This window comes from Mesoplodon bidens, assembly GCF_964165515.1.
Source record: "Mesoplodon bidens genome assembly, chromosome: 7".
Taxonomy (NCBI): Eukaryota; Metazoa; Chordata; class Mammalia; order Artiodactyla; family Ziphiidae; genus Mesoplodon; species Mesoplodon bidens.
In genome coordinates, this window is record NC_138164.1 from 115,176,409 (window position 1) to 115,243,607 (window position 67,199).

At 63.5% G+C, this 67,199-nt stretch overlaps 5 protein-coding genes across 8 annotated transcripts in view; 1 reads left to right on the plus strand and 4 right to left on the minus strand.

Annotated features, from left to right (window-relative positions):
* TNNT3 (troponin T3, fast skeletal type) overlaps nucleotides 1–3,183 on the minus strand; it is a 7,890-nt gene extending 4,707 nt beyond the window's left edge. Inside the window, exons 1-2 of the mRNA XM_081239336.1 lie at nucleotides 3,169–3,183; nucleotides 472–517 (exon numbers count right to left, since the gene is read on the minus strand). The gene's annotated coding sequence lies outside the window, so the exon portion shown is untranslated. The remainder of the gene's footprint in view (nucleotides 1–471; nucleotides 518–3,168) is intronic.
* A 13,831-nt stretch (nucleotides 3,184–17,014) lies between these two features.
* LSP1 (lymphocyte specific protein 1) lies at nucleotides 17,015–53,562 on the minus strand. Of its 4 annotated transcripts, none has more exons than XM_081238819.1 (11): nucleotides 53,437–53,562; nucleotides 26,987–27,124; nucleotides 25,820–25,987; nucleotides 23,897–24,092; nucleotides 23,462–23,551; nucleotides 23,170–23,213; nucleotides 22,919–23,000; nucleotides 22,189–22,323; nucleotides 21,773–21,850; nucleotides 21,522–21,621; nucleotides 17,015–17,448 (listed from the first exon to the last, which is right to left on the minus strand). In XM_081238819.1, exons 1-10 carry the CDS (start codon nucleotides 53,499–53,501, stop codon nucleotides 21,532–21,534), a joined length of 1,086 nt encoding a protein of 361 aa, XP_081094945.1. In that variant the 5' UTR covers nucleotides 53,502–53,562; the 3' UTR covers nucleotides 17,015–17,448; nucleotides 21,522–21,531. The 4 variants fall into 4 exon arrangements, with proteins under 4 accessions (XP_081094945.1, XP_081094947.1, XP_081094946.1 ...); XM_081238821.1 differs by lacking the exon at nucleotides 53,437–53,562 and adding an exon at nucleotides 40,397–40,580; XM_081238820.1 differs by lacking the exon at nucleotides 25,820–25,987.
* Nucleotides 18,582–20,414, plus strand: PRR33 (proline rich 33; the record flags this gene model as incomplete). The annotated part of the gene is made up of 1 exon (XM_081239888.1): nucleotides 18,582–20,414. The coding sequence occupies one exon, from the start codon at nucleotides 18,582–18,584 to the stop codon at nucleotides 19,938–19,940; it is 1,359 nt and encodes a 452-aa protein (XP_081096014.1). The 3' UTR covers nucleotides 19,941–20,414.
* Nucleotides 53,563–61,857: 8,295 nt separating the features above from the next.
* Nucleotides 61,858–63,235, minus strand: TNNI2 (troponin I2, fast skeletal type). Its single transcript, XM_081240784.1, has 5 exons — nucleotides 62,889–63,235; nucleotides 62,662–62,790; nucleotides 62,426–62,515; nucleotides 62,150–62,326; nucleotides 61,858–62,018 (listed from the first exon to the last, which is right to left on the minus strand). Exons 2-5 carry the CDS (start codon nucleotides 62,782–62,784, stop codon nucleotides 61,923–61,925), a joined length of 486 nt encoding a protein of 161 aa, XP_081096910.1. The 5' UTR covers nucleotides 62,785–62,790; nucleotides 62,889–63,235; the 3' UTR covers nucleotides 61,858–61,922.
* A 2,579-nt stretch (nucleotides 63,236–65,814) lies between these two features.
* Nucleotides 65,815–67,199, minus strand: part of SYT8 (synaptotagmin 8) — a gene marked incomplete at both ends in the record, with an annotated part of 10,037 nt that continues 8,652 nt past the window's right edge. The window contains 8 exon segments of the mRNA XM_081240758.1: nucleotides 65,815–65,931; nucleotides 65,933–66,058; nucleotides 66,160–66,293; nucleotides 66,388–66,454; nucleotides 66,458–66,493; nucleotides 66,578–66,724; nucleotides 66,793–66,960; nucleotides 67,085–67,199. The exon segment at nucleotides 67,085–67,199 is cut by the window's right edge and continues 263 nt beyond it. Of these exon segments, the coding sequence (XP_081096884.1) occupies nucleotides 65,815–65,931; nucleotides 65,933–66,058; nucleotides 66,160–66,293; nucleotides 66,388–66,454; nucleotides 66,458–66,493; nucleotides 66,578–66,724; nucleotides 66,793–66,960; nucleotides 67,085–67,199 (910 nt within the window).

The window sequence follows — 67,199 nt, forward strand, 5'->3', positions numbered from 1 at the left end:
GATGGGTGGATGGATGGATGGATGAATGGATGGATGGATGGATAGATGGTTGGGTGGGTGGAGGATGGATGGATGGATGGATAGGTGGGTGGGTGGGTGGAGGAAAGCATGGATGTGTAGATCAGTGGGTGAGTATCTGGATGAGTGGATGGTTGATGAGTAGACAAATGGATGGATGAGTGAATGGATGGACGGATTGATGAATGGAGGGCTGAAGGATACAGATGGATGGAGGAAAGGACAGATGGATGGATGCACAGATGGATGGATGGGTGGGGGAGGAGGGAAGAAAAGTGTCCATTACTGGAGGAGTTTTCTTCTGGTCCAGGAATGAATTAAAGCAGAATTGCATGGAACCAGGAAGCCTTAGCTCTGGCTGCTCTAGAGGAGGTGACCTCCAAAGGCTTAGCCTGGAGCCTGAAGGCTGGGGGCTGGGGGGAGAGTGTGTTGATCTGGGTCCCGGAAACTTACATCGAAGTCTACTTTCTCCCCTTCCGGGATCCTAGGAGCAGTGAGTCTGAAGAAGAGAGAGAGGCTCATGAGTGGGGACGAGTGGGGACCCCACCAGGACAGCTGGCCTGACCCAACCTGGCCCGGCCCTCCCGCCCTTCACCCTGGCGCCTGGCTGAGGGCACACTGCCTGACCTTTGCTCTTTTCAGATGTATAACTCACTGTCCCCAGAATGGCTTGACCCTTCAAGGAGGTTTCAAGCATCCCTCTGTTTTGCCAACTTCTGGACCTCGCAAGAGCTGTTTCACCCCCCTCTGTCCAGGAAGGGTAGCCTTGCTTTCTTTCTCAAACAAATAAACAAATGTGGCGAGGTCAGACCAGAAGGCAGGGTGGTCACCGCACACCCTCCCAGGGCCTTTGGCCTCTGTGGTCAGGAACGGCTGTCTCGGATGACCCTTTGCGTTTCTCTGGACCCTCTTTGATCTTTCTTTCTGGGGACCCAGAGGAAAGGGGGCTGGGCAGAAAGCAGTGCGAAGAAGAAATGAGACCTCTCCCTGAATCCGGCCGGCTGTAACAGCCATGGTCTCCACCCTCCCCTGAGTACATTTCAGATGGAGCAAAGAGTTAAATCAACAAGAACAACAACAATTTCTTCAAAAAAGAAGAAAGTGGAACTGAATATGGACCGGGATGCCGGCGCAGGAGAGGATTTTTTAAGCTCGGAAGGTCCTGCTCGGGAACTCCATGCAAATGAAAAACTTATGGACATGGAAAAAGGCACAACGCAAAAGGGGGGAAAGAAAAACCAGACTAGAAAAATCTTTTCAGCAAATACAGAGAAGACTTATATCCTTATGCAAACTGATGATTAAGAAAACACAGAGACACCCCCGCCGTGAGATAAATGGGCAGAGAGCGTAAGCTACCAGCTCCCCAAGAAGAAAGACCACCAGTCAACACACGAGGGAAAGGCCATCAAAGGAATGCGAAGGAAAACAACCCAGAGAGGCCGTTTCTCATCCATCCGTCAGAGGCTCCGTGTGCAGGCACGTCGCGGTCCCCGGGCATGCGGCGTGGAGACCGCGCTGGCGGCCCTCGTGGAAGCCGTTTGGCAGACGATATCAAAAGCCTTAAGAACGTTCCTACTCTTTGACCCAGTAATTCCATTCTGGGAATGAGGCCTAGGGAAATAACCCGAAAGACAGAAAATGCTTTCCACCCAGCGTTATTTATGATAGTAAAATATTGGGGAAAGCCTTAATATCCTGCAATAGAGGAATGGTTAGGAAAATTATGGTTTGTTCAATTGATGGAATATTATGTGGCCATTCAAAATATTTAAGAAGACTATGTAAAAACATGGAAAAATACTTAGAAACAGCGCTGCATTTTAAAAAAGCAGAATTCAAGGCTGTATAGACAGGACGATGTTTGAAAAACAGCTCAGGGTTTCAGTCTTTTTTTCCGAGCCCTATGCATGGACAAGGAGCAGGAAGAAGCAAGCCTTTTTATTCCTTTCTACCCTTTTCCGCAGTCTGGCAGGCGGGGTGGGAGAGTTATAGATGATTTTTTTTCATTGGACTTTTACGTATTTTCCAAATTTTCTTTAATGAGGTGTTTTATTTTCATAATGAAAACACAAACATTTTTTTAAAACTAGAAAATATCTTGTGACCCGGCAGCTTTCTTTAAAACTGCTGAAAAATAAAGTGTAACGGACGGAAATGTGCTGGCTATACGTTCGCATATTTCCAGTCTTCTTTGGAGAGTCCGTAAGGCTCCCCTAAGTGGGAGCGAACACTTGGCGTGTGCTCATACGTGCTGACATTCCATCCCGTGCAGAGCAAAGGCAGGCATGAATCCTCTGAAGGATAAGGGGGATGAAGCATGTGCAAAGTGCCGTGGGTTCGTACGTACTTATCAGAGACAGAAAAGTCAGGAAAGTCGGATTAAAACAAAACATCTCTGAACCACTCACCGACATGTGGGCAAGACGAGGGAAAGAAAGTCCTTTCGAACAAGGAAGATGGTTCCCCAGAGAGGGTCGAGGCCCCCGTGAAGGGAGGGATCGTGGCTCCGGTCAAGGTTTTGTTCCCAAGTGGGTTTCAGGGGTGAGACCCTCCTTCCCACTGCCCCACTTTCATGCCTATTTCACATCTAGGGCCCTGGGAGATGGGGAGTAGCAGGCTGGTACAGGGGCACCAGAGAGGGCACAGGGAGCTGCGGGGGACTCCCTCTCTCTGCCCTGTCTTCCCCAGCTTCCTACACCCCGTCCTCCCTCCGTCCATTGTCTCCTCCTGCAGGAAGCCCTCCTTGCCAACACTGGATGATCCGGGGTGGAACCACGCCCGACTGGACTTCCAGAGTCCATCTCTGCCCGTCTCTGGGAGGTCTGACCCCCACCTGTGTGTGTGGGGGGGCCGTCCCCAGTGACCCCATTCCCATGATGCGCCTCATCAGAAATCTGGAACCTTCAACACCAAACCAAGGAGCAAAGAAGCGGCTGCTGTTCTCAAGGATTTGGGTCTCCAGAGCCTAATGCACTTTGCTGCCTTCCTCGGGGGGCCCGGAGCCCAGCCCTGGGGCACCTGGTTCCCCAGGTGGCCTCGGGCCCCGTCCAGCCTGCCCACCCGGGCTTCTCCTCCAAGCATGGGCTCCAGGCCTCACCCGGCCCACCCCGCCCGCCCGGCATCCATCCATGCCCACCCCACACTCACTTGAGTCTTGGCTTCTCCTCTGGTCAGCAGGGCACCCACGTGGGGAGAGGGGAGAGGGGAGAGAGACAAAGTGAGATGGACAGCGCACTCCGGCCAACGGGTCCCTGGGGGCCTCAGGCTGGGGGCAAAGACCCCACCAGGGACAAGGGGGTCTTGCCCCCACTCTGGGCCCACGGAGGTCCCTGTGGGGTCTGAGGGGGGGAGCTCGGGTGCGGGGCCCAGGACACTGGCGGGAGAAGGGAAAACGGAGCCCAGACATAGAGCATCCTCAGGGGGCAGAGGCAGGAGAGAAAGACCAGAGATGGCGGGGTGGGGGGGGGGCAAAGACCGGGGGTGGGGGGAGCATCCCCCTGCCCAGGCTCCGGTCTGCTGGCTGTTCCCCACTGGCCACCCCGTCATGGTGTCAGGCAGTGTTAAGTCCCGAGGCGGATGCAGAGCAAAGCAGCAAGGACTGGCCTTTGGAGGGCCTGGTGCCGGGACAAGAGGACAGACAGGCGGACAGGTGCGTCTGCGGGTCTGTGCAGACGAGCTGCGTGCGGCCAGGGGCTGGCCCTTGCCTGCCTCGCCCTCCCACTCCTCCTCGGCATCTTCGGGAAAGCGCACATGCAAGAGAAAGCGGCAGGGCTGCAGGGGTGAGTGGGGGTGCGAGCAGGGGCACGGGTGAGGGCCCAGGACAAACGCCAGCCAGGGGGCACATCCCGACCCCTCTTCCCCTGGGTGTGCGTTGGCCTGCACCCTGTTTGTGACCCCAGCTGAAGGCCAGAGAACTTGCGTCTGCGGAGGGGCTGGAGGAGCTGTGCGGCCAGGATGCCCCGGGAGAGACCCGGCCCCCACCCCAGGAGGCTGGCTGTGGCTGGAGAGGCCACTGAGGGCCTGCGGGTGCTGGCTGCTGGCTTCTTTGAGTCTTTCCACTGGGGGTGAGTGGTTTTGGGGACTGAACGCCTGGGTTTTGTTGGGCTGAAACCTGAGGGGGTCTGGAACAACTCACTTAATAAAGCTTCTTGGGGCCTCAGACGGCTGGTTCCAGTCCCAGCCCAAGGGGACGAGGGTGCTCAGGCAGAGCCTCGAGGGGCCCTGGGTCATCTTGGCCCCAAGGTGGGGGCTCCTGACTCTCAAGGGAGCCTGTCCCAGCCCCTTAAGAGGCTTCTCTTCCGGAGCCTGGCTGGGCCATCTCACAGGACTGGCCTTATGACAGGTGGCCTGTCCAGGCTGCAGCCTTCAGACCTGAGAGCCCACCTGCCTGGGCTAACCCAGCCGCCCTCACGTGGGGGGCTGCTTCATTTGAGCCTCCCTGCCTTCCCGGGCCCTGGGGAGGTCCTGGCTGGCCTGGATGCAGCCCGGGATCTGCAGGGGGCCTGGCAGCACCCTAGCCCCATCCTTCAGTCCCTGCTCTGGGCCCTTTGGTGGCAATGACGCCTGGCCGTCAACCTGTCTGAACCACCAACGCCCCCCCGGCACTTGGCCTGGCCCCAGGCCTGTTGGGGGTGGGAGGGCTTTTGGCAGGGTTTCCCCTCACATCCCCCTCAGCTCACAGATCACTTGGTTCCTTAGCAACCAACCCCACTCCCACAAATAGCGCCCCCAGCCCTCTGGCACTACTCAGTTTTCAGGTGGGCCTGACGTCACTGCCCCCCCCGCCCCTGGTGGGGGGCTATGAGCGTGGGGAGACTGAGGGAGATGACGCTTTGGGAGGGTATGGGGGAAGGCCAAGTGCCATGCAGCAAAGCTCCCCAGGCAGTAGGCAAGCGGGCAGCGGCCTGGCATCCCCACCCCTGTCTGTCTGTCTGTTGGCCTCAGGGCTGGTTCCAGGGTGACCTGGTGACCTTGTGACCACCACAGCCCTTGCCTGGACCCTGGTTCCTGCAAGGCTCATCATTCACTGCCCGACCCTCAGGGCCGGCACGTCCCTTTCTCTTACAGGTGGCCTCGCTTTGGGGGCTGTGCTCTGGGTTCTGGCCCAACCAGGGGGCCCCCTGTGGCCCCTCGAGACGTTGTGTGAAGGCAGGGGCTCCCCGACTAGGGCCCTGACTTGAGCCTGCACCTCCGCCACCTCCACCCCGGGGTACGGCCAGCCCCGCTGCGGGTAGGGCAGGCTCACCCAGGGGGCCTCCTCGCGCCTGGGTGTGTCTGGCTCCGGCCCAGGCGATGGGTGGGAGGCCGGGACCTGACTGATTGCTCGCTTGCACGCAAGGCCCCCAGCTGTTCCGGGTCCCCGACGTCCCCACCTCAGCCTCAGCCTGACTTTCTGCTTCACCCCACTTGCCTCTCCACCCTTCCTTTAGCCCCCGCCTTACTTCCCCTCTCTGCCTTGCTATCTGGGGCAGGGCGGAGGCCACCTGCCCTGCCTCTCCTCCTCTGCTCTTCCCCGGCGAACCCTGATGGATCCCGAGGGTCCCAGTGGACCCCAGCACGGTCCTCCCGAGGCCCACACCCCTCTCAGGCCCTACACTCGGCTCTGCTCTTGACCTCGAGGCTGACCGCCTCCATCTGCCTGCTGGTGACCCGGGAACGGCCTTGTTCCCCCAGCCCCGAATGCCCTCTGCCTGCTTCCCGTCAGCCAGTCCTGCCTGAGCCAGCTCCCCAGGCCTAACTGTCCCCACCCTGTCCCCAGCCCGCAGGAATGGCTGCGAGAGTCATGCAGGGAAGGAGGAAGATGTGGTGGGGGCTCAGGCCCCCGGCCGGGGACTGCGGTGGGGGGCGAGCCTACCTTCATGGACTTCCTCTGCGAAAGCGGCACCGTGGGGGGAGAGGGGGGAAAGAGAGAGAACCAGCTGTGAACCTTGGGGCAGAGGCTGAGGGGAGGGGGGCGGCGGGCGAGCAGAAACACACGGTAAGTAGGTTACGCGGCCCCTCTTGTTCCTTCGCGGCCGGGAGGCGGCTCACACCCACACACGGCCACGTGTGCACATGCGCCCACACGGGACTGAAGTCATGGCACATACCTGGTTCATGAACTTCATGGACTAAGGAGGGCCATGGAACAAGAGGCAATGCGTGGGTCAGAGGTCAAAGGAGAAAGGATCCAAGGTTAATGGAAACAGCCGGTCGCCATGGGAGGGTCAGTGGCCGAGGCCGATGGGTGGGGAGGGCGCGGGGAGTGAGCGAGACAAGGGCAGTGTTGGCCCGGGACAGCGTCCCCCCAGGTCCTGTCCCTGCCTCTCCTCGGAGTTTCCAGCCCAGCTCTTTGCTCCTGTCATGACTTCACTGCTGGTCACGGGGCTGTCGGGGTCCTGCCTGCCTCTGCCGCCCCCCCTCTTCCCGCCTTCTTCAGGCCCCCCAGAAGGACTTCCATGCAGGGGCAGGGCTGTGACCTGGCGGGATGGCACCAGGGGCTGGGGACCTGTAGCCCAGGAAGCTTCCTACCAGCCCGAGAGTGGGGGACACGCTGCCTTTTCTTTCTGAGCCTGCTAGGGTGCTTGGACAGCAAGTGCCAGCCCTCAGCTGCTCTGACCAGGGATCTAAGCACGGGATTCCCCACCCTTCCATCCTCCACCCCGACCTGACCCCGAGGAGGGAGCCCACTGGGGCGGGCTGGAGGGGGGCTGGGGAGTGACAAGGGCTCCGGTGGGGGCCTGACGGGCCCGGCTCAGGGCACTGACCGCGGGGCCTGTTCCGCCATCACCCTGTGCTCACCGAGATCCAGCCTGGGTCCCTGGCCCTGCCAAGGGGTCAGGCGCTGCGGGGCTCTGAGGTACCCACCCTGGGGTGGAAGGCTGGCTTCAGGGCTGTCTCTGGGGCAGCTAGGTCTCCATCTGGTCCAGCAGTCCCCCCCACTGACCAGCCCTCCCTGGGCCGGGGGGTGGAGGAGCCCATCTGCCACCCTGCCCACGTTTGGGGGTGCGGGTCCTCGGGGCCCCCTCTCTGGTCAAGCACTGGCCGTGGTTAGTGGGTTATGCTGGGGCCACATGTGGGGGCCCCTTGGCTGGCTGGCACCTGGCTGTTCCCCCCCCACCGCCAGCTGCGCGCCCCAGCCAGCCCCGGGCGCCACATGGGGCCAGAAGTCCTGTGTCCTCATACCTTCTTCGTGGACCTCATGGACTTCTGTAGGCGAGGGGGGCTCTGGGAGTGCGGTGACAGGAGGAGAGAGGAGAGGTTAGGCCAGGAGCACACACTGCACGTCCTTAGAGGGGTGGGCGCACGCAGGGTCACTGAGGTCGGGGGGCAGAGGGCTGGGGGCAGGCGGGGGGCTGGGGTCCTGGACCCCACTTACCTTCCTCTTCGGCCTCTTCTGAGGAGGGAGCCAGAGGGCGCAGGAGGGAGAGAGGGAACAGGACAGCCGTTAGGGGCCACGTGGCGGTGGCGGGGGAGGGAGGCAGCCCCGGGGGCGGGGGAGGGTGGTGGGCAGCGGGCGCTCCAGGGACCGCGGGAGGCTGGCCCTGCTTTGAGGGCCTGCAGGACCTCAGAGAGCTCGGGCCTCGGCCTCGCCTCTGCAGCGTGACCTCCTCCCGGCCCTGGGGGTCTCTGAGCCCCTTCCCCATCTGCGGGGAGCCTGCTCTGGACTGTGGTGCCTATGCACCGGAGGGTCTCGCTAAGTCTGACTCTGAAGGTGCCAGAGGTGAGACAGGTGTTATGGGACAAGCCCAGGAGACATGGGCCTGAAGGCGGGCGGCCAAGGCAGGTCTTAGAGGACCCAGCTCGGGGGACATGTCCCCCGGCCCCGTCACCTTCCCTGGCGAAGGGTGGCTCCCAGGACCATGGTTCCCTCTCAGAAAGGAGTCTTTCTACCTTTTCAGCAGAAAAAGAAATGTTTTGCTCACGTTGTTAGGGTAGCCAAGTGTTTTCAAAATATTTTCAAAACCTAGCGCCCAGAACGCCCCACAGGAGAAGCCTGCCTGGTGGAGTTCGGGAAAGCCTTCCCGCGGTTGAGCTGGTGCCAGCGGCCGCGCACGAGCGCCCGTCGGGCCTGAGAACCACCCGTGCGCACCCTTCCCAGGGGCCGTGGCTCCGCTCCCACGCCTGCCTGGGCACGGCCCACCGGGAGGCTCCCACAGACTCGGGCTAGGGAGGGGTCTCCAGATCTGCCTGGAGGTTCCTGCTCCCAGAGGGAGGGGGAGGGGCAGGATGCTGGGAGAGACAGAGAGAGACAGAGAGACAGAGACAGAGGGAGAGACAGAGAGACACAGAGACAGAGACACAGACAGAGACAGAGAGAGACAGAGCTGTGGAGAGGCAGGCAGGGCCCGCACACCCAGACTTGCTGTTAATGAGGTGAGTGTCTTCACAACCAAATCCAGGTAACTCCACACACCATGGACACCATGGATGAGGTTATTATGTGTAAATAATACAGAATAATGCAAAAAGTGTTAATGAGCGATCATGAGTGCGTTCTATTAGTCGAGTAAAGAGGTGGGCACTTAGGCATGATGGCAAATGGGGATTAAGGATGAGGAAGGTGGACGGTTACTTGGTGAGTCTGTGGGGGGGCTGCAGGCCCCCTGGGGACGAGAGTGGACATGTGGGGGGGGACGCCGGGGGGGGCGAGGGCACTTCCGGGGCTGCCTCGGTTACCTTCCCTCTCTACTCCTCTGCCAGGGGTAGAACAAAGGAGAGGGGCCAGCTAGAGGGCGCGCTGGGGGCCAGACTGGGAGGGCAGGAGGGCGGCGCCCGCCTGCCCATCGCCCGTGTCATGTCTCTCCAGCTGGCCAGAGAGGAGCCCGGGAGGAGGATGAGGCTCTGGCGGTGACTGCGGCTCCTGGGGAGGGGTCTGGGCCACGGGGGCCCGGGTCCTATTCTGGGAGGGTGGCCCCGCTGCCCAGACAACCCTGCCGTGCAGGCCAGGTGGCTCAGGGACTAGGCCCAGGGCCCTGGCCTTTGAGAAGAGGTGCAGGGGCAGGCGTGGTAGCCCATTCACAGAGGGGGCGATCGGACGCGGCTTCCAGCATGGGCTCCCCGGGAGAGGTGCCGACAGCGGCTGGCGAGGCCCTCCCCACCTGGACTTTGTGTCTAGAGGCTGATGCAGAGACAGTCTGGCTTCCACACTTACCCTCGACGTGTTCACTGTGGGGGAGAGAGGGGGAGGGGTGTGAGGGGGGTGGGAGCTCTCGGCAGGGGGTCCTCTGACCTCTGAGCACAGCCAAGGTCCAGGGGTCCCGAGGCAGGACGGGTACTCACACTTCCTCCTCGTCCGACATGGTGGGTGGGTGGTTTCTGCAGGGGTGGAGGGAGACCAGGGCGAGGATTAGGAATTGCCTTGACCTAGAGGGGCTGGAATGGGTGGAGGATGGGCCCTTGGAGTGGGGCTGCAAGGGGACGCCCATCAACAGGGGTCTTGGGCCAACTCTCCGGCCTTGGGCGGGCCGGCTCCTGCGCTCGGGGCCTCCTCAGCAGGCTGCCTTGCTTCCTCCGAGGCTCCAGGCCCCCCAGCCCTCTTCGCCCCTGATCTGATCCCATTCCGCCCCCCTTCCTGCCCTGGCTCCAGCCTGGAGCTTGGACTCCCGGAGCTGGACGGGATGCTGGAAGGTCGTGGCAGGGCAGACATCCTCTCTATAGCATTCCCCGAGGAGGGTCATCCAGAATGCACGCAGCTCGTCCAGGCCGGCGGGGGACGGGGGGTGGGGGCATGCAGGCTGCTCTGGACCGCGGAGAGGTGCTGCTGATGTTGTCTCAAAACCTCCCTCTTGGTGGTCTCTGCTCTTGGGCCTAGATGGGGGGGCTCCCAGGGAGCCCCCAAATAACAGAGCTTGGCACCTTCAAATGGGAACCTTGAACCTTCCCTGGCCTTTCCTCCCGCCATCCCCACGAGGCCCCCTCCTCAGGTGTGAGACCAGGCTCCCTTCTCTGACGGGTGGTTTCCCGTGAGGACCCCGTGTCCTCTTATGGGGGTTCCCAGGGATCCCCTGGGGTCTCCCATGGCCCTCTGCAGAGCCCTCTTCCAGAATCACAAGAGTGCACGAGACATTCTGTTCCCCCCACACACCCCCGTCTCCCCCTTGCCCCAGCAGACAGCAGACTGAGCCCCGGCTCATGAGGACGGGGTCTGGGCTGTTTCTCTGTGTGGGCCCCCCAGCCTGGTGCCCATGCCAGGTGCACATGTCCTCCGAGAACTGGGTGGACGACCCCATCCCTCCCTCAGCCTGCTTTCCCAGGCCCTGTGGGTGCCCTTGAATGTGTCAACGTCTGCGGGGAAGCCTGTACCCGGGCCTGGCTGCATGCGTCCAGGTGTGGCCGGCACCAGGCCAGCGCACTCGGGGACCGTCTCTCCGTGAGCTGGCCACCGCACAGACCCGGGGCAGCTGGGCCTGGGAACGCTCGGAGCAGCGGCATCAGAATGTTGGCCCCGGGTTTCGAAAAACAGAGTTCATGACAACTTGCTACAGCTTATTTGAAGACAATAGTTATGGCCCCCCGCCCCGGGAGGTTTGTATAAGAAAAACACAAGTTCATCATCTAAAAATGCGTTTACATCGCATTGCTAAGGTGGGAACAGTTTTCCAAAGCCTCTGTCAAGAATGTTAATTTTCCCAGAGCAATTTAAGCTCCATGCAAAATTAACCAACGGATGGGTCTCTGCTAACCCCTCCAGGAAGCTGAGCAGCTCTTTCGCATGAAGTCTCTTCTCGGGGCTCTGCTGCCCCCTCAAGTTACAGCCTCCTGCTTTGTCTGTAGCTGGGGTCTCACGGTCCCTTGGCCCAAACCCTCCTGGTGGGCCCTGCCCCTGGGTGTCGGGCCCCCGCCCCACCCAGGCCACTGTCCTCGCCCTACTGTGCCCACCTCTCCCCCTGGCAGGGCCCAACACCTGTCAGCCGCCTTGAAAAGGGGTGGTCATGGCCTGAGTCCAGGGGTGGGTTATTTTTAAGGAGCCAGTGGCAGCTGAGACGTCCAGAAATAGGCACCCAAATTAGCCAAGACACCTCTGTCCAGAAACCCAAGACGATGGGAGGGGGACTGGGAAGGCAGCCCCCGCTCAGGTCTCGGCCTACATTCCCTCCCCCACCGACCCCCCCCCCCCGCCAGTCTCCGGGGCTGGCCCTCTTGTCTTCTGGGCCAGAGTCCCAGGGGGCATGCAGGCGGGCTCCCACATACCCAGGCAGGGTGCCATACCCTCTAAAGAGGGAAACTGAGGCCCCTCTGGGCTCCTGTTCCTCTTCCCAGCAAAGCCCTGGGGGTGACACCACGGGCTGCTCTGTCCCACCCGCCCTCCCCCTGAGAGGGGCCCAGGGTGCGGTGTGCTTGGGGGCAGGGTGGCATTTCGACAGCTGAGAAGGAAACCAGTTGTCCATTTAATGTCCTGCCCCCAGAGGGGCCATTGTGAAAACAGCCTCTGAGGTCACCGCTCCTTGGGGACACCCTCTCCTTCCTTCCTTCCCAAGTGACAAGATGGGGGCGGGGAGGCAGGAGGCCCTGCCGCTCGCTTGCTGTGGGCCCTGACCCTGTTCCCTGACCCTTGGGCCGCCCCCCGTCATCCCATCTCCTCCCAGAATGATTGAGGGCACCAGAGAGGTTGCTGCCCGGTGAAGGCGCCCCGTCCGTGACGTCAGGAGGGTCAGCTGAGCCCTGGTTCGAGGGGGCACAGGAAGGGCAGGAGGGGCCTCCTGGGAGCTCGTGCTCCTCGCGTCCAGGCTGAGGTGGGACACGTCTTCCTCGGGCAGACAGGACAGACGCCAGCTCCCCACTCCTCCTCTGTCCCACCCCAGCCCAGGCCCTGTCCACTGCAGGCCTTGGCCTCCGGACACTGCCCCCCAGGCTGCTGGGGTCCCCACCCCCCCCCACAACAGACCCACTCCTGCGGTGAATCCCACCAGCCACGTCGTAGTTTTCTTTACAGACGGCAGCGTTAGAGGCGGTGGCCACTGGGCCGAGGGCCCCAGCCTCCTGGGAGAAGCTGGCCGAGGCGCCCCTCAGCTTAGCAGAGCCCCGTGGAAAGGCCGGGGTTGGGGGAGGGCGGCCGCACCGCAGCAGGTAGCCTCGAAGCCCTGGGCAGCGCCCCTTCCCGGCTTCTTCGCCTCGAATCGTCACCGTTGTCTAGCCGTCTGCTTGGGACCACCCGCTCACCCCCTGGCCTTCCAGGGAACCCCCTCCTCCCTCCTTCTTGGGCCTCGCCTGCCCCTGTACTCTGGTCTGGAAGGGCTTCCTCTGCCTCTGATGTTCAGAGAACATCATCCTGCGATGCCAGCACCCCCGGCCGTTGGGACCCTGCGGTGGCTTCCTGGGTCTCCAGGACGCCATGCTTAAAGTGGCAAAAGGCTGGGGAGGCACAGCGTCCTGCACCCGGGGCCCCAGGATGCACCCAGGCCCGCCGGCACACAGCAGGCCGGCCCGGTCCCGGGACCACTCTCAGACGTACTGACCTGCGGCTGGGTCTGGAGAGATGGGCAGGAGCTCCCTGCGGACAGGACCAGCTCAGGCACTGCCCGCCTGCCGCACGCTCTCATGTTATAGTGACATTCGATCTTTCCCGGCAGCCCATTGGCCAGGGGCTGGGTGGCTGGGTGCGTGGGACGGGCGGGAAAGGGCTGTGCCTTGAGGCCCCTTACCAAGTATAGGAAGAACAGAAGAGGGGGCCCAAGGAGGCGAGGATGGGGGGGAGGAGACGAGGGCCCCCTCCTCCCCCAGGAAGTGTCAGCTTCTATTTTTACTCTCTGACAGTGGGCACATTCTTCACGGGTGGAGGAGGGTGAAGGAGGGCACTGGGTGGCCCTAGGGAGGAAGCTGAGGGCCCTCCTTGGGCCAGGCTGGTGTGGGGTTCCCAGAGCTGGGCCCCATCTTCCCCGGGGGAGCTGCCCCTGCCTCCGAGGTGTCTACCCAGGAAAGGGGCCTGCCCGGCCAGGCTGCATTACGCAGGCCCACCCCGCCTCCTCATCAGAGGCAGTGGCCCGAGGTCCCTGAGACCCCCAAGGAGTGGAAGACCCTGTGAGTCTTCGGCCAGGCCCTCAGCAGGTCCGAGCCCCACTGAGTGGTTCTCTGTGTGATGGCGTTAGTCCATACAGCATAAATGGGCAAGAGAAACACTAACCCAAGCCTGACTGGGGGGTCTGGCATCTCCCCAGTGGCTGGTGCCTCCCAACGCCAGGGGCCACACCTCTGAGGTCTGCCCGGGAGCTCCCCGTCTGGGGGTCCTGACCCTGCAGACCTCTCTCTCGCCACGGGCCAGGCCCCGTGTGCTGCCCACAGCGGGCTCCACCGTTCGCCCGTGGAGCCCAGTCTTTCTTTGCTCGGGACTCCAGGTGGCACCATCCAACCGGCAGACACCTCACCCGGGGCTTTCCATGGTCCCCACGCTGGCCAGTGAGGCCACAAGCTCCTACGGCCCCGCCCCTCGAAACAGGGAAACCGAGACAGAGTAGGAAGGAGCAGCCCCAAGCCTCCTTCCAGACGTGGAAGGCTCCAGGCGAGGGGCTGGTCGATCACAGATGGCGGGGGCCGTGGATGCTCCATGCGTTCTCCATGGACGCTGGCCTGATCCAGAGCAATGGCTGGTGGGCTGGATCGCAGGACAGGGGTTGGTCCCAAGGAGACTCAGATGAAGCGCCTGCCCTCTGGAGGCTTAGGGGCGTCAGGACGACTGGCTCTCACACCCCAGCCCTGGCTTCCCCTGGCTCTGTGCCCCACTCTGGGTCCCCAGAGCCTTCTGGAAGGTTTCTCTCAGCACCTCATCCAATTTCTACACATCGGAGACAAGGCTACGGGGACCCGAGATAGGCAGGGTGGGCCCACCCTCCACAGCAAGGGGAGCCAGAGCCCTGGGCCCCCAGTGGGCAGGACAGAGCCCCTCCCCAGAGCTCCTGGGGGCGGGAAGCCCCCCGAGGCCAGAGCTGCTGGGGCCGTTCCCGCCTCCCTTATCGGAACTCTGAATTCCTCCTCTTGTCCAGGTCCTCGGATGAGAGAGTGTTTGACGGGCCACGCGTGCCCGACCCTTGGATAACTCTGACCAACTTTCTGTCCGGTAGGGTCAGCTGTAGAGCCACTTCCAAAAAAGGCCCCTGAGCGGCTGCTGGGGCCGCCCTGGCCCAGCTCCCCCTCACGGTGGGAGCTGACAGGCGGGGTCCTCTCACTCTGCTAGAGTCACACACCACCCCCCGGCCCCGCAGTCGCAGGTGCACACGTGGGGAAAGCACGGCAGGGAGCTCTGAGTCTGGGAAGCCCCGCGTGCACTCAGTCCCACTGACTCTGGGTGTCTTGCTCCTGGGAACTGCCGGCCACACCTCACATGGGCCTGGGGTGTTCTGCCCCTCACAGTTCTGGGAGGAAAGGAACTCTGGCTGTTGGTTGGCAAACGGACCACCTGTGGCTACACCCACAGGTGGGCACTCCATGGCCCTGCAGTGGCCCCGCTCGGCCAGCAGAGGAAGGTGGCTGCCTGCTCAGTGGCCTCAGGCTCTGGCAGGTGCTCTCCCGTGAGCGGGCTGAGCCAGAGAGAGGGCGCTGAGGTCAGCGGGATGGGGCAGGTTTTATTTTGGGTATCGGCAACCTCCCCCTCGGGGTGCCGGCCCCGTGGTGCGGCAGGACAGCATATTGAGCAGGCACTGCTTGACGGGTTGCCGGCCGCCGAGGGCCTGCGACAGGTAATCCACACCCTGGTCCACCTGGCCAGGCCGGGCTGGGGTGGGAGGAGAGGGGGGCAGGGCAGGGCGGGGCTGGAGGGGGGCTGGAGACCTGGGGTGGAGGCACGGGAGGGGGTGGCCCAGCCCGGGTTGCGTGGGGGACTGATCTCAACCCCAGGAAGAATTTGAGGGCTGCTGGGACAGGGCCTCCACCTGGGGACAATAGGAGTAGGGGTGGGCTTCTCAAGTCTGCAAAGCTGAGCTGAGCCAGGGAGCAGTGAGGAGGCCATGGGGGCCCAGTCCCGCCAAAGATTTGGCTCTAGGTTTCTGCAGGGGTGACCCTCAGGGTGGTGGGGAAGGGCAGGGGTCCCTCAGTCTTGGTTCTGGCCCGCAGTGTGCATGGTTGAGGGTGGCGAGGCCCAGGGACCTTGAACCTCGAACCTCGCCTGGTAGCCCTGAGCTGACCTGGGTGCCCGCGCCAGTGCCAGCCGAGCTCCCGGTCAGCCCAGCCCACGGGCTCGGGCTCTGCCAGGCCTCAGATAGAAGCTGCTGACACAGCACTTCGGGGATGAGCCTTTCCCAGCCTGCGAAGCTCCCACCCCACACGCCCTGGGGCTTCTGCGGGACCTGTAATAGCTTTGCTCTGTGCGGGGCTGGCATCCAGTGCCTGCAACAGGGGAGCAGCAGTGTGCCTGGCGGGGCCTCTCAGGCAGTCAGAAAGGAGGGCAGAGGCCCAGCACCCGGGCAATAGCTCCCCTGAGCCTCTCCACCTCTGTGGTGGGCAGGCCCTGACCCCCAGGTTCTGCAAGGCAGGGGCCAGTTGTCACCACCGCCGAGGAGACAGACCCTGGGTCCTTGTTCCCGAGGCCGGGCCGAGTGCCAAGGACCCCGAGAGGGGCTGGGCTGGAACAGGGCTGAGTGGTTGGCTGCTTTCCTGGCACTGCCCACCCTACCCGCCACTCGCCCCTCAGTGCCGTCCACTCTGGTCCCCTCTGGCCGTCCAGTGGGCCATGTGGCTGCCTCTGCCTGCTGCCCTTGGCTAACGTCCCCCCAGCCAGGTGGACAGGAGTGGCGCATCCCCTGGGAGAAGCTCCCCAGCTGGCAGAGCACAGCCCTGATGCACCCTCAGAAGTGGGCCACGGGCGACAAAGGTGTGACACAGCTGATTTCTAACACCTCCAAGCTGCCCATGTTCACGCTCCCCTTGGGAGGCAGCAAGAGTTTGACCACGAAGACTTTGGAAAACAGGTTCTGAGCAGACCCAGGCCTCGAATGCCAAAGGTCTAGGGGGCCTGCTCTTCGAAGGGGCTCCCCTGACTCCGAGGGCAGCAGGGCCTCATGTTAGACCTGTGCACAGGCCAGGGGTGGGGGGTGGGCTTGGGAGGACAGCCCCACCCTGTCCCCGCCTCCACACGCGTGTCCATCCACCCACTGCACCTCCATTTTCACAGGTACATCCTCACCGTCACTGTCTGTTTCCCTCCCTCCCTCCTTCCCTCCTGCCTTCCCCCCTTCCATCGCCCATCCATCCACCCCCCCATGTGTCCACCCACCCACCAGCCATCTGCCCACCATTCCGTGAAGCAGGCGTTGATCTGACTGCCTCTCCATCTCTTCTCCTGTCTACTCTCTGCACAACTACTTTTCTGTCCATTGACCTCTCATCCCTTCTGCAGACCCACCCATCCACCTGTTCTTTATCTATCCACCCATCATCCAAGGATTCAGCACCTCTTTCTATTTATACACCAGTCCATCCTTCCACCCATCCCACCATCCACCCATCCATCCATCCTTCCATCCATCCAACCGTCCATCCATCCATCCATCCATCCATCCATCCATCTATCCATCCATCCTTCCATCTGTCCATCCGTCCAACCACCCATCCATCCATCCATCCATCCATCCATCCATCCATCCATCCATCCTTCCCTCCACCCCTGCATCCATCCATCATCCATCATCCACTCATCCATCCATCCACCAAATCTTCACTGAGCACCTCCTGGGTGCTGGGAAGGGATGACCCCAAGATGGGTCTTGTACTCAAAGGGTGCACAGTCTAGGGGCACAGACTAGAAGTGCACAGTGTTTCAGGGTCTGTAGAGTTTATAAGGGGCCAGTCAAGGGGCAAGTACCACAGTGGAAGAGGACGACTGAGCCCCCACCCATCACATTCACCCTGACTACCCTCAGAGATCCCAGAGCCTGACACACAGAAGGCCACTGGGCAGGACAGAGTGTCTAAATCTGAAGGCCAGAGGCCTGGGCCCTACCACTGTGCAGGGTGGATGGTCTTTCCAACGGGCCCTGCTCCCTGCCCCTCCCCCATCAGTGACCCCAGAGAGCCAGCACGTGGAGACACCAAAGGGAGTTTACTGCATAAAGTAGAGGGCTGAAAGCGGGGCGGGGGTGGGGGGGACCCAGTGCTATTGCGGGTGTTGGTGGCTCTTGACACGGAGGCCCCGGCACGTGGCCTCTCTCTGCACCGGCTGCGCCTTCCCTGGGAGCTTGCGGCTTCTCTGGAGGTGGTCCGTTTGCCAACCAACAGCCAGAGTTCCTTTCCTCCCAGAACTGTGAGGGGCAGAGCTGGGGGTCAGAGGGAAAGGTTGGAGGGTCCAGGAGCAAGAGGTGGCGGATGTCAGGGTGCACGCGGGCCAGGCAGACCATGAGAAGCAGCTTCTTCGGCAGGGCCAGTGGGGGGCGGGGGAGCGTTCATCTGGCCGGCCTCTCTCCTGGGCATGTGGGTCGGGAGCCAGGAGGTGCCACCGGCGGTGCTGCAGTCTTGGGAAAGCTGAAACACAGGTTGGGGGAGCGTCAGGCTGCAGTCCGAGGAGGGGCCGTGGCTCTGCCTGTCCAGGCCTGCAGCCTCTCTCTGGGGGTCCCTGGCCTGCCCATCGCACCCCGCTCCCCCCAGCCCAGGAGCAGCCTCCCTGTGGCAGCCCCCGAAACCCTGCGTCCACCTCCGGCCTGAAAGCCTGCTTCCTGATACTGTGCTCTGGTGCCCTGGGCCTTGCTCGCGATTCAGGGTGGAGGGACGCTGCCTACTGCCTGTTTGCCAGCTGGCCTGACAGCCCCCCAGGCTAAACCTGGGGTCCTGGCCCCCCCACACCGAGGTGGGCAGCAGCCCAGAGCGAGCCCCAGCAGACCCCTCAGGCCCCTTCCCGAGCAGACGACGCACTCCTGCCTGACAGAGCAGGCCTCATGGCAGCAGCCCCCAGGCCTCCCTCCTCCTGCAGGCCGGCGGCCCTGGCTCGGCCCAGCCGCCATTTGTCAACGTCCTCGGGAGCACGTGGCGCCCAGAAACCAGGGCGGGCGGCTTGGCCGGGACCACCCCGCCGGGACGTCTGCGGGAACATCCCATTTAGCGTAGCTCAGCGAAAACCGCTCCCACCTCCCACCCCGTCTACCTCTGATGATGCAGCCGCAGCCTTCCCGAGCCTCTGGCCGCCACCTCTCCGCTGGCTCACAGCGGACGCGCCTGTGGTCAGGCCGGCGACAGCAAGGCGGCCCTCATGCTTGCGGGCGGGCACTCTTCCTGCCCTCGCAGGCGGCCGGCCCAGCACGTGCCTGCCGCTTGGCGCCCGCCTGTGGGTCCCCCGGCCCCCGCTGTGCACGCGGGCGGCACCTGGAGCCAGGTCCCAGCCCTCCTCCGTCACCCACGGAGCACCTCGGGCCTCCGTGGGCTCATTTCTAACCCGGGATGATGGTGGGGCCGCCACATAGGCGTGCAAACGCTCATGCCTAGAGGGCGCCTGGCAGGGGCCACGTGCTCAGGGGGCAGAGCTTCTGGTGGTCAGGCTGCAGGCCCTCTGGGTCTGGGTCCTGCTGCGTGATTAGGGGCTGTGTGCCCTCCCACAGGGAGGCAGCCTGTGGGGAGGAGGGCAGGGCTCACGGCTGTCCCCCCCGCCGCCCTAGGGTGCAGCAATGCTCACCTCGCCTGCCTCCATGGCCCCTGAGACGGCTGGCCGGTGCCCCCCAGGGCCCCCAGGACCCCCCCCACCACTGCTGCCCAAGCCCGGGAAGGACAACCTGCGTCTGCAGAAGCTCCTGAGGAAGGCAGCCCGGAAGAGGATGAGCAGGGGTAGGCCGCCTGCCCCGCCCGGGCCTTTCCGCACCTCCTTATCCCCCGTGAGCGAGGCCAGCCATAACCAGGAGACCCTGGCCCCGCGCCCCGCAGAGGCGCCACGGCTGGTGGCCACCCTGCCCTGCTCCCCCCACACCCGCGTCATCCACCACGTGGCGTCCCCCCTGCAGAGGTCCACGTTCTCCTTCACCCTCACCCAGCACAGGAGCCTGGCTTCGCACTCCAAGCCCACGGGGCCCCGGCTCGCAGCCCCGGTCCCAGAACCCGCCCAGTCCCCCTGCGGCTTTGCCCAGGTCTCAGGCCCCACCATGAGGGGCACCCACATCAGCCAGGTGCACTTCTGGCGGGCACCATCCCCGCAGGCCGGGACCCCTGAGCCCTCCCCGATGGCCCAGGATGGTGGGCCTGGCGACCAGGACCAGGACACAGCCATCTGCCCTCCCAGGGCTCAGCCCCTGACGCCTGTGGTCCACATCCACTCACTGCTCGCCAGGGCCCAGGCTGCCAGCCCTCAGCACGAAGAGCCCTCTGTGCCCAGGCTGGCCCCCGGCTTCCAGGCCACGGTGCCCAGAGAGGCCAGCAGCCGGGTGGTGGTGTCCATTGCCCCCACCTACCGCTCACCAGGACCCTCGCCTTACAGGCCGCCTTCTGCGGCCCCCGAAGCTGGGCGCTGGGAGAAACCCACCCTGGCTGGCCCTGCCGCTGAGGCTGAGCAGGTCCCCAGTCCCCACGAGGCCTCATCCACTGACCCGCCGTCAGGCCCCCACCCGTGCCCTGTCCCCAAAATCACACCCAAGCCCCAGCTCAGCGGCTGGACTCGCCTCAAGAAGCAGCTGCTGGAAGAGGCCCCCTTCCCGGGGCCAGAGCCGAGCCTGGGGCACGTGGAGCGGAGGGGGACAACAGCCCCCACTGTCTCAGCGCCCCGGCCGGCCCCTGCCTCCCGGGCCTCCAGGATGTGGGACACAGTGCTGTACCGCATGTCAGGGGCCGAGTCCCGTGGCGGCCAGGTGGGGCCCCGCGATGGGGTGCCCGCCGCGCCCGGCCTCAGCCGCCTGCCCTTCCTTTGCTGGCCTCGCTTCAACGCCCGGAAGCTGCAGGAGGTGGCCGCCCGGCCCCCTCCCATGCACTCCCCCATCCTGGTCCTGAGCCCCCAGCCCAAGAACTTCAATCGCTCGGCAGCTGGCTGGAGGCTCCAGTGAACGGCTGGGGGGACCCCAGGACCGTGGGGTGGACAGAAGAGGGGCTGAGGGTCCAGCTGGGAAGCCACAGCCACTGAAGAGGGGAGTGCGGAGGGGCTGGGGGTCAGGAGGGGAGGTGGGGTGGACGGGAGCACGAAGGACCGTGTGGGAGGTGGGACGGGGCCGGGAGCAGCTGGGATTAAGGAGGTGGTGGGTTTGGATGGTGTGGAGGGGCAGGGAGGGCTGTGCATCGGGGTAGGGGGTGGGGACACAGACCGCACACGAGTGTGCTCTGAGGCAATGGGGCTGCATGCGTGACCCTGCAGGGCAGGGCCAGCCTGGGTGTCCGCACGGGGCTTGGGGCAGGGCGTGCAGGAGGTGGTCACCAGCGAGACCCGGGAGGGCCTGCCTGGGTCCAGGGAAGCTGCAGGCGGGGATCAGGGCCCAGCTGAGCCCCAGATGCTCTGGGTGATGAGCCCTGTTGCTTGACAGGATGAGCAGGATTCTGGGGCCCCCGCCCTTCTGCGGAGAAAGGTTGGGGGGACGAGTTATGTTGCCGTGCGGGGTGGGAGTGGTCAGGATGACCCAGTCGCGGGCACCGTTAGCTGCATCGGCGGCTTGACAGCCGTGCCTCCCACGGACGGAGGCCTGACAGGTGCGGGGAGCCAGGTCCAGGCCTGGGTAGGAGCTGGCCCCACACCCTTGCCCCTTCACTGCCACCTCTGCTTCCCCCGCCTGGGTGCAGAGCTTGAGGGGGACTCGCTGATGGGAGACAGAGGGGTGGGGTCTCAGCCTAGATGCTGGATGAGGAGGGAGGTTGGAAGTCAGCCTGGCCAAGTGGGTGGGGGTGCTGTGGCCCAGAGGGGGCAGCGACGGGGACCCCAGGCCTCATGAAGCTTTGGGGAGCCCCAGTCTGCACTCAGCTGGGGTCTGACTCGGGACAAGCACTGGGGCTCAGTGACGGGGCAGCCGTGACGCAAGAGGGACACGGAGGTGCTGGGGGAAAGCTCCAGCCGCAGCCCCGGGAGCAGGACTCGGAAGGGGAGGACGCTGTCAGGAGGGGGACATGATGGATGCTGTAAACGGATCCTGGGACCCAGGCCACTAATAAAAGTGTGCGTAACCATGGCAGCGGGTCACCCTTCGGACTCTTCACCCGGTGACGGGGTGGGCGGTGGAAACTGGAGCAGCTCCCACTGGGGCAGGAGGGCAAGGACAAGGTTCCGGCTCCTTTGAAATCCTCACCGCCCACCGCCGGGTGGGGACCCGAGCTCCGGGGCTCCATGTCAACCCCTTCCTGCCGCGCTTGCCCTGTGGTGGCCGGGACGGGCTCACCTGCCCACGGAGCCCAGTTGGGAGATGGGGCCTCCTCCCAGCAGGGAGTCTGTGCTTCCCTATGGGGAACAGGAGCAGGGCAGGAACCAGGGTGGGGGGGGGTGGCACAAGTCTGTGGGCTGGAGGACCAGCAGAGGCGGGCTCTGGCCAGCTCCGAGGCCGGGTATTCAGCCCTCACATGTCACCACGCAGTCCCTGCCACCACGCACCCAGAGCGGCAAATTTCACCCATGACACATCACGCTCTGGCCGCTGCCCCCGACTCACCGAGGCCGGCCTAGGGCGCCGGGCCCTCGTCCATGGGCACCTTCTCGTACTTCCCGTGTCCCGTGGCCACAAACTTGTACCTCTTCGCAGACGGGGTGCTCTGTCGGGGAAGGAGGTGGAGAGCAAAGGTGAGAGACGCAGAGGGAGATGGCGCTGCCTCTCGGAAGCCCCCCCAGGTGCGCTGAGGGCAGCTCCCCTGCCCCCTCGCCTGCTGGACCCGCCCTCCCGCATCAGCCACATTCCGACTCTACCTTAAGCGTCGGCGAAGCCTTGGGGCCTCCTTTCTGCTCCCAGAGGTTCCTCTTGCTCATGTCTCCAGCTACAATATCCTGGGGGCAGAAGGCGTCCACGTCACAGGGGCAGAGCCCTGACTCGGGGACTTGGAGCCCTTGTCACTTCTCCTGCCTGGCCTCGCAGGGCCAGGGCCCTGGGGCCTGCACACCTGCCTCCTTGGGTGAGAGCCCAGGGGAAGAGGCCGGGAAGGGAAGGTGACACCGTCCATCTTCACTTAGCCCAGCAGCCTTCCCGCCCAGCCCTCCACAGGGGCCAGCCTGGAGGAGACCCCGTCCCCCATGCACCACAGTGCCCTCTGCCCATACTTCAGCCTGGACATTTTCACACTAGCCTTCCAGAGGGAGCCCAGCCGTGCCCCAGGATGGGAGCCTACCTTGCAGGAGGGGGACTTGGCAGAGGACTGAGCCTGCACCTCTCCCGTCTCCCAGAGGCTCTTGGTGCTTGCCACGGCCATGCTGGGCAGCTCAATGGATGGCTGGCGGGCTAGCTTTGGGGTCCGGCCAGAGGTCTGCAGAGGAGACAGAGCTCAGGACCACTTTACTGGAGAGCCACACGGAACACATCAGAGAGGCCTGTGTGAGCCGCTTCGGCACACAGATGACGTCCTCTGTATGGTTGCATTCCCCCAAGACTGCTCTTCCAACGCAGGGCTGGAGGAAGGCACTCGGGAAAAACGTGCCTTCCTCCCCTCGGTGTACTTGTGAAACACCCCCTTGTTCTGCAGAGCACAGGTGATGGGTGAGATACGAGACACATGTGGGGCTGTCCTCGTGCTGCTCCTGGCACAGGGTTGGAGGAGCAGGGGTTGAATGGAAGGGTGTGGGTTGGATGGAATGATGGTTGGATGGAGGGGTGTAGATTGGATGGAAGAGTGTTAGTTGAATAAAAGGGTGTTAGTTAGTTGGATGGGGGGGTGGGTGTAGGATCAACGGAGGGACCTTGGCTGGATGGAGTGGGTTGGTTGGATAAAGGGGTGTTGGTTGGGTGGAAGAGTGTAGGTGAAAGGACAGGAGTTGGTTGGATGGAGAGACATTGGTTGGATGGAGAAATGGGTGCATGAATGGAGGAGGGACCCTGCAGAAGTGGAGGGGACCTGTACACACCTCGATGGCCTGCGTGTACTGCTCCAGCCGCTCTTCGATTGTGGAGATGGGCAGGGCCGGCTGGGACTTCTTCACACTGTTACTGGAGGAGAGGAGAAGGGTCATGGTCCAGGCCCCCTCACTCAGCGTCTATGCCCACCCTGAGCTCCTACTGGAGCTTTCTCGGGCCCCCAGATCTCCACCTACTGGGTCGCCTCTTCAACCCTCCCTTGGAGAACCCCGAGTCCTGCCCAGGAAGCAACCAGACATACCTCTTCTGAATGGAGCGGTGCAGGGACTCAGTTCTGTCGCTGAGCTGTGGAGGGCGGGCGGAGACTGAGCCTCCGAAGCCAGAGCAAGGCCCCCAGCCCACCCCTCCCAGCTGCTCCCACCCACCAGTCCCATTGCCCAGTTTATGCGTTTCACAAGGCTCTGCTGAGAGCCAGCCTGGCAGAGAAGGAGCAGGCTGTGCTCCTGTCCTGGAGCTGCCTTGTGGCTGCCTCTCTGGGACTGTCATTGGTCATGAGTCCAGGACAGAGGACTAGGCTTTGGGGCTTAACCTACTTTGGTGCTGGGGCTCAGGGGAGGCGAGCCCGGTTCTGCCGCATCCAAGACCAAGGGGCTTGGTGTCCTGCACTGCTGGCATCTATGGTGCTGGGAACAGAACGTCGGAGGTTACGGGGTCTGCATGATCGCCCCTTTGCACCCCTCCTGCCCCACCCAGGACTGGCTGAAGGAAACACTTTCCCCTCCCTGGGCCTCAGGTCCTTCCCCGCCCTGCCATTCTCTGGTTCTGGAATTCTCTGCAGCAGGAGCTGGTGAGTCCAGGAAGGCGTTGTGCCATCAGGCAGGGTCACCAACTCCACCACCCTCTGAGACTGCGGGGGTGCCGGCTCCCTCTAGGCCCGTCCCGTGAGGCCTGCAGAGCGTGCAGGTGGCAGAGACAGACGCAGCCCGGGGGCTGGGGTGTGCCCAGACCCTTTGGGGAGCCACTGGCACCTGCTCATCTGCCTCCTTGGTCTCTGCCAGCCCTGGGCTGCCCTGGATGGGTCCCTCGCGGCCTTCGGGCTCTGTGTCCTCTGTTCCCGGCCCCTCCTGGGGCTCTGAGTCGGGGCTCAGATGCAGCTCCTCCAGACAGACCCCGGCTGGGGTCAGCTCATCACCACCCTGGCTCCCAGAGGTGTGCTGGCGGGGCCTGTGGTGGGGGGGAGGCAACCCAATAGATCGAAGGTCATTTGATCACTTCGAGTCCCTTCCCGTTTCCAAGCCTCAGTTTCCCCATCTGTAAGATGGGCAGTCAGACCAGTTAAGCGCCCAGGAATCTCGAGACCCCAGCCTCTTTGGGGAAGTGAGCCCAAGGACCTCAGAGCCTGCCCTCTGTCCCCGGAGCCATGTGACCAGTGTCCACTGCCCCATCCCTGCACACTGAGACTAGTCCCGGGCTCCAGGCCCTCAGGACCAGCCCCGGCCCGTGTCTTGCTTGTCGGTGTCCACCCTGCTGGCTGGCCTCCTGGGTCTGGGGCTGCCTGGGCCCCCTGCTCCTGGCCTGCTCCGTGTTGGGGCAAGTGGGCCTTGGGTGGCAGGTGGGAGCTAGGTGGGGTCTGAGGCTTGTTTGGGGGCTGGTCAACTGAGGGACAAGGCAAGGGCTGGGGTCACAGCGAGGACCGCAGCCCCGAGGAGCAGGGCTGACCAGGCTGGCTGTGGGGGGCGGGGGGAGGCCAGCCGCTGGCAGCCTGCGCGACTCTGCATTGGAGCGGGACTGAACCTGGAGAAGAAGATGGGAAATTCTCGCATTTTCCATGATTTCAGGCCCCTCGGTGTTCGTGCCAGCCAAGACCCAGACCACCACCCAAGGTGGGCCGGGGTCCGAGCCAGCGGCAGGCTCACAGAGGGCCCATTCAGCTGGGCTACAGGAGGCCAGGCAGGTGCGGGGGGCAGGGAGGCCTGGCGAGAGCAGGAGGGTCCACAGAAGAGCTATAGTGCCCCCTGCTGTTGGGCGGCCAGTTGGGGACAAAGGGAACAGGGCCGGCAGGGCTGCAGCCATCCCAGCGCCAGTGGACAGGCCACCCTGCTGCACACCGCACCCCCCCCGCCCCCAGTTCAGAAACGCAGAGTGTGCTCTGATCCCCAGAGACAGATGGGGGAAACTGAGGCCTGGAGGGCGGCCGTGGGCAGAGGGCCACGCCAGGAGCAGGGCCCTGGCCAGGCAGCTGGCTCTGGGCGTGGATGGGAAGGGGTGGTGGAGTGACGGGAGGGGTCTTAGCGAGAGCTCGGGGCTGCTTCAGGGGCCTTGGAGGGGACTGGAGGTGGCCCAGAGGGGCTCCGGCGACCCTCGAGGCCACATGGCCCCGAGCCTGGAGCTCCCGAGCAGAGCTGGGCCCCTGACCCCGGCCTGTGGGGCGCTAAGAGCGCCTCAGACCCACGGGGTGGGGGCGGGTGAGGCTCCGGAGCAGACCCCAGCCCAGGGCCCCTCCCCCTGCCTGCCCTGGTTCAGAGTGTCTGCACATCTGGAAAGCTTGTCCCCCCAGGCCGACTGGCGGCCGCACATCTGGAAATACCTGCTCCCCTCCGTGGGAATGGAGCTCGCTGCCCCGGGGGAGGAAGGGGCGGCGGCGGGGGCGCAGGGCCTCCCTGACGTCAGTGGGCTGCAGATGTGTGCTGATGGAGCAACCGCCCGGCGGCCGCAGCTGGTCTGGACGGGCCGGGGCCCCGGGGAGCCCGGCAACGAGACTCCTCCCGTCCCACCCGCAGCACCAGCACCCCCGCCGCCGCCCTCCTGTCTCGTTCTCTTCCTCCTTCCCCACTACGGCCAAGGGGGCATTCTGGGGGGCTGCTGGGGGGGCAGGAGCAGAGGGAGTCGCTCGGACACAGGTTAGGGGGCCTGGACAGAGCCCCCCTCCTCCAGCTCTGACCCCCACTTGCCTGTCCTCCTCCTGCCCCCGCTCCGGACTCTCGCCCCGAGGGGGGGCCCCACCGTCCGTGGTCTCCCCAGCCCCCCAGTGCTGCCGCCGCTGCTCTGGCTTCTGGGACCAGTCGCCGAAACCCTCATCCTCGTCCAGTTCAGGGCCCTCCGAGGGCTTCGGGCTGAGGCTGAAAGAGCAGGCACGTTCTCAGGGCTGGGCCACATGTGGGGCAGGGGGCCGACCCCCGTCCACAGAGCCTCCCTCTCTCAGACCCCGGGCTCCAAGTGCGGGAGACCCCATCTGCCCCAGGGGCAGCACCCCACGGCTGGGCCGAAGCACCCCCATTGTCAGAGAATCCCTGAGGGCAGGATTGTGTCTCTCCCACAGACTGGAGCTCCCTGAGGTCAAAACTGGGCCACACCCTATTAAGCCAGGGCTCCCCAGGAACAGGGCTATGTCTCCCCGCTCAGCCTGGGGCTCCCCAAATGCTGGGCTATGTCTCTCCCCCACTACCTACGGTCCCCGCGGGTGGGTGCAGAGTTTCCCTCTGCTCTCCCGGCTGAGCCCTGCACCCTGTCCCCCACGGCAGGCCTGTGGTCCAGTGGTCCCTGCCTGCCCCCAGCCCCTGCCTGCTAGGCTAGGGACCTGGCCCGAGGGGCCTTGACCGCTACAGCACCCCACTCCACCCAGAGCTGCTGACTCGGAGAAAATGGAACAAAACAGGGCCGGGGGGAGGGGGAGCATTATTGGAAAAACAGCCCAGCCCAGCTACAGCGGCCTCCTGGGCCTCGGGAGGGAACAAGCCGGCCCTCGGCCCGCCAAGTTGGATGTGGCCTCAGTGAGTCACAGACAGCAAGGACTAGGGCAAGGGGCTCGGGGGCCAGGGCCCCACAGCTGCGCTCAGAGTCAGTCCAAGCAAGGGGGACCGTGCAGGGTGACCAGGGCCTGAGTCAGGACCCCGGGAGACTGGCCGGTAGGGGGTGGTTCCACACGTCTCCGGCCAGGTGTCTGGCAGAATCCGCTGGCACCTGGGGCTGCGATGACCCTCACCCTAAGGACACCCCCACCCCCCCGCCCGGGTTCCAGGGCTGGGCCCCTCACTCCTCGTCTCAGCTTCTCTGGGGCCTCCAGCCCAGGGCCTGACCCCCAGGGGTGCAGCACAAGCGAGCTGGCAGTGTCGGCTTACAGCTTCTCCTGCTCTAGCTGCTCCAGGGGCTGGCCTCCTTCACCCTCATCCTGGGCCCGAAGCTGCCAGGCCCTCTCCTGCTGGCGCTGCCCCCGGGCGGCATCCTCCTCACCTTCCACGCTCCACTGAGTGGCGAGCCTGAGGGACACGGAGAAATAGTCAACACCGGGGCCCGTACCCCACTTCCCCCGTCCCAGCAGGCCCCAGCAAGGCCTCTCTAGGCCTCAGTTTCCCCATCTTTAAAGCAGAGATCTTGAGAGGTGGTCGGGAAAGGGTCCTTGGGTTGGGGGAGGTCCCAGGCCTCTGTCGGTCTCTGGGCGTCCACGTGCCTCCTGGTGATGTGGGGGCCCCAGTGTCAGGAAGGCCTGGGGAAACCCCAAGGATGGGACCAGACCCTCCATCCTCTTCCAGCAGGCTGGATCCCTGGACCTCATGGGAGCCAGGACACTGGCTAGTGTAGCTTTGGCCCCAGGCAGGGCCCGGAGGGTACAGGAAGAGCCAGCTGAGATGCAGAGAGCTGGCTGTGGCCGCCGGACAGCTGGGGTCACTCGTTCGTTCTACCTGAGTCAAGTGACTGTAGCCTCGGCCACTTGGGCGCTGGTGGCCTGGGCTGAGGTCAGGCCGGAGGCGGCCCAGATAGGCAGTCACGTCCCTAACGCGACCATCCCAGCAGAGGCGATCCTTCCTGCCCCATAGGAGCACAGCGTTGTGGGCGACGGCGGCCCTGCTAGAGGCCCCGAAAAGGGTCTGCCTTCAGCTGGGACCTGACCTCTCAGCTCACCCAACACCACCCCCGTCCCCGGCCCCCGTGCGGAGTCTCTCTGGGCTGTGCCGTCAATGGGGAAACTGAGGCCCACGCAGAGCCGAGCGCGGGGGACCTCACTCCCACACTTCCTGAGGTTCCTCCCTCGGGTCTACACAAGGTCAGCCTGAGACCGGGGGTCCGGGGCCGGACCACCCTGGCCCTGGCCCAGCAGACCTCAGGCTGTTGGCATCCGGTGGGCACCGCATGCCTCAGCCAGCTGGCACAGCCTGCCTGCCGCAGCTCCCCCAGAGCCCGGGAGAGGGGTCCTGGGTCTCCGTTCTACAGCGCTCACTGTCCTGAGCTGGGGTCTCAGCCCCTTCCTGCCGTGTCCCCCGCCTGACCCCGCAGCCCGCTCCTTCAGGGCCCCAGTCCCCTGGCCAGGGTGGGCCGGCTCTGTGGTCTCGGCAGCCGTGCCAGCACATGATCTAATCTCTCCTAGGTCTCCTCGGAGCCTCCCAGACAAAAGCCAGGCCCTTCCGTAGCCCCAGCTCGAGGCCCGCTCCCCCCGCGGCAGCCACACGGGACCCCAGCCACGCAAACCGAGCCGCTTGCTCAGCCCTCGGCACCCCCAGTCCGGCCCCTGCCCCGTGCCGCTCCTCAGAAGCGACGTTGACTCCCACCCCCCCAACCTGGGCCCCAGGGAGCCACTTAATCCCCCACACCTGGCTCCCATCAGCGTCCTGCTCCAGGCCCTCGGCTGGGGGCTGGGGGCCACGTCCTGTCTGGGGAGGAAGAGCCTGGGGTGATCTCAGGGATGTTGGGGACCTAGGGTCCAGGGTTCCCCCCACATGAGCACCAACAGCCCCTCCAGATGGAGGGCAGAAGCCTAGCAGGGCAGTGGGGGGAAAGAAGGTGCCCACAGCCCTCTCCTGGGGCAGCCTGGGGGCGCCCGGGGGGATTCCTCCAAGGGGTGAGACCGGCACTGCATCCCTTTCACTGCCATGTCCAAGCTGCACATGCCTATGGGTGTGTTGGGCGTTTGGGATTTTTTGGCCAATGTGTGGTGCTGGGGGTGTGTGCACGGGCCCCGGTGGGATGTGTGGGTGGGCCAGGTGGGGCCTCTCCCAGGATGATAGCTCCTGCTCCCCAGACCCCTCCCCCAAGCCCCGGGGACCCTTCACTGGCGCAGCTGAGTGCAGAGGCCACACAGCCTGGTCAGCCCACCGGTAGGGCGATGTGTCCCGGCCAGCAAAGCCCCACACAGGCCTGCACTCAACCGCGCAACGCACAGCGGGCCTCCCTGGCACACACACGCACACACACACACCAACACGCACACACACACACACGTGGCAGGAATGCACACGTGTACGTACCCACTTTCTCCTGAGCCCAACACTCAGGCCCGCGTGGGCGCACACACCCACACTCCACGCATGGGTCCCAACGCCCCCCACCAGGCACACTCGTGCACACACGTGTGCACACGGACGTCCATGTGCTGACAAACTCGGGCAAGGGAACAAGGTGAGGGCAAGGTGGCAGGCCCAGGCCCCCAGGCCCGTCCAGGGGGCCCCAGCACACTGTTTAGTGTTTTCCTGCCGTCGTCCTGACAACGCGCCTGGCCAGAGGCCAAGGCATGTTTTCTGAGAACATTGCTCGCGAGGAACTGGCCCCTCCAGGGTCCCCCCTGCTCCCCGCCGTCTGCGCGTGACCCCCGAGCCCTCAGGGCAGGGAGCTGTGGGGGGGGCGGAGCGGGGGAGCGGGGTAGGGGTCTGCAGGGCTCTCGCCAAAGCCCCACACTGGGAGAGGCTGCGCTGGCCCCCAGCCCCTGACCCAGCGGCCCAAGGACGGAGCCGGCTCAGCCCCTTTCCTCCGGGCCTCCTCCCTTCCCGCCCGCCTGCCCCAGGATGTGAGTAATGCGGCCCCTCCTGGCCCCTCCCATGACCTCACCCCCTCACTGTTCCACAGCTGGGTTTCGTTCTGGGAACTGAGAGGGGGGCGGCTCTCCTGGGGTGGGGTGGGGGCCTCTGGCCTGGGAAAGGCGCCCCCGGCCGGCGGCCCAGACCCCTTGGCACGCTCGGCGGAGCTGTCAGGATGCTGGCGTCGGCTGGCCGGCCCGCCCGTGGCCCTGGCTCAGCCCGTGCGCAGCTGCGAGGGATTTGGTGTTCCTGCACAAATGCAATTATCTCTTTCCTGCGTCTGCTCTGGCTCCGGGCGCGCCCAGGGTTCAGCCCCAGGGGCTGCTGAATGGGCTCTGCACCCCCCCCGCCTCCCCGTGTCACGCTCCAGCGTGGCGCCTCGCCCCACCAGGTACACGAGTGTGCACAGACCCCAACGGGCCGGCTACGGCTCCCTGTCCCCAGTGGGGCTCCCCAAGTTCAGGGGCTACCCCTGCTGGCCACGTCCACCGCCTACCGGGCCCCTCCTCTCCTTCCTCCGCAGCCCCCCGGTCTCCACCAAGGCCTCGACGGTGCCCGTCCTGGGCCTGGGCTGGCCCTCCCCGCTGTCCCAGCCTCCTTCCTCCCCTGCCCTGTGGTGGCTCTAGAGGGGGCATCAAGCCTCGGTCCCGTCTCAACTCTGCCCCCTGCAGGCAGCTCACGGCCACCCCACCTGCTTCTCGGCGCCGAAAGCTTTTCCGCGTTCTGGAAAGAGCTTCGGGGCTCAGCTGGGGGGCCAGGGCCCAAGGGAGGACGGCCAGGCCCCAGGCCAGGCCAGCAGTGGGGAACTTCCCCTTGAGACCTGCAGGGAACCCTCCTGGCCATTGTCCCCTGGATACCACGGGCAGGAGCTGGCTGGGAGGCCTGGGGAACTGGGCTGGTCACCCAGCCAGAGCAGGGGGCCCCTGTCTCCCTGTGACCATCAAGGTGCCCAGTCCCCTCCTGTGCCCCCCGCCCTGGGGTCTTGTACGCCAGGGTGGACATCTGCAGAGCAACCGGCGCGTCACGTGACCACAGAGCCCACGCGTGAAGGGACCGGGTATGGGGGGACCCGAGCCCCAGAGAGGCCACTAGGCCTGGCTTCCGGGGCTGGGGGACAGCACGCACCCCCCACCACCTCGGCTTAGAGCAGCCCCCGAGCGCAGAGACTGGGCCCCGCCGGGAGCTCAGGAGAGGGCAGTGGTGCCTGGGCAGCACCCGCACCCCACAACTCAAGGGGTGCCCCTCACTGGTGGGCAGCGTGGGTCCCGCCCAGGCAGCCCCGGGGAGGGTCCACGGCGGGCACCGGGATGCTGACTGTCATTCATCTGTACAGTGAGGCAGCTGTGAGGGGCGAGCCAGGCACAGAGATGGCCCCGAGCGAGCAGGTGGGCAGTGGGTGGGGTGGCAGAGGGTGTGGGCACCGGAGCTGCGGCTGCTGGGAACCTGGCCACCGCCCCCCTGCCCTCCCGACTGCCCTGGCGCTGGTCCAGCCCCCCTCCCGGCCCACCCCCCTTCAGCAGTGCCTTCCTGGGCGTGTCTGTACCCCACTGGGTGTCTTATGCCAGGGAGACACCCCACAGCGCAAGCCCCACCTCACTGTCCAGGGAAACTCAGGAATTGAACTTGAACTTGAGTCTGAAAGATGAGCAGGGGTCTGTGGGTCAGACCCCAGAGGCTGAGGGCAAGAGCAGGGGCAGGGCCAGTGGGCGGGAGAGCTCTGAGTGGCGCCCCGCCTCCACTGCGGGGCATCCCCGGGCGAGCCCGTGCCAGCACAGGTACAGTCAGATCAGCATTTGGGAAGGAGGCCCAGCTGGGACATGGAGAAGAGGGAGATGCCAGCTGTGGGCGGGGGGTGGGGGGGGCGGACAGTTAGGAGGGGGAAGCTGCAGCCTGAGTGCTGCAGGGGCAAAGGGACAGGCCTCCAGAGCTCCCCAGGAGGGGAGAGGTGGGAACCTGGCAGGGGTCAGCCCGGCGGGGATGGTCACTGAATTGAGCTTGGACGTGCGGGGTGCGTGGGGACCTCGGGGAGAGAGTCAGTAGGAAGGAATGGCAGGTGGGGAGGGGCCCCAGCTCACCTGGGGATGAATAACCTCTAAGGGAGCCATGGGGACCCCGAGAGGGAAAGGCTCGGGGGCACCAAGCCCCTAGGGGCTCTAGGCCAGAGGTTCCCTCCGGTTCCCCTCCCTCCAGCCCCTCCCCGCCCTGCAGGGCACCTCCAGGACCTGCTGTCCAGGGGGGCGGTCACAGGGTTTATGGCTGAGGCCCAGCCTGCAAGGTCAGCCTCCACTGGGGGCCTCAGGTTCCCCCTCTGCTGGGGGTGCAGGAGTGCCAGCTCTTCCCAAGGCTTCCCGCAGCTGTCACCCCAGCACTGTGGGGCAGGGCTCAGGGGGACCCGGGAAGATGGGGTGCAGAGGCTAAGCTGTGGGTCTGGGGGAGACCGAAGGTTCCGAGCAGGGAGGAGGAGGGTGATTGGAGGGGACCTGAGGTGGGGAGCCCGTTGCCATCCTCCGGGTGACCCGATGAGGCCCGAAGGGACGGGGGCGGGTGGGATGGCTGTCAGTCACCCCGGCAGGAGGGAGGGCCCAGGCTGCCCGGGGAGGGGCAGCTGCCGGGCCTGGGAAGCAGTCCAGGTGCTCCAGGGAGGAGAGGCCAGGCGGGCCAGGCTGTGGCTCTGCTCTGTCCCCCTGACCCCCCTCCCCAGAGTGAGACCTCAGGCCCAGCCTCAAGCTCCCCAGCCGTTAAAAGGGGTGCTGACCCGGGCTTCCCTGGTGGCGCAGTGGTTAAGAGTCCGCCTGCCGATGCAGGGGACACGGGTTCGTGCCCCGATCCCGGAAGATCCCACATGCCGCGGAGCGGCTGGGCCCGCGAGCCATGGCCGCGGAGCCTGTGTGTCCGGAGCCTGTGCTCCGCAACGGGAGAGGCCACAGCAGTGAGAGGCCCGCGTACAGCAAAAAAAAAAAAAAAAAAAAAAAAAAAAAAAAAAGGGGTGCTGACCCACTGGGCAGGGAGAGAACAGAGACCACCCCCCGAGGCGGGCCCAGCTCCCGCTTCCCCACGGCTGGCACTGCCGGCAGACCTGTGTCCCCAAGAAGGAGGCTGCGGTCCTAGCAGGGGTAGGCCCGGCCCGCACCCTGCCCCATGTCCCTCTTGGCCCCGTGAGCAGGTCACGTGCGGGAAGCCTCCCTGGATGAGGGGACATCTACCTGCAAAGCTGGCTTTCCCCACAACCGCAGAGAGGATGGCACCCCAAAGGGCGTGGGCCAGGGCGGTTGTGTCTCCAGGGCACCGGGCCGGAGCTCGGGGGAGGGGGCACAGCCACAGCCTCTGGGAGCCCGAAGCTAGCAGGAGAGAGGCCAGCCCTGCAGGGGTTCATGCACCCCGAGGCTACAGCACCCTAGGGCGGCCCAGAGATGAAGAGCAGAGCGTCCTGCCCGCCCCAGGACTGCAGCTGCTCCCCAGCCCCGAGGGAGGGGAGGGCTCTGGGACCTGGGCCGGCGGCCCCAGGGCAGAGGCTAGAGCAGCCTGTGGGTGGGGCCTGTTCATCAACAGTGCAGTCAGCCCAGACCCCACCCCGCCGCCAGCACTGCCTCCTGCCCCTAGGGGGCACCGCCCCCTCCTCACAGCGGACGAGGCCGAATCTCCGCATCACAGTGTGGCCTCCGTGCCCAACACCCCTTCATCTTCTCCCAGTGGGACAGTTCTTGGGGGCCTCTCGTTCAGGGGAACCCCTAGCTGCCCTGCCCAGAGCCCCCAAAGGCAACGACCCCCTTCTGCACGACTTTCCAGCCAGCCCCGGGGCAAACTGGGGAGGCTGCCTCTGTCTCAGCCCTCCAGCCACCACGGACCCTCGGGCTAAGTCCCCGTCCCCGTCTCCTCTGGGCCTTCACCCCACTGGTCCCTGGGGGCCACGTCTGCCGGCTCCAGATCCCACTCAGCTGGGGCGGTTCCACCGCCCGGTTCTCAGCCGGCTCAGCAGCCCACTTTAGAGCTGAGGAGAAGGCGGGAGGTGATGCTGCAGGGCCTGAGGTCTCTCCTGGGAAGGGGAGATGGGGGGACCACAGCACCCCCGTCACCGCCCCAGCCTCCATCCCTGGGCCGGGCTACCCCGGACGACACCCTGACATCTGCCACCTGCTCCACAGCCTCCCAGCCAGCCCAGACAGCGCCCCCTCAGCCTGCCTGGGACGACCTGTGTTCTCGCTCCTCCGTCCCCAGGGCCTCTGCCTCCTCGTGCCCTTCCCTCTCCCCCCCTTCCCTCCCCCTCCCTTTCTTTGCCAGCACTTTGTTTTGCCAGGTGCTAGGGACCCAGAGATGGGTGACATTTCCTCTGCGCTTACAGATCTTAGAGGCTGCCAGGAAAACCAGTGCTGACCCCACAGTGTGGCTCGAGGGCCCCAGAAGGGGACCCCTATTCCAAGCTTTATTTGGGGGGCAGTCACTGGCAAGAGGTCCTCTCAGGTGAGGGGGCCCCTGTGTCTGCACCCAGCCTGGAAGAACAAAGGGCCACGGTGGGAGGAGGCCCTCGGAGACAGGAAGGTGGCCACTAGAAGACACGATGACGGGCATCGTGGCCAAGGGAGGCGGAGATGGACGGGGCACAGCAGACAGAGCCAGGACCCCCACCACAGCCCCGCCTCTCTCTTCCCATCCTCCCCCGGGGCCCAGAGGTGAAGCCCACCCTCTACTGTGCGACCCACAGTCCCGGTACCTCCCAGACAGGTGCACCCGTCTCCTGCCTCCCCACCTGCAGGAGAGGGTGGTGTGGGAGGGGCCTCTGTTCCCACGGATTACTGCTCCAGACCTGCCCAGTCCCAGACCTGTCCCAGCCCCCTCATCTGGAGCGGCTTCCCCATTCCCCGGTGCTGCCCGCTGGCTGCACACCCTGTGCAAGACCCCACCCTGCCCTCTGGATGGGACCCCATCCCAGCTTCAGTCGCTGCTGCTCACTGTGCAGTGCCTGACCCTTGGGTTCTTGCTGCCCCCTTCTCCCCAGACCTGGGACGCAGCGGCTGCCTCGGGACCCACGCAGCCCCCGGGGGACCAGGCTCTGATGCTGGTGGGGGTGACAGCAGGGCAGGCCTGCCCGTCACACCACTGGCCCCAAAGCCGTCCAGGCTGGTCGGGTGGACCCCCCCGCACCCCCCCCAAACAGCCAGATGGGAAAGGTGCCCAGCCGGAGTTCACTGCCACCCAGGCGCCCACGCCCTGGCAAACGGCCCCGCCTAAGGAGTCTGTGACCCTCCTCGTGGGGCTTTACCCCCTTTCACAGCTCGGCCCTACAGAGCCCCACGCTTTGGGCCCCGAAGACCCCGCCGAGCCGGGAAAGTGGGCACGTGGCCCCTGAGCCCCTCTACCTCAGGCTTCCCCTGGGTCCTCAAGGCTGGGCCCCCAGAGTGGGGTCCAGAGCAGAGCTGAATGTCCCGCTGCCCAGCCTGTCACCTCCCTCTGGCTGGATGGCCTACCTCTTGTGATTGGCTCCATGGTCGGCCTCCTTGCCTTGGCTCTTCTACAGCTCTGCCCCCATTTGCTCAGACCAGCCTGCCCATCTGGGCTGGGGGTGGCCAGCGTGCCTGTGGCCGGCGCTGGCCCTGCGCTCGCCGCTCCCCCCTCTGCCCTGTGCCCCGCGCACACGGGTCTTTCCTTTCCCCTCCGAGTCACTGACCACAGCGCCGCGGGGGCCTGGGCCAAATGCCGCGGCAGCCCAGGAGACCTCCCTAGGCACCCCCGCCCCATCCTTCACATCCGTGAGTCGCCCTGCCCACCCCTACGCCTACACACTGCATCACCCGGGCCGACCTCCGGGGGACGGGACCCGGGGGCTGACCGCACAGCACCAGCTCCAGCCGCATCCCCGGGCCCGGCCCAGTCTCCTCCTGGCACCGGACGGCCCTCCAGGAGAGCCGGACGCTGCTGAGCCCAGCTGGGACTGCCTGGCACAGCCCTCGGAGTGCTCACGAGGCCAGGCCCTGGCACGCTCCAGGACACGCGACCAGTGGCTGGCACCGGCTGGAGCCTCTGCCACCCCCTCCCCCTCCTCCTGTGCGGAGCCCCAGGTCCACCTCCCACTCCCCAAGGCCCCACACATGGCTCTCCCCGCGGTCGGTGCCAAAGGGGTCCTCCGCCTCAGCCAAGTCCCGGGGTCTGCACATCATCCAAACCTTTCTGCCCACCTGGGCAAGAGGTGCAGCCTGACATCTGACCACCTGTCCGTCTGCTCCTGGCTCCGCCCTCCCAGAGATCCCTGGGCCCCCACGTGCACGGAGCAGCAGGACCCTCTCCCTGATGCCTCCACACCATTTGTGCCACCGGAGCCCCCAACACCCAGCCCCAGCCCCTCCTTTGAGGTGCTCCTTCATCCCTGACCCCTTGGGATTGATCGTTCTGGGGGTGCAGGGGCTTTGCCATTGGACCGGCCCTAATTCACTCTTTGTCATGCCACCCCTGGCTGTGTGTCTTCTGGTTCTGCAGACCCTGTTGCCTGTCCCCCAGGGCGGGGGCAACTCCCACCCTCCCCGAAGCTCAGCCTCCCTGTCCACACAGAGGGGAGCGTGGAGCCAGCCTCAGCGGTCCTGTGGGGCGCTATGCTTCTGGATGTCCCACCAGACCCTGGTCCTCTGTCCCCAAAGTCTTGGCCAAGAGCTAGGGGCTCGGCTGGAACGACCCCATTAAAGGGACAAAGTGACCCCTCCACAGGCAAGGAAACTGAGGCTCAGAGATGCAGCATCTCATTGGGGGCCCCCCACCCCAAGGAGGCACAGCCAGGGTCCCAACCCCGCAGGGGGTCACCATCCAGGAGGGCCCAGCCCAGGAATGGGATGCCTCCTCGGGGCCCCCCTGCCTCCTTCCCTCTCCTCACTGGGTTTTCCTCTCCTTCTCTTCCCTTTTCTCCCCTTCCTCCCTTCTCTTACCTGCCTGCCCTACCCCACCTTCCCGGGAGAATCGCCGCAGGTGGTAGCCAGTGCTGCCCTCAGCCCACCCCACCCGTACTCAGTGCCCACTCCACCCAGCCCCCGGGGGCCCCTTCCTTCATCCTCAGCCTGGGGTTCCCAGGACCCCTGGAGCATCCGCATCTCCTGCCTCGTCCAGCCCCTCCTTTGCTGCCTCTCCCTCCTTTTGACCCCTGTCCTGTCCCCTGCCCTCATCCCGTCCTGTCCCCACGCCTCCCCTTTCTGTCTTCACAGGGGCCCGCTGCCCCTTGCCCTCTCCACTATGTCTTCCCCCCACTTCCCCCACCCACCACCGAGAAGGACACATCCCGGCGGGAGAGCCTCAGGGTCCACAGGGCACACCCCAGCCGCAGTCTCACCTCCACAAGCCTTAGGACCTCCCTGCCCGTCAGGGGCAGCAGCCGTCCCTCACGTCCCCGGCACCCTCGCCTTCCGGGGTGGGCCGGGGTCTGGTGCCACCCGGCGCCCACCTGCAGTGGGTCAGCTCCTGGCCACCAACCTGTGCTGAGCCGCTCTGAGCCCAGTGAGGTGTTCCTGGGGCCCACACCCTGTCCAGCCATCCCTCAGGGCCCAGGAGCCATGGGGCGCCCTCTCGAGGCTCAGGCAGGGACAGGGGTGCCAACCCCCAGGTGCCCGGTGCACGCTGGCCGCCGCTCGCCTGCTGCTCTGTCCCACTCTGGTTTGCGGGTCGGGGCTGGAGCCTGGCCTGAACCTCTGCGCTCTGGGCTCCGGCCCTGACACCCTGCCCAAGGGGCTGGGCCACTTGGTCCCTGTGCCCCCTGCTGCTGGCTCACCCGGGCTCCCAGGGCAGTCCCCGCTCTGGACGACAGACCACCCGGACCCGTGGCAGCACCGCCCACCAGGCGCCCAGCCTTGCCAGGGCAGGGGCCACCCCACCCACGGATGCGGGCCCTTGGGTGGGCCCAAAGCAGCCACGCCCCTCTGACACTGTAGTTTCAGGCCTGGCTTCCCCCAGTCCCCTTGGGCCAGCCCAGAACACGGCCGGCCCCATCCCTTGCCCTCTTGCCACTGCGGGCTCCCTAGACGCCTCCTGGGACAGGTTGGCCAGGGTGGGAGAGCCAGACATGGAGATCACCAACGTGTCCGAGGTGGACGTGTGCTGGGAGCCGGGGGCGGGGTCTCCTCTGGCCCCCAGAGCTTCCCCTGGGGGACCAGGAGCCCCTTGCACTGTGCCAGCTCAGCCCCTTATCTTACAAAGCCAGGCCCTTGAGGACTGTGTGACCCGGCAGGTGGCCCCGAGTCCAGCGCCCTCTGGAAGGGAATGGACCCAGGGTCCCCTCGCTGCCCTCCGACGACCCCTAACTCTGGCCGGGCCCAAGGGGGGGCCTGGGGAGAGGCTTGAATCCCTCAGGGTGGCTGGAGGGGTCCGGGAGTAACTCGGGTCAGAGCTTGGCATGGGGCACAGTGGCTGGGGAGGGGGCAGCCCTGGGCTCCGGCCCTGCCCGCCTACAGCCTCCTGCTCAGCACCCAGGTGGCCACAGGGCCGCAGCCCAGAGTGAGCTAGACTTAGATGAGGGGTACGGGCGGGGCGGGAGGATGAGTTCCCTACTGGCCCACAGGGTCGCTTTTAATCCACTTAAACTGGATTCAGTCTACACCCCAGCCACTGCTGGTGCCAGCAAACCCTTGCGGTGCTTGTCACGGAGGGGACAGCGCCCCCTCTGCTGTCCCCCTTCCCCTGCACCTGGGCGTCCGAGGTGAGGGACTGGGGTGAGGCAGGGGGCGAGGGGGGCGGCTTCCCCACTCCCAAGGGGACCTGGGGCGACTCATAGCCTCTCTGAGTCTTGTTTTCTGTTGCCAACCGGGGACAAGGGGCCTGTCGGCCGGCAGACCCATTAGATTCGGCAGATCCATTAGATTCGGGAGAGAGGGTGGCAGGAAGTCACATCTGTGTGTGGTATGTGAGTGTGTAGCCCTGCCGGCCGCTGGGTCAGGGGCCTGGAGCGTGTGTGGGTCTGTGCACGTCGTCCGGAGCATCACCACGTGCAGGGGGCTTGCTCAGTGTGGCCAGACGGACAGATGCGCTCCACAGCAGGAGTTCCCAGGGAGCTCAGAGGGAGTTTTCCTCCTGTCCCTGCCCTGGCCGGCCACCTGCAGGCCCACCTGGCCCTGTCCGGGTCCTCGGGGCTCATGCCCGAGCCTGCCCCCGCCCTCAGTCCAGCTGCAACCTCTGAGCCCCGCTGGCGCCTCCAGCTCGCCCCCGGCTCACCCAAGTCAGCAACCTGGCAACTGAGCCAAAGCCATAACTGGACGGATGCTTGTGACAACGGATGCTTGTGCACACAGCCAGGCCCTGGGGCTCTCCCTGCACCACCATCCCCACAGTGGGCTGGGCAACGTGCCCCCATAGCGTCAGTTTCCCCATTTGTTAGGTGGTGCTGGGGAGCCCCGGGGACTGACCCAGCAGGCACTCCTCTGCTCTTGGACCACAGGCTGGGGACAGGGGGACAGCAGTGACTCCTGGGAGGACACATCCCAACTGACAGGAACGGGAGGTCCCGCCTGAGACACGTGGATTGGGCAGGTGTGAAGCCCAGGAGACCCAGGGGGGTCTGCCTGCTCCACGGGCAGAGCAGGGCCCCCTCCAACCCTCTCTCTGGTCCCCACCCTGGGGTCGCAGCCCTAAGGCCCGGCCAGGGTGGGGCAGGGAGAGAGCCGTCCCCCCGTGACTGCCGAGACCCTGCTGGAGGGGCCCGGGGATGCTCTCAACTCCCCTCAGAGGCTGCTAAGCCCACCCGCACACCTTGCCCCGCGTCCTCCCAGAGTCAGAGCTGGGGTGGACTGGGGATGCTGAGGGATGCCAGTCCCCTCCAGGAGTTGGCAGTCTGCCCGGGCTGTGCCATGCCATCCAAGGGGGCAGGGAGCAGGCCTGCAGGCGTGGCGGAAGAGGGCAGTCCTCCCAGCTCAGGAGCAGCCGAGGCGGGCTGCATGCAGGAGGCAGCGTTTCCGCTGGGCCTTAGACGCCTGGAAGGGTGGAGGAGGAGGAAGGGCATGGCAGGTGGCTCAGAGGGAGGTGGGGAGACGCCCACAGTGCGCAGTGGCTCTGAGCCCACCTGTGGCACTTTGCTTCTGCTCTTTTTCCAGGACTCTGTGAGGCAGGTGCCACCACACCCCGACCTTACAGAGGAGGAAACTGAGGCCCAGAGAGGACCGGGCACTGGCCCATGGCCCAAGGATGCAGGAGCCAGGATTCCAGCTTGGGAAGATCCGGCTCTGAGGCCCAAGCACTCACGTGGCCCGCGGCCCCTTCCACGCTGGGCTGGTGCCCTAAGGGCCGGGGTGGTGAATGTGGTACTAAGTCCAGTTTCATCATCTGTAAAGTAAGGCGTGACTGGACAGTCCCCGAGGGCCTGCAGGACCAGAGGAGGCCTCGGAAGCCGTGCTGGTGCCATGCTCTTCACCTGGGGAGTGCGGAGCCTGGGCAGAGACCCAGGGCCCGGGGAAGGGTCTTCGAGCAGAGAGTGGCCACTGCCTGAGGCCCGGCGGTGCAGGTGGGAGAAGAGGACGCGATGTTGGGGGCGCAGAGGAAGGGACGGGCCCGCGTGCACGCACCCACACGCGTGTGCGCACGCCAGGCCCACAGCCTGGTGCACCCCACACCCTGCCCGCGGCACAGGGGCCGCAGAGCTGCCGGGCTGGGGCCAGGCTCCTGGGGGAGGCTGGGGAGCCCCACGCCCAGGCGGCCCAGGCTCCGCGGTGCCAGTCCTCCGTGGGTGGCACCAGCGCGGGCACCCTGCCCTGCCCTCCGCGCCCCAGCCTGGGCGGAGGGACCTACCTCAGGAGGCTCTCCAGGCCCTGTTTGCTAGAATTCCTTCTCAGGAGCGCAGAGCTGCTCATGATGCTGGCGGCCGCCCGCCTGGCCGGCGACCTGGCCTGACCCCAGCCCTGGGGACGGGGACGCTGCGGCTGCTTCTTCAAAGGCTCCTGCCTGCGGCCCTCTGCGGCTGCCCTGCCCCCTCCACTCCCCCTGCCACTGGGACCCTCTCCTTCCCCCTTTCCCTCCTTCTTGCTCTGTCTTTCCCTCTGGCTGGCTGGCTGGTCTCTGGATCTGACACCCCCTCCCCTGCCTCCTCTCTCTGTCTGCTGGTCTGTGACCCTCCGCCTGTCTGTCCTGGCCCCTTTGGCCCCTGGGGGTCTCCTGGGCCAGCTCCCCACTGGCTGCCCCCGGGCTGTCGGAGTGCCCCTCCGTCCCTGCCTCTGCGGCCTCGCGGACTCTGGGTCTCGCGGCCCCTCTCCCGCTCCAGGACGCCTAGCAGCTGCTTCCCGTTGGTTCCCCCCAGCCCCCTCCCCCGCCCCCCTCGGTCTTCTCCACCTCCACCTCCCCCTCCTTCTGAGACTAGTAAAAATGTCAGAGAGAAAACCCTCGCAGCCCAGCAGCCTGGGGGCTTAGCAGGACCTCAGAGGCCTGTGATGGGCAGGCGGCAGCCTCCCTCCCTCCTCCTCTCCCGCCTCCCCCCTCCCCTGCCCTGGCCACCTTGGCGGCCGCTCCCTGCCTTGCACGCTCCTCCCTCCTGCATCCCATCTCCATCGCTCACTGGTGCCTGGTCCCCCACATCTGCGTCCCCATCCCTGCCCGCCTCTCCCCTTGCCCAGCCCTGGCCTAGCTGCCCTCTGGCCCTCTCCCCTGCCCTGCCCAGCCCGGCCCGGGGCCCGTGCCCCTTCCTCCGTTGCCCCCCGGCCTCCCTGGTCCCACACTCGGCCCCTCTCTCTCTCTTTTCCCTCTGGTGTCTCTGTGTCTCTATCTCTGTCTCCCTCCTTCCCTCCCCCTCCCTTCCTCTCCCCTCCCTTCCTCTTCTCCCTCCTCCCCCTCCCTCCTCTCCCCTCCCTCCCGTTCTCCATTTTCCCTTTGTTTCTTTCCAGCCCTCTGCTCTTGTTATCACCTCACGGGGGAGGCCGGGGCACCCCAGGAATCCTGTCTGCTCCCCAGTGGGGAGGCTGCTGCCCTCCCCGGTCCCCTGCCAGACAGCACTGGAAGGTCGGAGCAGCGACGCCCCGCAAGGCAGAGGCCAACACAGCCTCTCCCGTCAGGATGGGAGAACCATGCTCCCCAGAAGTGGCCAGTGGCACGAGGTCGGTGCGGTGGCCTGGCCAGCGGCCCCCCTTGCCCCCGGGCTCTGGCCAAGGCCCCAGGAGGAGCAGCCCAGCCCACTGTTTCTCCGGTTGGGCTGAGTCGCCGTGACTCACTGGAGCACACGCGAGGCGAGTGGCCGGACCAGGGAGGGACCAGACTCGGGCTCGCTCGCTGGGACTCGCCGAGGGCCAGCTCAGCGCCGAGTCGTCTCACATCCAGGAGCTCACCGGGCTCGCCAATGCCCGCGACCACCCTGAGAGGCAGACACCACCATACCTGTGTCGCAGATGGGGAAACCGAGGCTCAGACTAGTACCAAGGTTGGAGAGCAGGGGCCTGGCATAGCCGGACCAAGCCCATCTGCCAACAGCCGGCCACCACAGCGCTGGCCCGGCCACCTCCCTCCATCCCACGGCCGCACACAGAGGAATGGCCCTCTTGCTTCCCCAGCTAGTCTGATCTCTGGCTGTGCCAGGCGGTCAGGGCCAGTGAGCACCTGCAGATGTGTGAGTGGACAAAGGGTCAGGTTAGGCTCAGACCAGCAAGCAGGTGGACACGTGGGTGAACCCCTGGGTGTTGGAGGGGGCAGCGGCGTCAGAAGAATTCCACGTGGCCCATAGGTCCCAGTGACTCAGGTGGTGGCTGGCTGGTGAAGACTTTGTGGGGGTCAGGACGTCTGGCTCAGACGCCTCCCCACGTAACAGGCCGTGGCCTGTGGCCCACAGCCTGCCCCTCCCCCCGCACAACCCAGAGGAGCCAGAGAATGTGGGGTGTGCCGCAGAGAACAGCTGTGCCCACTGCCCATCCCCAGCCTCCAGCCAGAGCTGCAGAGACCTCAGGATTCTGGTGGGAGGAGGAGGAGGGAGGAGGGAGGGCGACGGGGCCAGGCCTCGAGCTGAGCCAGATCACCCAGGGAAAGTAAGCTTGTGTTTCACTTCCATCTCAACCTGCCCCGTCTCCTCCTTGCCTCCTGCTCTGAGTTCTGGAATCCCAGTCACAGACAGCCAGGCATGAAATGTGCCAAAGTATATTTTGGTTCAAAAGAAGGAAAAATATTTCCACAGGGTAGAGGGCTGCCTTGGGGTGGCAGGAGTTTCCTGTCACTAGAACTTAAATAGTGTTGCACAATTATTTATCAGACTGATGGGTCGAAGGTAGCAAGAATAGATCTTTAAATGCAGTGGTCAGGATTCAGTTTCCCAATTAGGGCATGTCCCAACGGGAACCATAGGGCAGAGTATTTGATGTCAACTGTACCATTATTTGTCCATCCATCCATCCATTTATCCACCATCCACCCATCCTCCATCCATCCTCCATCCATCCATCCTCCACCCATCATCTATTGATCCATCCTCTATCCATCCATCTATCATCCATCCATCCATCCATACTCCGTAAGTCCATCCATCCATCCATCCATACTCCGTAAGTCCATCCATCCATCCTCCACCCATCATCTATTGATCCATCCTCTATCCATCCATCTATCATCCATCCATCCATACTCCGTAAGTCCATCCATCCATCCATCCTCCATCCATCCATCCTCCATCCATCATCAGTCCATCCTCCATCTCTCCATCCATCCTCCATCCGTCCATCCATCCATGCACTCCATCTGTCCTCTCTATACAGCTATCTGTTTTTCCTTGTATCATCTATGAATCCATCAGTTTCTCAATATATCTATCCATTCAATTGTCCATGTAAACAATGTATTTTTCCATCAATTCATTCAATCCATTCAATACGTATGTACCCACGTCCATCCCTATCTCTTTACATTTCTTCACTGGACAAGTGTCCACCCACCCACCCACTCATCTGTCCCTCCATTCATCCATCCATGTACATACCCATCCATCCATCCATTTATTTAAATGCCTTAATACATGTAAAACATGTAAAACACGTAAAAGAAGCATTTAGCTAGTCATCCACCTATCCTGAACATAATATCTACTCAATATGTTAATTACTATTATCTATGTATTCATCAATTGTGTATCTATTTGCCCATATATGCAACTGATGAACTAGTTGTTCATTCTTTAATACATTCTTCTATGTCTCCAAATATTCTACTGTCCTCACATTTATCTAAATATGTTACTATTTATCCTTCCCATTCATAGATCCATTCATATATCTGCCTACTCATCCAGCCATGTGTCTAACCATCTTGCCACTTAGCAAGTCAGACATCCAATTGTGCATGAATACGTATATGTTTGTCCTGCCATATACATAGTTGTCTATTATCTTGCCCATAAGGCCATCCAAATGAGTTAATACTTAAAAGAGTTGTTGGAACATAGTAAATTGCCAATAAATGTTAGTTACTGTTACTTTCATTCGTCTATTCATTCATCCATATCTCATCCAAACAACCACCTAGTCATTCATCTCTAAATTTATCTTTATATATTCTTCCACTTATCCATGTATTTTTCAACAAACTTATTGAATGCTGACTGTATTCACTTTTTAGGTGCTGGAGTTGTTTAGAATTAGCAAAGTTCCTGTTCTCACAAAATGACATTTAGTGGGAATAAAAAAAAAACAAGGAAATATATTTTGCAATGTATCAGATGATGGTAAATGCTATAGAAGATGGAATTCAGGGTAAGAGGATATGGAGTTATGGAGGGGGTTGATATTTTATCTATGAGAGTCAAAGAAAGCCTCATGGGGAGGAATAAGCCTTTCCTTACTTGTAAAGAGACTTGAGTAGAGTAGCTCCATACATCAATGGAAGAAAGTGTTCTAGGAAAAGAGAACAGTGAGTGAAAAATCCCTGATTTAGATCTGACTCTTCACCAATTTATCTCTTCAATAGTTCATCCAGCACCAAGCCATACATCTATTCACTCAGTATCTGTCTTCCTATTCTTCTGTCTCTTTCTATATTTGCCCATCTGTTCATCTAACACTCTACCCATTAACCAATTACATCTATATTCATCTGTCCAGTCGTTTATCTGTAACATTCCATTTATCTACCCATCCACCAATTCATAATTCCACTCTGTGTGTCCATACACCAATTCATCCATCCATCTATCCATCTACCCGTTCATTCATTCAAGCACCCATCCACCCATTCATCCACCCGTCATTCATCTATCGATCCATCTATCCATCCATTCACTCATCTACCCATATATCCACCCATCATCCATCTGTTCACTCAACCTCCATCTATCCAACTATTCATTCATCCATCCATCCACCCATCCACCCATCTAACCACCCATTATGTATCCATCCATCCATCCACCCATCCACCAATCAATTCACACATTATCCATCCAAACATCTCTCCATTCATACATTTATCAATCCATTCATTCACTCATCCATCCATACATACACACATACATCATCCATCCATCTGCCCATTATCCATCCATCCATCCATTCACCTATCCATCCACCCATCCATTTACCCAAAATTCATATATCCAATCACCCGTCCATCCACATATCCATCCATCCACCCATCCATCCACTCATCCACCCATCATCCATATATTCACCCATCCATCCACACACACATCCATTCATCCATCATCCATCCATCCATCCATCCATTCACTCCTTTATTCACTCATTTATCCATCCACCCACCCATACAGTCATCCATCCACTCATCGATCCACCCATTCCTCCACCCATCATTCATCAGTCCATCTATTCACTCATCCCTCCATCTATCCATCCATCCACCCATCCATCCACCCATAATTCTCCATCCACCCATCCCTTCATTCATCCACCCATCCGTCCATCCATCCATCCACCCATTACACATCCATCCATCCATCCATCCACCCACCCATCCACCCATCTATCCACCCATTATCCATCCATCCACTCATCCATTCACTTATCCATTCACTCATCCATCCAACCACCAATCCATCCATCCATCCATCCACCCATCCACCAATCAATGCACATATTATCCATCCAAACATCCCTCCGTTCATACATTTATCAATCCATTCATTCACTCATTCATCCATACATACACACATACATCACCCATCCATCTGCCCATTATCCATCCATCCATCCATTCACCTATCCATCCACCCATCCATTTACCCAAAATTCATCTATCCAATCACCCATCCATCCATCCATCCATCCATCCATCCACACATCCATCCATCCAACCATTCACTCATCCATCCATCCATCCATCCATCATCCATATATTCACCCATCCATCCACACATTCATTCATCCATAATCCATCCATCCATCCATTCATTCCTTTATTCACTCATTCATCCATCCACCCACCCAATCATCCATCCACTCATCCATTTACCCATTCATCCACCCATCAGTCATCAATCCATCTATTCACTCATCCCTCCATCTATCCATTCATCCACCCATCCATCCAACCATCCCACCATCCTGTACCCATTCATGTACCCACCATTCATCCATTCATCCACTCATCCATTCATCCATCCATTCACCTATCTACCCATCCATCCACCCATCATCTATCCATCCAACCATCCCTTCATTCTGTACCCATTATTCTACCCAACATTCATCTATCCACTCATCCACCCACCAATCCATTCACCCATTCATTCACTCATCCATCCATCCATCCATCCATCCATCCGTCCATCTGTCCATCCGTCCATCCATCCATTCATTCATCCAACCATCTACCCATCATCCATCTATTCATCCACCCTTCATCCTTCCATCCATTAATTCACTCATCCATCCATCATCTACCTATCCATCCATCCCTCCACCAACCTATATCCATTCATCCACCCATCCATCTGCCCACCACTCATCTGTCCAATCACCCATCCACCCATCCATCCATCCATTCATTCATCCCTCTGTCCATCCATCCACTCACCTATCCACCCATCTATTCATCCATTTGCCCACCATACATCCATACATCCATCCCTCTATCCACCCATCCATTCACTCATCCATCCATCCCTCCATCCATCCATCTACTCATCCATCCACCTGTCCATCCATCCACCCATCCATTCACACATCCACCCACCCACTCATGCATCCATCTTCCCACCATTCATTCATCTATCCATCTACCCATCCATTCACTCACCCATTCACTCACCCATCCATCCCTCCATCCATTCACTCATTCATCCATTTACTCATCCATCAATCCTTCCATCCATCCATCTACCTATCCATCCACCCATTCATCTACCCTTCATCCTTCCATCCATCCACTCATCCATTCATCCACCCATTCACCTCTCCATCCATCCACCTATCCCTCTACCCTTCATCCTTCCATGCATCTATTCACTCTTCCATCTATCCATCCATTCACTCATCCATCCACCCACTCATCCATCCACCCATCCATCTACTAACAATTTATCTATCCAATCACTTATCAATTCAGCCATTATTAGTCTATCCAACCATCCATTCATCCATCCACCCATCTATTCACCCATCTATCCATCCATCCATCCGTCCACCCATTCATCCACCCATCTGTCCCTCTACCCATCATCCATCCATCTACTCACTCATCCATCCACCCATCCATCCATCCCTCCATCCACCTATTATCCATCCATTCATCCATTCATCATCCAGTTGTTCCTGCTTCCTACCTTTCTTCATCTACCTTTCCTTTCATTCACACTTTTCTCTCTTGTTGAGCCTTTTGTTTTCCTTTTCTCTTTCTCCTGTGACTAAGACATGGCTCATAAGCTTGTGGCTGAAGAACATAAGAGAGCATACCCTCACCCCAGTAGGCTGAATACCACAATAGAACTTAAATAGGGGCTGGAGAGGGAGGGATCTGTCCTCTTTTTCAGATGTTCTCAACACACACACACACACACACACACACACACACACACACGAGTCCACGCTTATAGAGCTGTATCCCAACGAAAGGTGCATTAAGCAGTGAGAGCCTGTGGGGGGTGGGGTGCAGAAGAGGGGTCCAGGCTGGTGGTTTCAGTGGCTCCTGGGTGACTCCAAGTAGAGCAGTGTTTCTGAGTACTCATCTGTCTTATATGTGCCTAGGTCCAGCAAAGGGAGAGGAGCCAGGGTGGTGTAGTTGTGGGTATAGAGATGAAGCTGGGATTTGGGGAAGGGCTGGGATGAGGAGAAAGGCTGAAGGCTTCTTTCCAGATTCCTCTAGAATCAACTAGCTAGGTGCATCTGTCCCATGTCCCATTTATTTTGTGACGGGAGGCAACTGAGAGAGGAGGAGAGGGTGAGCTGGCAGCCTTGGGACCTCAGAAGGGAAACCATCAACAAAGCAGTTTCCTCTCCCTAGGAAGGAGGGGGTACAGACACCTTCAGAGTGAGGGACTTGTGTTTTTCCCTGGGAGCAGGAAGGAGCAGCATCTGAGATCCCACCTGCCAGGCATAGAGCAGGGCAGTGACCCTCTCCTGGTCCTCACCAACAGCTCATGGGATAGTGGGGAAGCCGAGGCTGTACCCACCACTACTACCCCCCAGTTACTGTCACCCCCACCCTCTGCCGGCTGCCCCTGCTGACCTCTGCAAACGCCCACCCCCAGAGCTGGCCCTGCTCCAGGCTCTGAGGCCAGAGCCCCGAGGCCCTCCCACTCCTACAGGGTGAGGTGGACTCAGTTCCTAGGTTCCCAGACAGCCCCTCCCTGCCAGCCAGTGAGACCAGACAGTGCTCCCCCCGCTAACCCACCAACTCCCACCTTCCCGGCTTGGAGGCAGTTAGCTGATGGAGTTTGGACAGACTGGCCTGACCCCAGGAAAGGGCCGGGGCTTTCCTCTCCCGCCACCGACACCGCCCCCCACCCCCCCACCTCTTATCTGCCTGTGTCTGGCACTGCAGGGCTGTGCTGGCTGGGCAGTGTTAGGAGGTCTGATTTTCTCAATCCTCTTATCTCCTATAAACTCCACACCCGCACAGACCCCAGCCCCCTCCCTTCAGGCTCATGGGTATGGGGGAAGGGGCAGGGGCTGGGCTGGCTTCCCAACCACGGGCCTGGATTCCCGTTTGGCCGAGCATCCCCTGGCCCTGCACCCCCAGCCTGTGCTTTCCCCTCTAAGTCTCAATTCATCATCGGCAGACAGGGTCTGACTCTGTCTGCCTCGGTTGCACTCAGGGTTTGGGGAGTTTTGGGAACTCCCCTCACTGGTTGTCTTATGGCCCAGGGCCCCCCTAGAAAGAGTTCCCCAGATGGAAAGGGCTGGGGGCTGGGGGCTGAGAGAGAAGCTGAGGGCTCCTTTCCAGGTGGCTCTGGAGAGGACCAGCTCATTATGGCCATGCCAAGTCTCCTTTCTGCTTTGGAGGAGGTCCCTAGGGGTGTCTTCTGAGCTGTGCCCTATTCGGGGTGGCCCTCGTCTTCATGGGAGCTTCAGGGAGCAGCAGTGGTGGAGATATTGAGCACCTGCGAGGGGCAGCCCAGACACCCCTGGGTCACCCTGAGTCCTAGCCGGGTCGCAGGGGGCCTGGGCTCCCCAAAGAGCGCCAGCAGGGAAGCAGCGTTAGGAAACACATTCTAGCAGCAGGTTCAGCCCTTAAGCCTCAGCTTCTGCCCCTGGAAAGGGAGGCCCTAGCACCTGCCTCACTCACTGGCTGTACAGTGAGAACCTTGGCTTGCAGAGCTTGGCGAGGCTGGTGTGGCTGAGTGAGCGCTGAGTACCTACGACTCTGACTGTGTACATGGGGAAACTGAGGCCTCAGGGGCAAGGCGCAGTCACCCCAGAAAGTACTAGGCCAGGTGCAACAGCCGGTGCCGTGTGCCCTGGGGCTCTGTGCCCACCCGCCTCCTCCCCCCTGCCCCTTGAACTCAGAGCCCAGGAGAGCAAAGGCAACACTCACGGCCCCACCCCTGCCACCTCCAGGGCCTCTTGCTGCTGCCAGGACCCTCATCTTCCCCACTGAGGGCTGGCCCATTGCTCTGGCACCCTCTGCGGCAGAGGCAGACGGCGGGGGGGGTCGCGGAGGGAGGGCGGCACTGCGCAAACCCACAGTGCCACCCTGGGGGCCCCGCCCGTTCTGGCCCGGAGACCCTCCTGGCTCTGCCCCGGTGGCTCCAGGGTTGTTTATGAGGAGAGAACTGGGGACCAGGAAGGGGGCGGGCGTGCAGGGAAGGGTTTCCGGCTTCCCAAATCAGCAGGATGGGCCGTGCAGCGACTTCCCCAAGTGTGTGTCAAGGTCCTCTCCCTCTTCCCCACCCGAGGAGGCAATGGGAAGTGTCCAGATGGAGGCAGGAGGAGGCGCAGGAGGAAGGCATCCATCATCTGGGCTGAGCTAGGCCTCCCCCGTCCCCTGGGAAATTCCCAGGCGCCCGAGACCCCTGGCGTGGGGAGGAGGAGACCAGGTCCACCTGGCGGTCCCAAGGCCTGACCCAGCTCTGACTGCCGCCTCTGGGTCTGGACCCCAGGCAGGTCTGGGGAAGGAGCCCCAGCGTGTGACCCCAACTCCCTCCACCCCATCAGCCCGCTGCCGGGGCTGGGGCCTCATGCCATCCGGCTCCACCCGTCCTCCTGAGTGGCCTTTGGCACTGCCCGCTGCTCCAGGGCCGTGTGCCCGGCAGTACCAGGTGATGCCGGTCCTGCGGGAGGGCCACCAGGTACCTGGCTGAGTGGGGGGTTCCCACCCGTGGGTTTCTGCCCCTCACAGGCCACAGGCTCCTCCCACCCCCAGCTCCCTCAGGGGGACCTAGGCGTGCAAGGCCTCCCGGCTGGCTCAACCCCTCCCTCCAGCTGCCAGCTGCCCGCAGCCCCGTGGGGACCTGTGGCCTCTCTCCTGAAGACCCTGCAGCCCAGAGGGCAAGGCCGAGAGGGTCTGCAGGGACAGTTGGCCGGGAAAGGGACCCTGCCCAGGGTGGCCCTGCAAGTTGTCCCCACCCTGCCTGTCCCCTTAGCTCAGCACACAGAGGAGTGATTGAGGCAGTGTCACCTGCGCACGGAGGCCACGCCCTGCCTGGCGGGAGGCGGCGATCAGAGGCCTGGGGGGGCAGGGAGACACCTGCTCCCCCCATCCCACCCCAGTCAGGGTCATCCAGGGCCAGAGCAGCCCAGCCCACCTGGGGCGGGTGCTGTAGAGGACAGACCATGCTCCATGCCGGCCTCCACCACGGGCAGTGGCAGATGCGAAGGGAGCCTGGGGTAGCGACCACCCCAGGGGAGGAGAGGGAAGCCTGCAGAGGGGGTGGGGCAGCCAGGTAGGTTGAGGAAGGGCTTATGCAAAGTCTGCGATGATTCCGGCACCTTCCAGAGCTGGGAGGAGCTGGGAAGGCCAGGTGGCGAGGGAGGTGAGGTCAGGGTGGCCAGTGCAGGCTGCAGTGGCCACCCTGGGGCATGGATTTTCACCACTCCATGGTGAGTGGTTCCATGCATGGGAAGACGTGGCCTGATGGCTTTTCAGAGAAAGAGCACATGGCAGGGGCAGAGGCCTGGAGACCACCCTGTCATCCGGGCCAACCAGGGAGGGGCTGGGCTGCAGCAGGGGGAGGCCCAGGGGGCCAGCAAGCCTATCTCCAGACGGCAGCAGGAGTCCTGCATGGGTGCAGGCAGGGGAAGGGCCCAGCGTGGTTCCGTCCGGCCTTGGGGAGGGTTGGGGTGCACGTGGGGCCTCCGAGGGGTCTGGGGCAGTCCGAGGGGATGGCCCAACTTGGCCAGTTGGAGGGGCATGGCCTGCCCTGGATCCACAGACCTGAAAGCCCCCATGGGCAGCACATGGGGGGCAGGGGGGCAGGGGGGCAGGTCTCACCTGCTCGGCTCCAACCTCAGCAGACACTGGCCATCCTGGGGGCCCCTGGCGGGGCTTCCCAGCCTCAGTCCCCTGCCTAGGCGTCGGGGACTTTCTCCCTCACCCTGGACAGGAAAATCCCCGCTTCCCTTAGTCACCTTGTGAAACGAGAACCTCACCCACCCTGGGTCTCAGTTTCACTCTGAAATGTCAGCGTCACATCCCCCCCGTGGGGGTGATGTCCCCGGGGCACCCAGGCTCCAGGGGCCGGGGGTGCATCCAGCCGGTTCTCCAACCGAGCCCCCGACGGACCCTGCACAGGTGCAGCCCGAGGCCCAGGGACCGGCACCAGCGAGCCGCCGGGACCTGGGCCGGTGGCCGTGCCCTCCACCGCCGCCTCCCTCTCCTCGGCATGCACGACAGCTGGGAAGGGGGTCAAGGAGGGGGCCAAGGAGGGGCAGGCCCTGCCAGGCCGCTCAAGCCGTGCCCTTCTATGGGCATGAGGCGGCTGGAGGCGCCCAGGGCCGGACAGAGTTGACGTGCGGAGCCGTTTCTGAGCGGGGACACAGCTGCTCCCCAGTCACCTGCTGTGTGTGGAGCGACCTGCCTCCCTGGAAGGACGGGGCTGTCTCTTCAGGGCACAGAGCCTGGGCCGTGCCCCCCTCCCCTCCTTGGCGGCAAGCGAGCAACGGGTCCCATCTAGCACGCCCTTCCCCCACAACAACAGCCCCCAGCCAGATCCCAGCTGCCCAGCCTCTGCTCAGCCTCTCCACTCCCCCAGGGCTCGGCCCCCCGAAGCCCCTGCACCAGGTCCCCCTGGGATTCAGCATGCAGAAGACTACCACTGCCACCAGCCTCCAGCAGAAGAGCTGGGGTTGGAATCCACTTTGCAAGTCAACCCTGAGGCTGTGGGGAGCCCTGCCTTCGGGGGCTCAGCGGGGGTCCTAGTGGGCCCCCTTCCCCTCCCCTCCGCTCCCTTCACCCCCTCCACCAGCAGCAGCTCGGGGGCAAGTGGGGGTCGGCCCTGGGCGGCTCCAGCCCCGTGCTGTGGCTGTAAGCATCTCACGTCCCCCAGGCCTGGAGCCCCTGCCGCCTTCCTCCTGGGCTGGTGGTCTCTCTCCACACACCTCCCACGCCTGACTCTCAGAACTCGTGTCCCTCCCCAAGCCCTGACCACTCCCATCTCTCTGGCACCTGCAGCCTGGGGCAGTCAGACCCCCACGGTGTGGCTCAGCTTGGATGCCTGCCCTCGGCAGCCCCTCGCCCAGCCAGGGACCCTCCTCCTCTGCCCCTGCACAGGTCCAGGGTGGGGTGGGGGGTGGGGCGCAGGGAGTGCTCCATGGAGCACAGCTGCCTCCTGAGGAAGCCTGGGTCACACAGTTTCTCTGCCCAGCTCTGGCTGCGGCCACATGGCTGGGCCTTCTCGCTGGCAAGCCGCACAGCCTCGGCTTGTGTCCCCTCACATCCCACCGCCAACCAACAGCGCCCGCCTGGCACTCAGAACCTGCGGCAACCTCAGCCTCGATCACCACCGGGAGGGGGAAGCCTGGGGGAGGGGGCCCAGCCAGGCCTCAAGCACAGGCTTTGAGGATCCCGGGGCCGAGCATCCCCTCTTGGCCAGGCTTCCTGGCCCGGGGCCCTCCCCACCTCCTGCCCTCACGGCTTCGGCACTGCCTGCCCACGGCCTGGTTTCTTCCCCAGGTGTCCAGGCTGCATCCTGAGCCTGTACCAGGCGTCCAGGATTCCTGGTCCTGGGTCAGCATTCCATTAGCTGGTGGGGAACCCGAACTCTCCCAGTGAGGCCCAGCTGCAGAGGCAGACAGAAGAGGCGTCTACCCGCCCTGGGTGAGACGGGGTCCCAGGAAGCTGCCCTGCAGCCTGTGTGCCTCCCCTGAGCCCCGAGGGTGCCATCGACCTCCGAGTTAAGCGTCCACCCCACCGACAACATGTAAATGCAAAGGTTTCTTCAGATCACAGCGCTCACGCGGCCCGGCCCCGGGCCTTACCCTGTGCCTTCTTCCACCAGCAGCTCCTCCGAGCCAGGGTGGCTGGGAGCTTCCGCCATCGCCATCGGGCTGGGGCAGGCGTCCGGCTGGTCCCTGCTGTGCGTGTGTGCTGCAGCTCTCAGCGCTTCCTGGGGCAGCTGCCCCTGAGCCTCCCCTCACCCCCCGCCGGGTTTCACTTCCCCCTTCTGGCCGCAGGTTGAGGTTTGGAGCATATCGGGGCTTGGGTTGGGGTGTTGTTTTTTAATCTGTTGCTGCAAGAGGAGAGGAAAAAAAAAAACAGGCATCAGGAAACGTTAAGCAAGTGGCAGGGGCCTGGAGGGCAGAGAGGGACCGGGTGGAGGCAGAGGTGGGTGCAGGGTCTGGGACACCCATGAGCCCCCCATGCTCCCTCTGGGCCCCCTGCAGCCCTGGCCCCGAAGCCCACCTGTGCGTGGTTGGTGTCCCCAAGTACAGGGCGCCGTCCTGGTCCCTGAGCCTCCACGTTAAGCATGGTGACCTCTCTGGAGGGAGATGTTCTGGATGTGTGCCCAGAGCTTGGACACTCTTATCCCCGAGCCTCGGGCCATCGCCTGGCTCACCCCTCACTGGTCTGTGCTCTCCAGGGGATTTCTGAGGCCCAGCACGAGCTGCCCTGTCTGCAGGCCCCAAGTCTTCTCTTACAGTTTTCTTTACTTTCCTGAAGTATTGGGGGGTCCCCAGTCTCTCTGCTGCCCCTGGACTCTGCCACCTCCTGTGCTCAGGGGGTTTGGAACTGGCCCTCACCCGCCAAGCATTCACCAGACCCCGGGGCCCTCCAGAGCAGGCCCTCTCTCGCCTCGGCCCATCCCCACCCTCAAAGGCCCAGAAAAGACTGACCCCTCATGTTAAGACCTGAACTGTGTCCCCCGAATTCATAGGTTGGAGTCCTAATGGCCAGCACCTCAGAATGGGACTTTATTTGGAAATAGGGTCATTGCAGATATAATCAGTTAAGATGAGGTCATTAGGGTGGGTCCTCATCCAACATGACTGGCGTCCTTATAAAAAGGGGAAATTTGGAGGCAGACTCGCCCGCCAGGAGACGCCATGTGAAGACGAAAGCGAGATGGGGGTGGTGCGTCTACAAACCAAAGGTCCCCAGGAAACCACCAGAGGCTGGGGGAGGGGCCCAGAACAGGTTCTCCCTCAGAGCCCAGGAGGAGCTCCCGTGACACCTGGGCCTCGGACTTCTAGCCTCCAAGATTGGGAGACGTTGGAACCGCCCCATCTGACACTTCCTGGGGCCGAAGAGTGGGAGACATACCGTTCTCCACGCGTGGGAGGTGGGAGCGCATGGTGGCCGTGCCCGAGGATGCTCCGGGGATCTGGGGGCCCAGAGGGTGCTGTGGGCCCAGATGCAGCGCCCTCCATGGTCATCCCAGGCCTCCCCTCCTGGTCCTCATCTCCCATCTTGCCATCTGGCCCCCCTCCCCCTCCCCTCTCAAGCCCCAACTCCTGCTCTGACACTCTGCCCCCCCACCCCAGCACTCAGCTCCTCCCCAGATCCCGGGGCCTCTTCCCATCCCTCCAGCCTCTGCTCCCCCATTGCTCCCATTTTTGTGTGTGTATCTAGAAGCTCTCACACCCTCAGACAAAAGCGCCCTGGATCCGCCCTTCTCACACCTCCCTCCAAGGCCAGCGAGAGGCATCCCTGGGGACCCAGTGTCCAGGTTTGAGGGCCTTTGTGCCCTGCTGGCAGGTTAAGCAGAGCCGGACTTCCTCGGAAGGACTAAGAGTCCACCCAAGAAGCAGACGCGCCATCATCTGTTCCATTGGCACCGTTCACTCAAACTAGAGGGGCTGTTGGGAGGGCAGAGACCACTTCTCGTCCCCCCCTCACTCCCAAACCTGGTGCAGTGTCCAGCGACACAGTGAATGACCGAGGTAAACAACGAGCTAGTCCGAAGCCCGGACGCAACAGGCTCTGCAGGAGGGTGGGGTGGGCGCCAGGCAGGCTTCTGGCCCCAGAGATGCTGAGCCAAGGGGTGCAGGCCCCGAGGAGGTCTGGGCGAGACAGACGGGGGCAGGGAGACACGGGACGCACTGACTCTGCCCTGCCTGTGGGACATCAAGGAGGAACGTCCAGGGGCGGCTGGACCCATGGACCAGGTGGCCTCCAAGGCCCAGGTGGGACGGGTCCCCAGGGAGGCCAGTGTCAGGACCACACGCTCAAGTGACAAAGTGACACCGGGTGACTAGATGCTGGGGAGGGGATGGGAGAGAGTGGACGGAGTGGGCATGGAGGAGGGGTCAAGAACGGAGACGTGGTCAACACGGGGCGGGTCAAGGCAGAAGAGAGGGACGCCTGTCTGGTCTATCTGGAGCGCTGAGGGCACAAGTCGGCCAGCACGGGTCTGAGGCCGGCTGCCAGTGGGAGGAGGGCACTCGGAGGGCACTCGGAGGGTCGCCAAGTTTCGGAAAGCGTCCTTCCAGGGCCGAGGGTTGGCAGAGGCCACAGGAGCGCAATTTAGGAGCCCACTGGGGGCTCTGTGGGTTGGAGGGGGGACAGTGGGAGAAGCAGGATGGATGAGGAGTAAGGGCGTCTGGATCCAGGAGAGGAATGTTGAGGCTCTGAAGACCACGGGATGGGGGGTGCGGCTGGAGAGAGAGGAGGCCTGGGAGGTCTATGAGCTGAATTGTGGCCCCTAAAATTTCACGTGTTCTGGTCCTGACCCCCAGGACCTGTGAACTTATTACAAAATAAGGTCTTTGCAGATGATCAGGTTACATGAGGTCACCAGGGTGGGGCCCTAACCCCACAGGACTGCTGTCCTTATAAGAAGAGGAGGTCAGGACACAGACACACACAGAGGGACGACCCTGTGAAGACACAGGGAGGAGACGGCCGTCTACACGCCGAGGAGAGAGGCCTCGGGAGGAAACAGCCCTGCCCACACCTGGATCTGGGACTCCAGCCTCCAGGACTGGGGACAGGGACTGTTGCTGGGTGAGCCGCCCCGGCCGCGGTGCTTCTTCATGGGTGCCCCGGACACTGACACGGGATGAGCTAGTCTGGGACGGAAGACGCTGCTGTAACAAACAGCCCTACAGCTTGGGGGCTTAGCACCAAGAGAGCCTCATTCTCAGCCCAGTCCAGGCCAAGGTGGGCGGGAAGGGGGTCCATATTCGCTCTGCGACCCCAAGCTCCTCCCTCCGAGGACCGCAGAGTCCCAGCTGGCAGGGGAGGGGGGGGGAGACCATGGAGGAGGCTGGGGGGTGGGCCTGTGGCCTCACCTGTCCTCAAGGTGTGTGCCCAGTAGGAAAAGGAGAGCAGTGTGGTGGGCAGCCAGCCAGCTCCTGCCACCACGAGGTACAGAGGCCAGGGAGCGAGAAGATGGGGTGCCCAGATGTGCTAGGGGCCCAGGGGTGCCATCAGCAAGCACAGGTACGAAGCAGAAGAAGTTCAGGGGCCCAAGAGGATCTGGACGTGGACGCCCAGGGCTGAGGTGCTGTGGAAACCCAAGCAGAGGCGGCCAGGGCTGTTTGTGTGGATGTGGGCAGAGAGCAGAGACGCGGGGAGGGAGGTGGTCAGCGGGTCAGCAGGCTGGAGGGATGCCCAGGGTCTCCCGCTGGGGCTTGACCCTCATTCCTGCGCTCAGGCTCCCCAGGCCCATCACTCCGCTGGTGCGGGTGTGCACACATGCTGTCCAGCTTTGCCCTGGCGAGGAACTGCAGGGTTTGCTGGTGTTGCTCTCTCCACGCTCCCCATCAGGCAAGCTGGGTCCTGGAGCCCGAGGTGCCTGGGGACAGACAGGGACAGGGCAGGGAGTCTGTGGGGTGGGCATGGGGCAGACAGGTCGGAGGGAGGCCAGGGAGGACAATGACAGGCAGACAGGGAGTGGCCATGCTGAGCAGATTCACTGAGAGACAAGGTAAGGTGAGAGTCTGGGGCAGCAGGTGGGTTACAGGAGCCACCGGGGGACAGGGGACAGCGGAAGAGACAGGGGATCAGATAAGGTTGTCTGTGCACACACGTGTCCCCTGATGGGGTCTGGGGGTCAGGCAGAGGGGCGCGGCTGAGACCCTCCCCACGGGCCAGGTCTCCCTGGAAGGGGGCAGCTGCAGTGAGCCTGGAATTGCCAGAAATTCCCCAGGGAGTCAGGGAGTGGGCTCCGGAAGCAGGAGAAACCATGAGGAGGGGGCCCAGGTGGAGGGTCCATGATGACCTCCGTGGGCACAGCAGGGAGAAGCTGTCCGGAGGGTCTTCTTACGGGCACCCCCCACCAGGGGCGACAGAGGATGAAAGCTGGGAGTCCAGCAAGGACTTTGGTGATGGGGGTGGTCAGTAGGTAGGGCCAGATGTGAGAGGAGCCCTGGGGGCCCAATGTGGACAGTGGGCACGCAAACGCCTGCCCCTCCTGAGGGCTACCTGCCCTCTGCACAGGGTTACCATGTGCCAGGCTCTCGGGGCTGAGGGCTCACAGAAGGCTTCTTTGAGGAGGTGGGGAGGGGGCAGCCAAGGGAGAGCCCAGGAGACGCTTCCAGAACTGGCGCTGGGGCGGGTGTGGCATGGCAGAGAGGTTGGGGGGAGCTGGAGGACTCCCAGAAGGGGCCAGAGCTCCCTCCTCACCTGTCCATCCTGTGAGCCGGGTATACTCACCTGCACACCCATTTTGTTGTCAGGTAAACCGAGGTCCAGCGGCTGTGAGGAGGAGGGTGACAGGGAGGCCCGTGGCTTGTTGGTTAAGGGGCAGGGGGAGCAGGTCTGGGCCTGGATGGAGCTGGTGCTTGGGGACCAAAGGGCACAGGTGTGGACAGGTGGTCACGGGCGAAGCTGGAGAGAGGGTGAGGCATCGTGAAGCCCTGCAGGTGGATGCTCACGGAGAAACTCTGTGTCCGCCAGGCCACGCTGGCCTCGCCCTGGCCAGGTGGGGGTACAGGTGAAGGGGGAGGGGAAGCCTGTCTCACAGGTGCAGGGAACCCGGGGGGACCGCAACCCACACTAGTCCTCACGGCTCCGCCCACTTCCAAGTGGACCCCCGGCTCCGCCCCATCCCCTGAGGCTGGCACCGCCCACCCTGCCCCGTCTCTCTGGCCCACTGCACTCACCCAACCCTCTGAAGAAGGGCGTGTCTGGAGCCCTCCCGAGACCCCTGTCTGGGTCTCCCACCTCCATCAAGCCCGCTGCCCTGTCATCAGCCCACGGGCCCCGCCCTGTCTCCCGAGCTCTCTGGGCTCGCCTGCCCACATCTCCATCTTCAGAAGTCTGGGCGATTCATCTTTGTTGATTTTGCTTCATCTGTTTTGTGGTTGCTTAAGAGTGTTCTCGTTTAGGGGCTTCCCTGGTCGTGCAGTGGTTAAGCGTCCGCCTGCCAATGCAGGGGACACGGGTTCGAACCCTGGTCCGGGAGGATCCCACATGCCGCGAAGCAACTAAGCCCGAGTGCCACAACTACTGAGCCTGCGCTCTAGAGCCCACGAGCCACAACTACTGAGCTCGCGTGCCACAACTACTGAAGCCCGTGCGCCTAGAGCCTGTGCTCCGCAACAAGAGAAGCCACCGCGATGAGAAGCCCGCGCACCGCAACGAAGACCCAACGCAACCAAAAATTAATTAATTAATTAATTTTTAAAAAAAGAAGAGTGTTCTTGTTTTGACATTTAAAGAAAAGTTTAATCGGGGGAAATGATTTCAAACTGACAGAAAAGTTTCAAGGTTAACACAAAGAGCATCTTTAACTCCGCCACCTGCTGTCGCTGCCTCTCTGTCTCTCCCGTCCTCTAGTCCTAAGGCCCTCGTGGCCTGTTTCCTGAAACCGGAGCCGCCCTCTCCTCTGACCACAGTGCAGACACCAACCTCAGTCTAGCGACGTGAAACACCACGGTCTTCTCCCCGGCCAGTCTGTGTCCTTGTGACCGGCTCCCCTCGGTGACTTTGTTTTTTGTTTGTTCTGCCTACTTCCCTTCTGGCTCACCGAGAGGGTCCAGGTTCTCTGTGCACCGGCTGTCCCTGTGGTCAGCCATTCCTCCCGGAGACCTGGTCCCTTCCTAGAGGACAGTGTAGGCACCAAGGCCCGGGGGCCCGGGTGCACTCGCAGGGGCAGGCCGGGGAGAGAGCTGTGGGCACAGTCCCGCGTGTGCCCCGCACCACGCAGGAGCATGCCCGCCAGCCTCGCCTGCCGCCGCAGTCCAGCCGAGCCACGTCCCGCGGGGCTTCCTGTGGCTGCGTTCCCTCCCTGACCTCCAGCATGTCCCCTGCACCTTTGCTGCCCTCCTCCTGCTGCCCTGCGTCCAGCTCGGGCCCTCCAGGGGTTGCTGTCTTGCTCCATCCATTGTCAGGGACATCGCCCAGTACTCACGTCTGCGGACGCCCAGACCCCATCTCCAGCCCGGACCCCTGCACCCAGCTGTCTGTGCCTGGGAACTGCCACGTTCCCCAGCCCCCCAGAATCTCAGCCCAAAGCCAGCCCCTCACCTGCCCCAGGCTCCTGCCCTGGAGAACAGCCCTCAGCCCTCTCCCCTTCAGCACAGGCCTGGGTACCCCTTCTCCCTCGTCCAAGTCCTGGGGGCTCCGCCTCTTGAATCTCTCTCCATCCACCGCCGCCCTCCACCCACCCCAGGAGGTGACAGTGACCCCCCTCCCCTCTCCCCCCTCCCCTCTCCCCCCTCCCCTCTCCCCCCTCCCCCCTCCCCCCTCCCCTCTCCCCTCTCCCCTCTCCCCCCTCCAGCCTCCACCGTTCTCCACCCTGCACCCTAGAAGATGCTGAACTATGCACTTCCCCAGAATTGCCCCATTCAGCCCCACGTCCACATGGCTGCAGGGACACTGAGGTCGCCCAGCAAGGGCAGTGGCAGAGGGTCGCAGGGGGCGTGGAGCCAGGCCGAGTGGCGCTGGCCAGGCGTTTGCTGGCTTGGTTTGGTTTGCAAGGTCCTCTCTCACTTCACTCATTCATTGGAAAATGTAACAAGCACCCAGAAATCCACTGTTCTGCCCAAGAATTACATCATCCCCCAAACCTACTTCTGCTTCCGTGTTTCCACCCGACCTGTCCCCGGCTTGGCCCCCACCCCGGGGAATCACTGGAATTCTGTGTTTGCCATTTCCTTGCCTTTTGAAAAGAAGACCATTTTCCACATCTGACGGAGTTGGGTCCTGCCTATGGGAACCGCATCCCTGGGGTCCCTGCACCCCCCGTGGCCCTGAGCATAGATTCGCACTCCCTTTCCCGGCGGGCATGGCCCCCGTGCAGCTGCCCGGTTCACGTTGCCGGGTCAGAGGCAGGTACCGCCTCTATCGCTGGCAGCTCTCACTGCCCAAACCCACTCACTCCTTGAATTCACTGCCTGCCCTGCCTGCTCTGGACTCCGCGCGGGCTGGGCCTCAGCCAGGAACGTCGAGGGGTCCCCTCTACCCTGCATCCGTGAGCAAGAAAGGCAGCCAAGGCACCAGGCCTGGGCCCGAGGGCCTGATGAGACCAGCCAGGGCCTGTGGGGGAGCTGCTCACAGGATGGAGCTGATCCCTGGGCTGCCGCGGGGGCGGGGAGCAGTACTGGCCGAGGCCGGCAGGGCAGAGGCTGACGTCGGTCCCTTGAGGCTCAAGGCTCCGGCCCCGGCACATCAATCGCTGGGGCCTCCGGAGGGCAAGGGCAGGGTGGACAGCCGCTCCATCAGGGGCGGCAGCCTGGCCTCCCCCGGCTGCCCACCAAAGATCTGAGCGCAGGACCTTGGCGGGCCACGGCATCATCCCTCACACAGGAGGCTGACGGCGACCTTGCTGTGACATTTGTGTCTGGGCCTGTCGGGGACATCGTCCCTTGATGTGTGGCGTGAGCCACGGCCGGGGGCTGTGCAGAAGGGAGAAGCTAGCCCTCTCACTGAGCCCGGGGTCAGGCCAGCTGGGCCTGTCATCAGTCTCCAGGAGGAGCACGGGCCCCAGCCCGGCATGCCCCTGCCCCATGCGCTCAAGACTCCCCGGAGGGCCAGCTGATCCAGGACTGCCCCGTGTGCCCACTGGTGGCGGTGGGTGGGTGGGGGGGTCTGGGGAGGAGCAGCCTGGGAGGAAGGGGCTGCCCACAGGGCATGGGACACAGGCCCACGAGGCCCCTGCCTGGACTTGTGCCACAGGGACAGGGTCTCTGGGCCCTGTGGGGACCTTCATGGTGACAGTGACAATGGACCAGTGGTCATCTAGGGAAGTGGCTCTGACGTGGCCTGGGCACCTGTGTCCAAGCTTACAGGGTCTGACACCAACATCCCCAAGCAGCCCCAGGTGGCAGGCGGGTGAGTGGGGTCCCCGCCCTGGCAGTGGCCCTCCCAGCCGAGCCGAAGTCCCCCGAAGCCCGTGTGTGGCTCCTCCAACCACAGCCCGGGGCCCCCCGGTCTCAGAGGCCTTCGCACGGCGGCCTGTGGGCAGAGAGGCTGGGGCAGGGCCGGACCCGAGCAGAGCAGTTGTGGGGATTGGAATCCTTTATTGACAGGAGCCGAGGCCGACCCGGAGGGCCTCGGGCGGGCGCGGGCGGCGGGCGGCCTAGGACTCGGACTCGAACATCTTCTTGCGGCCCTCCATGCCCGACTTCTCTTCGATGTTCTTCCTCCAGTCTCCCACGTCACGCAGGTCCCGCTCCTGCGGGGGCGCCGGCAGAGGGCTCAGGCCCACCACCTGCAGCCTCGCTGCCCCTCCAAATCCCATCCCGGCAGACCCGTCCGGGGTCTGAGCTGGCCCGGCAGGCGGGGTGCATGAGGTGGGGACCCTACCTTCTCGGTCTCCTCCTTCTTGACCTGCTTGAGGTTGGCCCTCAGGTCCATGCACACCTTGTGCTTGGAGCCCAGCAGCGCCTTGAGCATGGCGTCGGCCGACATGCGCACCCTTTTCAGCGGGGGCCTCTTGAACTTGCCTCTCAGGTCAAACAGCTTCTGGTTCATGTCCTCCAGCTGTGGGGTGGGCAGCAAGGCTGGGCAGGAGGTGGCGGGGGCCAGGACCTCACGGTCGGGGCACCCCCCCCCCACCATGTCCCCTCCCCAACCTCTCACCTCCTTGGTGCTCTTCTGGACCTTCACCTCCATGTCGTACTTCTCCTCCTCGGCCACGTTGATCTTGGCGTGCAGCTGTTGGCAGAGCTCCTGGGGGCGGGGGCCGTGGGTGGGTGGCCATCCCCACACCCGGCCTCCACCCGTCCTGACCACCCTGCTTGCCCTCTGGACCAAGGGGGAGACGGGGCGGTGGGCAGGGGCCGCTGGGCGGGCAGGCGGGGTGGGGACCTGGGTACCTGCACCTCAGCCATGGAGCCAGGAATGTGCAGCGGCGGGCAGTGCTCAGACAGGTAGTTCTCCTTCTCCGTCTCCCGGCGTTTCTCCTCCTTCTCCAGCTCTGTGGCTGCGATCTGGAGCATGACGCTCTGGGAGGGTTTAGGGGGGCGGGGGGTAGGCGGTGGTGAGGGGCTGCAGCACGCCAGCTTGCAGATGCCCAGGCAGCCCTCCCCAGGCCCGCACCTACCTTCAGGTGCTGTCTGCGGGCCGTGACGGCCCTGTGGTGCTTCTGCAGGGCAGGGAGAGGATGCAGGAGGGAGAGTCAGGGTCGGCGGGGCTCGCCTGCCCAGCCAGGGGATCCTGCCCGAGGGGCGGCTGGGCCTGGGCCTGGGCCTGGTGGGGAGGCTGGGCCCAGGACACAGCGCTGCACGGTGACCCTTTGCCCCGGTGGCCCTTCAGGTTGGGAGGACTGGGGTCGGGAGAAGGGGCTGTGCTTCTGAGGCAGGGGGATGCTGGTGGGGCCCAGGAGGTGGGGGAGGGGATGCAGCTATCAGAAAGAAGAAGCGAGTCCCCGGTGAGCAGACCACAGCCGCACTTCCCCTGCTCCGGGAGCACTGGGGCACCAGGCAGCCACTTCCTCTGTTTGTCAGTGTCTCCGTGGGTGGGGGGGTGGGGGAGCGGGTGAAGCACTTTCACAGAAGCGGGAGGGCTGGGCGGCCTCCCTGGGCCTTGGAGCTCCAACCTCTGCCCTCTCCTGAGTTGGGGGGTCCCACCCCTTCTGTGTTTCACCCCCAAGCAGGTACTCACCTCTTCACTGTCCCAGGGTGGCAGGTGGGGGTTGGGGGAGAGAGAAGAGATGTTAGGGCCCTGCCACGGGGCTGTGTGATGGGGCGGGTGGGAGGTGGCCTGGAGGGGTGATGTGGAGACCCTCGCCCAGTGGGGAGTGGAGTGGGCAGCAGGGGCAGCGGGCTTGGGGGGCTACACTTACTCGCCCATCTTGAGGTCCTGGGCTTAGAGCCTGTGGGAGGGAAAGGGGGGGGGTGTTAGGGCCGTGGCCCAGGACCTCAGCTCTGGGGATGCAGGGCCTCACCTCACACACTAACCCCCCGCAGCCCCGCCCAACCCCCACCTCCTTGGGGGACACTTCTTGGAATTCCCCGGGGGAGGGGAGGAGTAGGAGGAAAGTGTTCCCAAAACGTCCCAGGCGGGCCTGGAGCCGCTGCAGCTGTCCCCGAGGGAGGGGCGCTCAGGCCATCACAGGTGCCACCGGAGCGACCAGTTATTTTTAGCTCTGCTGTTTCAGCTTCGGTCCCAAGTGCATAGAAGAAACGACCCGCCAGTTGGGCCTGGGGTCCCTCAATCCGTAAAACCCCCTTCCCGTGACCCAGAGGTGAGGCCTGGCCGTCGGGGTGCTGCCCGGGGCCCCTTCGCCACCCCAGCCTGCCTCCGGATGCATCTCCCTCTCGCCCCCTGCTCCGTGGAAGACCCCCAGAGAGGCTGCTGGCGGTAGCCCTGGCCCCCAGGCCCCCGCCCCGGGAAGTCTTCCTGCAAGCGAGCTCGAGCAGTGCTTGTCCCGGCCTCCAGGCCAGCCTCACCTCGCGTCTGGGCAGCAGCGCTGGGAGCGGGGTCAGGCCGGCAGCGGCGAGTTGGGCTGGTGGGCCCAGGGGGAGGGGTATAAATGGCCTCCCCCAGGCTGGGCCCCTGCTCAGAAAGGGCATGGAGCCCTCCTCAGACCAATGGGGGCACAGGGACCTTCCCACCTGCCCAGGCTGCCTGGCCCGGCCCAGCCTCGTGCTGCCATCCAGGCCAAGAAGTCTTGGTTGTTGGGGGGTGGGGTGGGGGTGCTGAGGTTGGGTTGGTCTATTTAGGGCTCAGTGACGACTTCGAGATGCCTCCCTTGTATCTTACAAGGAGCCTGAGGACAGGACGACGGCCTCGCCAGCCGTGGTGCACAGCTCAGGGGTCAGCCAAGGGGTCACTCCAGCCCGGCCCCACCTGTTCTGAGTCAGGGTCCACACTGCTTTCCTCGGCTTCCCCAGGGCTCCGGGCCCCCCGGGGAACAGCAGCTGCCTCACATTCTGCTTCTTATTGTCCCCTCCAACCCAACAGGCATCTCAGGCATGAGCTGGCCATGTCTTCCCGTCCCCAAGCTGGCCTGGGGCAAGGCCAGACCCCCAAACACGGCCTCTGGGGCCTGTGGCAGTGGCCAGGGTCTCTGGGGCAGAGCTGCCCTACACGGGCGTGATCCCAGCTTCCCACCCTAGAGCAGGATGGGGGTCGCCTGGACGGACGTGCAGCCTTGCTTGGACCGCCCTGCCCGCGGGCCAGCTCCCTGCAGAGCTCGGAACACATCCTTCAAACTCAGGATTTCGGCGCCACCCACCTGGGAACCTCTCCCTGACCCGAGGGGGCCTGGGGCCCGCCTGGCTGCCCCAGGCAGGCCCGGCACTGCCCTTCTCACCCCGGTCCAGGCCTGCGCCCCCCGCCCGGGCCCCCACCCAGCAGAGGCATCCGGATAACCATGACTTGGCACCCTCTGAGCTGGGGGTGCATGGCCCCAGCCCTGCCGGCTTCTTGGGCCATGGGGAGGGTCAGGGAGAGCTAAAGCCGTCCAGATGTGCGGGGATTAGAGCTGCTTTCCGGGCCAGGCTGAGCCCCCAAAGGCCCGGGGAGGCTTCCGAAGGCATCTACTGCCCCCTGCTGCTCGTGAAGGGGACGCCCTGCAGTCACCATCCGGAGGGTTTGGGGGCCCCTCGGGGGCTGGGGCGGTCCCTGGGATTGGGTTCCCCTCTGTCCACTGTCAGCATCCCCCAAATATCTCCCACTTGCCCACTGTGTCCCCAGGGGCTCATCCCTCACTCTTCAGCTGCTACCGACGGGAAGGGCTTCCCATTTCCCAGTATCGTCCCCCTTGGGCCAGGAAGGGCCCCTTCACCCTCACTCAGGGGTCAGGCATGGGTCAGAGCCCTCAGGGCCTGGCTGAGCCTGGAGAGGAGACCTTCTCCTTGTCCTTGGGAGGGGGCCGTGGCGATGTCGGTGGAGCCCCTGGCCTTGCTATGTCCACGGGGCTCAGGAAGGACTCACAGCCATGGGGGAGAAGGCGTTTATTATGGTGGGCAGCCTGCACGGGGCCCGTGGCCCAGCCCAGGGAGACCGAGGGTCCGGGGCTGCTTTCAGGAGCCAGGCAAGGGCAGGCATAGGTGGGGCTGCAAGGCCAGGGCCCAGTCCACCTCCCTGGCCGGCTGCAAGTGGTGCCACTGGGCGATGGGCCGCCGGGCATGGGCCAGCATGGGCCAGCGTGTCTGCCCAGTGCTGTAGGGGTTGACCAGAGGCCCGGGTGCCCAGGAGAAACTTGCTCACGGACTCTGCCCGGAACTGAGGGCTCCGGGCCCAGATAGCCAGCACCAGAACCACACTCTGGGTAGAGGCAGGCAGAGGTGCGGTGGGAGGGGGAGAAAGACAGCCGTCAGTTTGGCCCTGAGCGAGGTTCCACCCGCCCCCTCCTCCAGGCAGCCCACCTGGATCTGGCTGAAAGGCACAAGGAAGGTGAAGGTCTCGTTGAAGTAAGGGGTGGCTGTGCCCTTCCTGGCAGTTGTCTTTCTCTTTTTCCACTTTCTCTGGTGCAGCACAAGCTGGACCTTCACGTAGGGCTCTGGGCAAGGGAAAGGGGTCATAGGGCGTCCCAGGTCTGAGGGCTGAGCACAGGGTTCCCTCCATCCATGTGGAGGGGCAGGACCGGCTCTCACCTGCCAGAACCGGGCTCAGGCCTCGGGCCTCCAGCACGACCTCGGTCAGCCGGCCCGAGCCGGGCACTTACTGGAGCGAGAAGCACACCTCCCCCAACTGCTCTGGCTGCAAGCAGCAAGAAGGGCCTCAGCTTTCCCGCCGGGCACACCGGACAGGGCAGGACTGGAGCCCGGGGGTCAGCAGGCTCACCTCGGCAGCGCTGGGCGGGCCCAGAGGGTGCCAGAGCTCCAGGACGGGCTGCGGATCCACGGTTCCCAGTGGCTCGTGCTGGGAGAAGTGCTTGTAGTCCCGCACCTGCACCCGCAGGGTGGTCCGGGGCAGCTCCACGGGGGGGACCTGCGGGGAGGGGTGTGAGCGGCCCCCGCTGCCCGGCCCAGGCCCCTGGACACCCAGCCCCGACTCACGTGGAAGGAGCAGGTCTCTTTGAACGTGGGGCAGAGGGTACCACGGTGCACCTTCGTCTCGTGCCTGCACCCGGCCTCAGGGGAGAGGCTGACACGGGCGTAGGGGTCCGCCGTACCGCCTGGGCCCCAGGGCCTCAGGTCCACTGCCTGCTTGAGGCCCACCTTGATCTAGGAACCAGGGGGTGTTTCAGCCAAGGCCCCCTTCCTGGTCAGCCCCGCACCACCCAGCACCCAGTGCCCACCCTTCCCCCATCGCCCCTCCAAAATCCCGCACGTCCTCGGGGCCCCTCACCTCTTGGCTTCCAAAGTCGTACTCCACGGACAGCTGCAGGTCCTCCCACTGCTGGGGCCCCCCAGGGCCACGCTCCATGTTATCCACACCTGGCTGCACCTGGGTGGTATCACAG

Excerpts from the sequence above, each read along its gene's own strand:
- LSP1 (XM_081238819.1), bottom strand. The coding sequence starts at position 53,501 with ATGGCGATGGCGGAAGCTCCCAGCCACCCTGGCTCGGAGGAGCTGCTG. Across the intron at positions 27,125-53,436 it reads CTGGTGGAAGAAGGCACAGG|GCTCGCCACTCAGTGGAGCG; the intron begins GTAAGGCCCGGG and ends CGTGTCCCTCAG. Across the intron at positions 23,552-23,896 it reads CCAAGGAGGCAGATGAGCAG|CACCATAGATGCCAGCAGTG; the intron begins GTGCCAGTGGCT and ends TTCTGTTCCCAG.
- TNNI2 (XM_081240784.1), bottom strand. The coding sequence starts at position 62,784 with ATGCTCCAGATCGCAGCCACAGAGCTGGAGAAGGAGGAGAAACGCCGG. Across the intron at positions 62,327-62,425 it reads TCCAGAAGAGCACCAAGGAG|CTGGAGGACATGAACCAGAA; the intron begins GTGAGAGGTTGG and ends CCCACCCCACAG. Across the intron at positions 62,019-62,149 it reads AGAAGGAGGAGACCGAGAAG|GAGCGGGACCTGCGTGACGT; the intron begins GTAGGGTCCCCA and ends GCGCCCCCGCAG.